We start from the raw sequence: 72,089 nt of genomic DNA on the forward strand, positions 1-72,089 counted from the left end.
GCTGTAGTGCCAAGATGCCGTTTCATTAACCTTATTTCTCTTTCTTTTCTGTAAGGCATAATTCTGTTGTAGCTTAGACTCACCAGGATACGTCATGGATACCAAGTAGGGTAAATAGTATTAACATAATATGCACAGTCTGTGCTTCCAATTTCCATGCTTCACACAGGAAGATGTGTAATGACTAAAGTCTGACAGTTTAATTTATTCAGCCCTATTAGACTGGTCTGTTAAAAAACTCTTCAATTTCAGATTCATTTTCATTTTCTTAAACCATGAAGAAGGAAGTAATTTACTTCCATCCTGCCTTAATTTTGAACCGACCTATACCGCATACAGTTAATGGAAGAGCTCAGATTTTTCAAATGTCAACAGGGACCCAGTCTCTAGTCTATATTTAAAATTCTGACCACTTCTCGGTATTGACCTCATGCCACCGTCTGTCAAGGTTAGAGAACAAATGAGTCAAACGTATCTTCAGAAAATGAACAAAGTTAGAAATACTGTATTAGAAGTAACTTTCCAGGATGCAATGAGGTAGTTTGCTTTGACAGGAAGAAAGCTGTTTCATCTTCAATTTTAGCAAAGTTAAAAGCAAAACAAAAGAGAATCTATACTATGTCAGAAGTTGATGGAAATAAATTCATTGCAAAAATTGGTAAATGTTAGCGTATGTTTCTGGAACTGAAGTTTTTCAGAGACCTAACCTCAAACCTCAGTTCAAGTCTCCGTCACAGGTTTGTACTGTAATCCTAAACAAATCACTTACTTATGGCCAGATTCTTCAGAGTATTTAGACATCAAATCCCATGAGACATTTTTCTGTGTCTGTAGCCACCTTAATAACTAAATCAGCTTCTCTGCCACGAAGTTCATTTCTATTACAGGGAGGATAGGCGTGCTGACTTTGCTCACAGATGTGGTGGTAAGTACATGAAATACTAACGTAACTGATAATTTTGGTGAATTGAAATACTAACAATATTTGCCTGTAAATCTCAACTTTCCAACATTCACAGAGCTCAGATTTTGAGTTTTGCTTTGTACAGTCTCTGATTATTAATTTCTCGCAAACTTCCCCTTCAGTACTAACAAAAGGTACGATAACTAATTATGTTGGAATAGCTAACCTGTACAGATCACATTACAGCCGGAAGGCTCCAGAGTTCATCTACATGTGAATAAGCTTCGGACTGTGCTACCAGCATAATTATTCTGATGCTTGGACTGCTCCCGTTACATTATGCCTCCTTCAGCACTCTTCTTTTTAACTTCTTCTAAGGTACTGTAACCTAAATCAAAATCCCCAACCGTCTTACTTGAACTTTTTATAAGGTTACAATATTCACTTAAAGATGGGTAATCTAGGTCATGATACTTTATTTCTGGCACATGTAAGAACACACATGAACAGTTATCACCATATGGTTGATGAGTAGCAACTCATCAAGTCACAGATCACAATCCTGAACCCCGTAATCCATACTTCACCTTAAACCAGCATACATTTTTCACACAATCAAGCCTCTACAACACAAATTCCACACAGCGGCCTCCTTGCTTAGCATCAAAAGCAGCTTCTGATGAATTAAATTATCCAGAAGTTCGACTGTGTAATTCAATATTCCATTCATATTTGGGTAGAAGTGGAGAAGTTTTGAAAATTTAGGGGATATTTAGACAAGAAAATTGAGCTTAATGTCATTACTAATAAGAGAAATACAAAAAGGTCTTTCAATGGCCAAAAATATGCTCATTTTTAATTACTTAATGCAGCGATATTCTGTTTGCTAATTCACCATATTTTTATCTTTTATTTCCTTTCACAATAAAAATCAGTTCATTTGTTTCCTAATACAAATATAGCATCTAATTGCTTCACAGACATGCTGTGCCAGTGGCATCACGTCAAAAGAAATCTCTCTGCTGATCAAAGATCTCTATCATAGAATCATAGACCAGTTTGAGTTGAAAGGGACCTTAAAAATCATACAGTTCCAACCCCTCTGCAAGAAGCAGGAACACCTGCCACTAGACAAAGTCACTCAAAGCCCCATCCAATCTGGCCTTGAACACTTCCAGGGATAGGGCATCCACCACCTCTCTGGGCAACCTGTTCCAGTGCCTCACCACTCGCAACTCCTTCTCCTCAGGGCTGCTCTCAATCCATTCTCCGCCCAGCCGGTACTTGTGCTTGGGATTGCCCCGACCCACATGCAGGACCTTGCACTTGGCCTGGTTGAACTTCATGAGGTTTGCGTGGGCCCACCCCTCCAGCCTGTCAAGGTTCCTCTGGATGACATCCTTCCCCTCCAGTGCGTTGACCACACCACACAGCTTGGTGTCATCAGCGAACTTGCTGAGGATGCACTCAATTCCACTATCTCGTTATTGTTTTGCTCCTGAAGTGATATGCTGACAGAGCTCACTCACAACATTTGCTCTGGCTCTGCTAAACCAATGGCAATGTATTTCAAGGTGCTGTGGCTCACTAGTATATTTCATTCAGCCTGAGGAACAAACAGGAGGAAACTGGAGCTCCATGCCCAGTCAGAAAGTTATGATATAATAGGAATAACTGAACCATGATGGGACAACTCACATGACTGGAGGACCTCTGTTTTGTAAAGACAGGCAAAGAAGAAAAGGAGGAGGAGTCACACTTTATGTTAAGGAGAACCTTGAATGTATAGAAGTCAACTGTGGTGATTGTGGAAGCCCTACTGAATGCCCCTGGGTCAAGATCAGCAGGCTGATCATTAAGGGGTATCTTAGAGTACGTATCTGCTACTGACCTCCAAACCAAGATGATAAGGCCAACAAAGCAATATTTGGTCACTTAAGCAAGCTTCAGGTGAGCAGAACCTCATTCTTATGGGTGACTTCAACTACTCAGACATATACTGGAAGAACAATACAGCAGCTCACATGACATCCATCAAGTTCCTGGAACGTGTAGAAAACTGCTTCCTCATACAAATGTTAGATGTGCTAACCAGAAATAAGGCACTGCCGGACTTGCTACTCACAAACCAATAAAACCTGCTTTGTAATATCTTGGTTAGTCATAGCCTTGGCTGCAGTGATCACAATATTGTGGAGTATGGGATCCCGCTGAGCACGCTGAAGGTTAGTACTAAGACAAAGCTTTTGGGTTTTAGAAGAGCAAACTTCAGCTCGCTCAGAGCTCAGTTGGGAGGGATTCCATGGGAAGCTTCTATGGAGGATAAAGGAGCTAGCGAGTGCTGGGAGTTTTTCAAGAATGCTCTCGTGGAAGCACAAAAACAGTTCATCCTCTTCAAAGGTAAGGGAAGCAGGTGGAGCAAGAGACTCCCCTTGGCTTAACTGAGAGCTTCTGAGCCTCTTCAAAACCAGAAGAGAAGTGTACCAGAGACGGAAATGCGGATGAATAACTATTAAGAACTACAAGGGCATTTCCAGAGTGTGCAGATATGCAGTTAAAAAAGCAAAAGCTCAGCTTAAATTGAAATTCACCAGAAATACCAAAAACCACAAGAAAGAGTTCTTCACAAGCAGAAACAGAAGGAAAACACTGGCCTGCTCTTAAACAGGAGAGGTGAATTAGTCACCAACAACACTGAAAAGGCAGAGGTTCTCAACACTTTCTTCACCTATGTTTTTATTAGCACTGTTAGGCCTCAGGCCCTGGGAACAAAAATCCAGATGGATGCAAACACAGATGCACTGTCAGTGAAGGAAGAGTTGATATGTGAACTATTGCAGGAGCTTGACCCCTGCAAATTGATGGACCCTGACAATATCCACCCAAGGGTGGTAAGAGAGCTGGCTATGTTATTCTGAGGCTGCTCTTCACAATCTTTGAGAAGTCATGGAGATTGGGGGATGTCCTAGAAGACTGGAAGAAAGATAATGTCACTCCCATCTACAAGGAGGGCTTAAAGGAGAATCTAGGAAATTATAGGCCCATCAGTCTTTCTTCAGTCACTGGGAAAGTTATGGAACAAATCATCTTGGGGGCTGTCACAAGTCAAATGAAACATGTCATTGGGAAAAGCCAGGAGATTCACAAAGGGCAAATCATGCTTGACAAACCCAATCACCCTCTACAACAAAGTAGTATGCCTGGTTGATGTGGGGTGAGCAGTGGACATTGTCTACTCTGATTTCTCCAAGTCTTTCAGTAAAATTTCCCACAGCCTCCTCCTAGAGAAACTGATGCATTACAGTCTAGACAAGTGGTTGTGCAGCGGATGGGGAACTGACTGACAGGCTGCACCCAGTTGGTAAATATCTCCTTTTCAAACTGGCCCCAGTATCAATCCCTCAGAGATCGATACTGGGCCCAACACTGTTTAATATCTTCATAAGTGATCTGGATGATGGGATCAAGTGTATCCTGATGAAGCTTGCTGATGATACCAAACTGAGTGGGGAAGTGGACACTCAGAAGGGAGAGTTATCCCACAGGAAGACCTGGATAGGTTGGAAGAGTGGGCTAACAAGAATCTTATGAAGTTCAACAAGGACAAGTGTAAGGTCTTGCACCTGGGAAAACGTAATCCAAGAGTGCAGCACAGGCTGGGATCTACCCAGTGGGGGAGCAGCTCTGTGGAAAGGGACCTGAGGGTCCCAGTGGACAACAAGCTCAATATGAGTGACCAGTGTGCTGTTGCGGCAAAGAAAGCCAACTGGATGCTGGGTTGCATCAACAAGGGCATCACCAGGAGAGATAAAGAAGTCATTACGCCACGCTACTCAGTGCTTGTCGGGCCACACCTGGAATATTGTGTTCAATCTTGGCCCCCGCTATAGAAAAAAGATGTGGACAGAAGAGGACCCAGAGAAGGGCCACAAAGATGACCAAAGGACTGGGAAGCCTGCCAAATGAGGAAATGCTGAAAGAATGGGTTTGTTCAGCCTTGAGAGAAGAAAGCTTAGGGGAGACCTTATCACCATAGTGTTTAAAGGGTGGCTACAAAGAAGATGGAGACTCCCTTTTTACTAGGAGTCACATGGAAAAGACAAGGGGTAATTGATATAAGTTACTCCTGGGGAGATTCTGATTGGACACAAGAGGAAAATTTTTCACAATGAAAATGATTAGCCATTGGAATCATCTCCCCAGGGAAGTGGTGGATTCCCCAAGAACGGACACTTTTAAGATTCAGCTGGACAGACTGCTGGGCCATCTTGTCTAGAACGTGCTTTTGCCAAGAAAGATTGGACCAGATGATCCTTGAGGTCCCTTCCAACCTGGTATTTCTACGATTCTATGATTCTCAGACCAATGACAGCTACTTGGTGAAGCTAGCAATATTGAATGTAGTTCCAGAGTCACAAGGGTAGAGATACGTAAAAGCATCCCTTAACAAATCAACAGTTTCTAATAGTGGCTATACTTACAAAGTTTTGTTAGCAAATTGAACAAAAATCCAATAGAATAAGAAGCTGATACCATGTAATATCAAGCAATTTCAAAGAAGGCAAAAAAATGTTCTATAGCCACTGACTACTTGTGCTGCCACACATAAGATTTGGACTATGCAAAATATTCCAGGAGGAAGAGTCTTTACAGGCAGTTTGTCTCCATCATAACTGCACTGCCTCTGAATATTCATCTTGGGGAGGGTTTGCCTGTACTAGTGTCTCATCATCTAGCATTACACTGGAAAATTATGAGTGTTCAAGACTCCTTTTTTAAAAGTGCTTCTTGATTAAATGCAAAAGAAGTCAGAGAGATGAATCCATGTTTGCATAAGTACACCGGAGGAAATTCCCAACAACCTGTTTTTTGAAGGCAGACTGCCCCATGAACAGCTTGTAGCTCTTAAATCCAAATCAGTTGTTGTGGTTTAATCCCAGCTGGGAACTAAGAACCACACAGCCACTCGCTCACTCGTTTCCCCCACCCCACAGTGGAATAGGGGAGCAGAATCAGAAAGAAAGGAAAACTCATGGGTTGAGATAAAGACAGTTTACTAGGACAACAAAGGAAGAAATAAAAATAATAGATATGTATTAATAATTCTGATGATAATAATAATAATAGAATATACAAAACCAAAAATGCACACTTTCTCAGTGCCCAATGGGTGATACAGCCCATCCTGAGCAGCAACCATGGAGCGGAACCAAGATCGATCTCAGAATGATTCCAAGTGGTAAACTCAGAACAGCAATTTCCAGGATTTCTGCCTCCCAGCCATACCCCACTTACATACTGAGCTTGTTATCTATGGTATGGAATACTTCCTTTGGCCAGTTTGGGTCAGCTGTACCAGCTACACCCCTCCCAGCTTCTTGTACCTGCACATTAGCAAAACCTGAGAAGCTGAAAAAAGTTCTTGTTCTCTTAGTAGCAACTGAAATCAGCATTATCAGCATTCTTCTCATACCAAATCCCATACTAAATCCAAAACACAGCAGCTACTGGGAAGAAAATTAACTCCATCCCAGCTGAAACCAGGACATCAGTACAAAAGTTTGAGTTGACTTTAGCAATTCTTTTAATAATGTAAGTCCTGCTAACATTGAATGTCTGTGCTGTAGCAGCCAGCACCTCTTCACTGATGAGCGATGAATGACGGGACGTCCAGCTTCTCGCTTCACCACCGTACATAGGAACCTCCCTCACTGTCCATCCTGGGACTGTTTTTACCATATGCTTTCACAAGCTCGACCACAATTTTTTAACAGCCGTATTTGACAAGAATACAATTTTGCATTGACCAATCTGAAATGTAGTGCCACAGCAAGGAAGGTAGCAAGACAGTGACTTCACTCAGAGGGGAGTTACTATTACTAGGTGAATTTGGAGAATCTCAGGAGTATTTTCACGGTCATCTGTGGGGGAGAAGAACAATGAGGCAGGACTGTAGAACTGCCTAATTTCTGTCCCTGTTATAAATACAGTTTGGCAGAAATTTCTCATTCAAGTGATTTTTTGACTGCAAAATGTCAGATTGTCAGAACTGACATGTCAGTGAGGGAAGGGCTTTAGTTTCAACAAATATTTATTTTTGAAAATATTTTGGGGAAGAAGCACCACATTTTGAACCTGTCAAAATATCTATTAGTATCATTATTAACTGGAAGATTCCAGCTCTCCTCTTCTAAGTTACTTATTTTGAAATCTAAGCTACTTCAAGCTATCTAAACTAACCAAGAAATCATTAAAAATAAATGACCTACTTAATTTTGCTCATGAATATTTTTCAAGTTTTAATTTTTCATCCTGATTTGAGCAAGGGCCAAAACCGATATTAAAAAAGGAAATGAATAGAAGAAAAATATTTTACTTCCAAAAATAAGTTGCAGTCGACTCCCAGCTGCTCTAGTTTGCGGAAACTTGCAAGTCAATCTACCAAATTACGCTATACCAAGTGACCCTTCTTGGCATTCCTCTGCTTTTGCTTTGTACAGGCTCACTGGAGATGATGTCCCTTTTTCCAGGATTCTTTCTTTATAGAAATTTTTCAGGTGATGCCTTTTTCCAAAGTTCATATATACTGAAACAGCACAGGTGGTGTTTGTCATCCCTCAGCTTGCAAGGTGTGGCAGGATCTACAACTCCACCATGGGCTGTCCCTGCTAATGCAGATTAATGGGAGGGTGATTTGTAGATCCAGATTTCTAGCATTTGTCTGTAAGTGCCTAGAAGACACTGTTGTGGCTGCTGAGTAGCAGCCAACAGCTGCCTCTTGTTATTCACCTCCTTTAATTCTTCTTTCCCTCCTCAATGCTTCCATTTACTGCTTCAGTAATGAGGGAAGATTAAAGAACTGCCAAAGACGAGAAATGCGAAATGTAGAAATGAAAGGAAAGGTTGCACGGGCAGGATGCCTTTAGATGACTTTCTAGATCCTGTGCTGAGGTGAAGGTCAGAAGCTTAAGTGGATGAAGTGGATGAAGCTTAAGTGGATGAAGTATTGCCCATGTTCCTTGGTACACTCTTATTTCACTCTCCAAAAGAAAATAAAAGATCAGGTCAAACTGTGTTCCAAGAAGGAAGAAGTAACAAAAAGATAAAAGAAACAAAGACCAAAAGGAATAAGCATCCCTTAGGGTCCAGAACACATCTGATATGTGTTATTTATTTCCAGATGTGTCTTTCTGAGCCTTACTCTACAACTAGAATCCCTATTTTAGAAAAGGCAAAATTTTAGTTGTTTCCAAAAGAACTGAGGACTTAATAAAATTTTATAACACCTAGAGCAAATAACGTGAAAGCAAGCATGAGGACTGTGTGTAATTCCACTTTAAGAGACAGAAATGTAACAGATTCATTAATTGCAATTACCATTAGCAAATTAAAGAACAAATTAGTATTTCCTGGGATTAAATCCCTTAAGATGTGTTGCCTGTACTTCAACTGATGCTCCCTAACAAACATCTCACCTTAACTTATGGTAGAGCTGTGCACTGACAGACAGGAGGAAAAAACGACTCAAAGACAACTGATGCTTTCCACAACTAAGTAGCCATAAGACAATCATATTAAGAGCACTTTGTGGGAAATATATTTTTCTTCGAATAATTCAGAGGGTAAATGATTCAATTTCAGATAACAATTCAAAGTAGTAGGGATGCTATTTTATGCAGAGACTATTTCTCTATAATTCTTTTTCAAGTGCCTGCCATACAATGCAATGTAAGTTTCAAGCATCTCTTTGTGTTTGCGGTAATATAGAAGTATTCCCGTAGGTGTGAACTATATTGAAGGTAAAGAAACCACCTCAGCTTGACCTTTAGTTCGTTGGTAGCATTTTGTCAAAACTTCTGAGAATTCCCATGACTGCTACGTAACACGTCGTTTGCATGAACCAGTGGAGGAACAAAATGCTATATATTATCTTTTTGTTCTTTATGTCTATAGAACTTAGTACTGTGTCACCTTGGTACATAGCTACAGCTCTTAGCCCCCACAGCAATAAGATGATAATATTTAAAATTAGAAAGTGATGTAGTAATGGCATCAGCTGGGAGGAAAAGTTTTGAAGTGTTGGCTTTAAAGACGAGTCTGTAGATCCTGCTTACTGTTTTATCAGCACCACCTACTGGTACCTCACACTCTTTTTCTTCCTAATTCTGTCTGGAAGTTTTCTCTTTACATTTTATTTGAGCTTTAAAAATACTTGGGGAGCATTAGAAAGAAAGTTTTTTCTTTCCTAAACTCTTCTGAGACCATGCAGAACAACTTGAGCTGTATGGAATAGAATAAGAGGCTTATCTAAACCTCTTAAGCTCTGAATTAGGCAAAACTTTCTCCAGAAGCTGTAGAGAAGACCTGGAGAGTTGACTTCCAGTTTGCATAATTTTTTCACATGTAATCTAGTTCATTATATTTTTGTAACTGAGAAAAAAAAAATTGAATTAATCAGCACAATGAATGATTCTGAAAAGATTGGTAAATACACATCATTTCACTGGTCGTGACTGTGAACAGTCCCAGCATTTCAAAGGGGAGATTCATCTCACCTAACACAGGCATGTCCAGGAGTACGTTCTTGAGTGGGTCTGGCCAGATGTGGTAGCCACATTTTATCTCAGAAACTTCCCCTTGTTATTCTTGCAACAGTACAGTACGTGTCACGCTGAGATTGAGGCGCCTCAGCTCCCCCAGAGGGAAATCAGTAGGCATCAAGAGGGAGCATCCATCTCGTGCTGAAAGAGACATCAGTGACTCTTCTGAGGGGTCTCTGATTGCAACAGGTGCTCTACCAAACCAACACTGCAAATGGAAGCCAAAGTTCCTGTAGGACCTAGAAGCTGTATCTACAGAAGGCCTATATATCTCTGTATTTTAGACACATTAAATTACTGATAGTTGCATGTTGTTTTCCTGAAGGGACTGCCAGGGGAGAGTCATGAGACTGTACTGTTGTTAAAAGCATCAGCAATACAGAAACTCAGGCTTGGGAGACATTTCAAAGGCCATCAAATCCAGTCCACTTTTATTATTACCTGATACAATATATCAATGTTTTTACTAAATTGAAGTTGAAATCTATTTTCTTTTTGCTAGATGTCCAAATCTAGCAAACAAATGCCCAAATGAAGCAGAGAGAACTCATTCATGCATCAGAATAGAGAAATGTAAGGATAATGAAGCCTATTCACTGTTCTGGCATGCAGCAAGCCAGCCACGCAGGACACATGCTACTCTGGACAAGCCACAGCAGACGATGTCCCTGATCCAGGTGATGGGTCAAAATAGGTAGCTAAGAGACATGGCAGGAGAGATGGGACATTGCAGTGCAAAGGCACTGGGGACACAAAAAAGCTAATGATATTTACAGAAGAGGCTAGAGGTACTGAAAGGGCCTTAGGGAGGATGGCAGAAGAGATAAAACCCTATTATTTTGGTTTAGATATCACTGAGGAACCGGGGAGGGATATAATGGGAGGAGGTATAAAGGGAGAGATGGAAATAGTGAATGCAGGAGACAGATTTGTGGGAATGTGATTTCCTTAGTTCTGTGGTATAGCTTGTCTAATATTTTTATCATTGCAGCTTCCCCCTTGGCAGAAGCAGTGGGAGGTCTGTTGCAGACTCGCCGCCTGTGGAGTTGCTCTCACATCCATGTAAATATGCCCTCACTGCTTTTCCTCATCAAGATGCTTTCCTACCGCAATCTTCATCTTTCTCTGTACTTTGCCTCTGTTCCCACTAGCTGCCCTGAGGGAGGCAAGGAGATAAGGAGATAGCTAGTAGAGCGTCAAAATGAAGTAAACATACAATAGCTCTGGCAGGATTAATTTAACTTTCTCGATTTTCAGAGCATTTGCAGAAAGAACAGAAAGATTTTATTTTAAAATACCCTTAAAAATGTGAGAAAATGTCTATTCTGCTTTTTATTTCATGCGTATTTTATGTGGAAGATCTATCTGATATCTTTAAATCTCCCTGTTCTTTTGTGTATTTTCTTGAACCCTTTGGTCACATAGGGTCAACTGCAAAGTTAAGGTTCTCAGGGATCCAAACGACTTGTATCTTCTTTTCACAGGTATTGAAGTGGCCAGCCTTGTTTTGTCCACTGTAACAGGAAGCAATTCATTTCTGCTCCCGTATGCTACAGCTGGAGCTGTAGTTTTGGGGAGTTTCTTTTTCACTCAGTTCTCTTTGCTCTTCATCTTTCATTTTATTCTACTGCTTCTGTTTTGTTAGAAAACTTTGCACATGTGCAATTCTTGTCAAATAAAAGCCAAACACCTGTCACTTGTAGATCCCCTAACTGAATGATGCATCATTAAATCTGTTCAATATCCAAGGTAAATATAATCAGGAAAAAAAAAAAGTGGTTAGTGACAAAACAGTTGGAAACAACCAAACACCAGTGGAAAAATTAAAACATTGTTAGTGTTTTGCAATTATTGTAATATAATATTTGTAAGAAAATCCAATGCAAATTGCAGAGTTAAACTGAAGAAATTCTAGGTTGGCGTGATGATGGAATGGCAGAACATTAGACCTCAACAACAACAAAAAGTATTCAAGTATTTTAACATACTGAGTTTGAGAAATGTAAAATTAGTAATACTGAAATTAGTAATTCTGATTAGTAATACTGATATATATTAGAATTCAGAAATTAGTAATACTGATATATATTTAATGGACTATGTTCTGTTTGTTTTGGTGGTGATTTTTTTTTTTAATACAAATGTGAATCCCTCAGCCCCTAAGAAATTTCCTTTGATTTATCATACAATGTTATCAGTTACAAAACAGCTGGTACATTGTGAGCAGAGCCCATGACAACCCATTGTGTTCACCCCAAACCTTTTTTTTTTCCTATGTTATTTTCTATGGGAAATTTCCCTCTAACACAGTTCACTCCACAACCACAAAGCACAGAGGTCCTCCTCCCTGTTGCACACTTCCTTTTCCACCACAAGCTCCATGAGACTGCAGCTTCTGGAGTAGCAATACAACCTGGGAATTAGCTGCTGACCACTACTCATAAAATGGGTCTTACAGGACCATGCAATTTGGGCAGAAAACAAGCAAATGGCTTTACATAAAAATGTTATATCAGCATCCACTCATCTGGTGTTTGAGTAAGAAAGATATAAATTTTCTAATCAAGAAGACATTATACTTCACTGTAACTTCAGAATTGCCTTTCAAAGTTTTTATCTTTCATTCTTCAAACTTCAGTGTGGGTTTTGTTTTGTTAATTAGAAAAAAAAAACCTCCACTATATATTCAGCCTTTAAATTTACCACAGAAATGCCGTGAGAAGCTGAGTCAACTATAAATGAGGCATTCAAAGTCTAAATGCTGGAGAGGCACAGCAAATGTCCAAAGTAGCTCTAGCAAGAACACAGTATTAAAAGGTGGAATATTCTCAAGAGCTACAGATATCCTCAGATTTCAGCAAAAATCTCACTCCTAAAGCTCTCCTGAACTCTGAAACATCTTTTCCAGCTGTCCTGGTTACCAGATCTCTACATCAGACACTTCTCAAAGTTTCAGCAACAATATTGTGCATTCTCAGAGTAATTATAGAGTGCACATCATGACAATATTTACTAGCTTTCCCTCTCACTGCTAGCCCTCCTAGTCCAGAGCTGCTGGTAATCCAACCCTGGGCAGCCCCAGGACAGACAGGATCTGGTTTGGCAGGTCATAGCTGGACTGAAGCTTAATCAAAAGAAAACATTATTTTCTATGTAAGGCTTAGCCTCACCATAGTAAAAACTCTGCAAAATACAGCAGCCAAGTTCAAGTTTTGGGAACTCGCATAAAAAAACCACATAAAAGTATCAACAGCTGTCCTGGTTCTGCCAGAATACGTCTTCCTTTGAACCCTTTTCATCTAGGAACATTGTTGACAGACCTTTCTGAATACTCCTGAACACAGGAGGCTTTTCCTCGAACGGCAGAAATAGATGTTTGACAAGTAAGCACAATCCAGACAGTTATTCTCTAACTCCTCCAAGAAAAAGGTACCAGATTGGACAGAAGATCCCACAGGCTGCATGCAGATTACATGCTGCCAGGTATACCATGTTAAAGAATGTACTATAACTAAGTAAACTAACTAAACCCTCTGGTCTTTCTCTCTCTCTCTCTCTTTCTCTCTCCCCCAAGACTTTTGTCACTTTAAATATACACTTCTTATTTATTTTTGAAGATGCTTGCATTCCTGTTTTGTAAATTATAGAAAATTACCTTCCAAATGTACAAGCTACCTAGTAGATGAAATGGTTCTTTCATAATGTGCCAATCTGTAGCTGTTTTGCATTTTATTTTTTTTGGCTGGTTTTGTTTTGATCATATATTTAATTTGGCATCACTAGTCCTTGAAGTTCAAAGACCTGGCACTACATCGTCTGTCTTATTTCAGTCTCGGTCCAATGAGCATTTACTCACATCAGGTTTCAGGTCCCTATCTCAGCCTCCAAGCTCATTGCACTGGTTGTTCCTTAATGTTTAAAACCTATAAATACAAATTTTATTGTCTATCCTTACCGTGATCACTCTTTTTAAAGCCTCAAAAATGCTTTATTTTAAATGTCTTTCTAAAAAAGCTATTATTAATTTTACCTTTGTTCTAACTTCATTCTTCTTTCCTTCTTCTCTCTTTAAGTTACATGTAAAATTTGGAGTGGTGGGTGAGTTGAGTTTTAATAATTGCTTTTTGTTATTTTTACTTGCATTTTAATTATATTTGGTACTGGACAGCATCGACTGCAGCAAAATTTTGAGAATAAAAGACGATTTGTCCGTTACCCAAGTTGCTCCCAAACAGAAGACTGTAAATGCTGTTAGTTTTAATCTCATAAAGAAAAATAGAGGACAAAATTTAATTAAAGAACTAGAGCTGCCAGATAGTAATTAACTGCTTTAAATCTATAGCTGTGTGAGAAAACATTGGTCACAATAATAATGTTATGCAAATTAAAATGGCTGCTTGGGATAGACAGATTTAAATTTCCAGATCTCTTACTATATAAATTTCACCGAGAAAAAAAATGATGTGCTAATCTGTATTAAGGAGGTCTCTTGAAACATCGTTGGCAGTCTTAATCTAAGAGGAGGCAATCACAGAGAAAGACAGACAGGAATAATGTAAATGTTTAAGAAAGATATGTCTGTTAAAATATGGGACATCTAATCACAAAAAAAATGATTTAATAATAAAGTTATTTGGCTTTTAAAGCTATTACAGTTTAGACATCCTCTCTGCTAATTCAGTCTGTATCACCACAGGACATTTTTACCTGGCGCACCACGTATCAACCCAAGGAAGGCTCAGTGAAACAACATGTGACTACATTTTTATTCTTGACATATTCAGCAAACAAAGGCTTCAAGTACAGCAGCCAACTGAATGGGAATCTTATTTCTATCCAGTTGTTTTGTTTTTTTTTTTTTCCTAAAGCAGAGTGTTAAGAGTTCTTTACAAGCATACATGATCAGCTTATGCAGTTCAGAATATGGGAGCTATGTGAAATATATTATATATGCAATATATTTTTATATATAAAATATATAACCTCAGTGGTGCTGCTCTTCGTCAAACACCAAAAAAAAATTTATGAAGAAAAACCCAATCATTTCCATCTATGTTCTCTGTAAGAACAATATTGCCATCAGTTAGAGCAGGTAGCATTGATGCTTGAGATAGATCTGGGTACCGGACCACAGCTTTTTCCCTGTTGTTCTTGGGCTGAAACAGACTGCTCTGTCTGCGTGCTCGCCAAGGGTTTGTCTGACTGCAAAGGCACAAATATAAGTTTTGTAGTCTGGCTTAAAAAGTCCTGGGTGACCCCAACTCCAGTAATCACCGTTTCCAGCATTTCTGAAATGTAAGCTAGCATCAACAGGGTCCAGACAGATTGGTTAGAGAAAGCGGTGGGTGCTTGAGCTGAACGGCACTGGAAACAACTGAGGATGGCTAGCTGGCTATTCCAGCTGCAGCCTCACAGCATTTTCGTTCAGCACTCAGGTCACAGTCACCAGAGTCCCCCTGCATGGCTCAGCTGAGGGTAATCAAGCATTATGGGTGACTGTTGGACAACTAGTGATTTCAGCTGTCAGTCCACAATTCCAGATGAAACCTCAATTGCAAACTGTAATCACTTGCATATTCACCGGTTCAGATTGCAAAACTTTTCAACTGCCAGTCAGCTGAATGGGTCTCACTTAGGGCAGTGATTTATTTGTGTGCAGACATTATGGATCTGCATCTTCATGAAATACTGAATTGGAAACCAATCTATTGATTCATATTTGTACTATTATCAACACTTCTTTCCCATTATACAGGAAAGCCCCTGTTTTGTGTTAAAGAACAATGTTTGCAGTCAGCCTGGTTGTCGCAATGTCTTGCCCTATAATCCAAATGGCAAATACTAATGTCTGCTGAGAATTTATTTTAAGGATTTATTTTACTGCCTGCTTTCTTTCTTTCTTTCTTTCTTTCTTTCTTTCTTTCTTTCTTTCTTTATTTGCCCTACGTTTTTTTCTTGGGAAACTGAAACTATCCACTTTCAAACATGACTTGTTCTTCATTAGTTATATTTAGGGTCATCCTGGGTCTTACTTATAGCACTCTTTAAAAAAAAAATTCACTGTAGGTTAGCACATAAAATGTTCATTCAATAGTTGGTTGTACCACTTCTGGCTAGGATGGTATTAATTTTCTTCATAGCAGCCCATAGTTGCTGTGTTTTGGATTTGTAACTAAATCACTGTTGATAACACACCAGTGCTTTGGCTATTGCTGAGCAGTGCTTGCACAGCACCCAGGTTTTTGTTTTCCCACTCTATCCCAGCAGCGAGTAAGCTAGTGGTGAGCAAGAAGTTGGGAGGGGACACAGCCGGGACAGCTGGCCTCAAGTGGCCACTCATACCATACAGTGTGATGCTCAGTAATAAAAGCTCAGGGAAAGAAGGAGGCAGGTGGGGTGCTCATGGTTATGGGTTTGTTTCCTGTGTAACTGTTACGTGTGATGGAGCCCTGCTTTCCAAGAAGCAGCTAAACACCCGCCTGCCAATGGGAAGTAGTGAAAAAATTCCTTATTTTGCTTTGTTTGTGCAAGCAACTTTGCTTCACCTATTAAACTATCTTAACCCATAATTTTTCAGCTTTTGCTCTTCTCATTCTCTCTGCTGTCCCACTAGCAGGGATCAAGCGAAAAACTCAATGGGCACTTAGTTGCTGGCCAGGGTCAACCCACGACTTCACAGGTAGCAGAGATCTTTAAATAAGTTTTTACTTCTAAGTTTCTAGTTTTAGTTTCTGACAGACAACATTGCCAAGTTTGATATTTTACTACAAAATTATTTTTAAAATAGCATTTTTTCAAAGTTTCAGAGTATCTCATCCCATGACAAACTCAACTTCCTCATTTAGAAAATAACTTAATCCCCAATATTTAAGCCAGAAAGAAAGCAAAATCATAGAACCATAGAATAGTTTGGGTTGGAAGGGACCTTTAAAGGCCATCTGGTCCAACCCCCCTGCAAGGAGCAGGGACATCTCCAACCAGATCAGTTTGTTCAGAGCCCCGTCCAACCTGGCCTTGAATGTTTCCATTCCAGAGTCTCACTTTCCATTCTTCCACTCCAAAATCTCACTTTTTAAACCTCCCTGGTATTTTGGCACCCCCAAGCCAGTACTTTGGAGTCGCTCAGAGTCGACACCTGCCAGGCTGATAGCCCTTTCTCCTCCAAGTTTGCTTTAAGCATTTAAGTGAACAACCCTGTTTGGTTTTTAGCCACCAGCAATGGTGTTTTACAGTTCTGCAGAGAGCCTTGCATGTAAAAGTAGATGGAGAAATTCCCACTCTGGCCACTGAGCTGGCATCATGGAGCGAGGGCTACCGGTCTCCACCAAGGCCCAGGCCGGCCCAGGCCTTTCAGTGGGCAAAACCCTTCTTCCCGCCGGTGACAAACCCTGCGTCCCCAGGGAAACGGCCCGGTGGGCGTGGCTAGGCCGGCCCGGCCCCTCCCGTTGCCATGGCAGCCGCGCTGGCGGCGGAAGTGCCTGGCGGCGCTGGCCCCGCCCCGCCCCACTCTGCCCCGCCCCTTGGCCGCCGTCACCGCCCTCGGAAGATGGCGGACGGCGGGGCAGGTGCCGCGCAGCAGGAAGAGGAAGTGTCCGCGGTGGCGGCCAGGGGTGGCCGGAGGGATCGGCAGCCCCGGAGCAGCGGCCGCCCGCCCAGCGCCCGGGATTTGCAGGTGAGCGGGTGGAGGAAAGCGTCCGGCTCCCTCGGTGGGGCGGGGCCGAGCCGAACGGGGCGGGAGCCGTGTGGCCTCAGGGGCGCCCCTGGCCTGCCCCAGGCCGCCCCTGAGGGGAGCGGGCGGTGCGCCGTTCTCCCGCCCCCCTCGTTGTCAGGGTGGGCCAGGCAGAACTGGGCCTCTGGGCAGCGGCTGCCGTTCCGTTTTTTTCCTACTCCCCCCCCCCACCACTTTGAGGCTGGGAAGGGAAGGACGGCAGTGAAGGAGGAACAGGGACGTTAGGAAACGGTGGACGGTCAGCTCTGCAGGGAACTGGAAGGGCTCTCCCGACACTTAAGTGGCTGGGTTTTAACCCAGCGCCATCGTGTTCCCTGGTTATTTGGTAGAGGTGCCCTTCCCCGCAGGAAAACGTCCGTCTCTGCAAATGTGGTGTAAGACTCCGGACGAGATCTTTTCCCAGGTTTACGTGGGGAAAGTTTCGAGAGAGTGTGATCACAAATGTAACTCAGTAGAAATGTACTTAAAGGCTTGACTGCAAAGACTTTTAACTGTATTCCTTTTTGTGTGTTTGACTTTTAAACTGTATGAACGTTTAAAATACTTCAGCAACAACTTGATTTGAAAACAGGTGAAACAGTAACTGCAGCTGCCCCTATTTTATTTAAATGTACGTACTTAACAGAGAAAGATGGCTATAGTTTTCTTTTTCTTGGTTACTATTTGGGATTTCATAGGTTCTTGCTGAGATTAACTTTGCTACAGTGTGTAACAGTAATAAAGTTTGTGTTAATAATTTTAGTTCATATGGTCTTTAGTCAACCGAAGCAGGCAACATTTTGGGTAGGTGATTATTGATAAAACGTTAAAAACTGAAGAAGTACCCTCCTGGGTACAGAGTAGCTGTCCACCTATCTGTCCATTCAGCTCATTACTTGATTTGTCGTGGCACCATAAGAGGTGCAGTATAGGGAATATACAGAAACCTGACCGTGCCCTTTTATGCTCCCTCAGCATCCCTTAGTCTTTGGATTAGGGATGGTACAGGGTAAGTCTTTGCTTGTTCTCTTTGTGACTGCTTATGCACTTGTTATCTATGACTTACCCCATCAGCTTTACATATCTAAAAGATATTTGTTTGTATATTCAGAAAGGATGGAGATCTTCAGTGGTTTTCTTGAGCTGTCTCGTTACTCAGTTTAACTTTCTTAATGGGTGTAATTCCTCAGCACACATTCTTCCTCTGCAGAAAATGCCTCACAATAATATGGAATTAATATCCTGTGTTCATAGCAGTGTGTTTTGACTGACGGATGATGTTTTGTTTTATTTTAATGTGTATTCCTTCTACATAAAACTGTAATGAAATTGTAGCCTAGTACCTATTCTGATGTGTATGATAAAATGTTAATATCACTTGCATAGTGGGAACAAAATTATCTGGGGACAAAACTAAAGTTGATTTGGCAAGCAAGGTAGAGTATTGGACAAAAGTAAGATTGCTAAAAATGATGTTAGGTGTCCCTTGCACAACTTCCTAAAAATAAACTTGCCAGTAATATTTGGGGAACCATTGGGAAAAACTTGGTTTTTTAAAGTATGTGCAGTGATGTCTTGAATTCAAGCCAGCAAGGCTGAACTGGTTCTTAATTCTAGGACAAACTTATTTGAGTTATATGTAAAATGTTTGTAAAATTTATTATTTGCTTCCCAGTCTTATCAGAGAATTACCTGGCAACTTTATTTCAATTTTTTAACATTAATGAGATGATGCTTAATATATGTGTGTATATACTCTTGTGATTCTGAATCTAATACAGGCTGAATGTAGGTAGTGAAGCAGCATGAACCAAATGACAGCAGAGTGCAAGTTCCAAGTCACAATGGCATTAAGCATTGTGTGTTTTTTTTTAATAAAGCAGAAAGGAAATAGAATTTAGAGAAGTAGTTGGGGTTTCTCATGTTGATGTTTCTAATTTTCTGGTGATATGCACGTTTTGCATTAGTTTTTGTCTTACTTCTGTTCCATATCTAGTGCTAGAATTACAGACTTCTAAAAATAGTTCTGTTTCCTACAGTTGGCCTTGGCAGAGTTGTACGAAGATGAAGCTAAAAGGCAGTCATTGTGTCCTGACAAACCAACAACTACAAAGATCAGTAACACAAAAGTACCACAGAGGTGAGATCTGCGTTGCACTTCTGAGATTTGTTGAATAGGTACTGTATTAGCTCATAAAACTTCATCAGACTTACTTGATCTCCTCCTTGTACAAAAAGTGATCTACGGCAGTGAGTTCTTGAAATAAGGCACAGTTTATGTCTTCTCAGAATACTTTTGAAATTGTTTTTATTTAGGAGCCTTTGTGCTGTATGGTATTCCAAAACACTTTAAACCCACTTGAGATAAGATTAAGATGCTATAACTGAAATGTAGTGTTGCTCTTTGTTACATGGATAGAATTTGGAAATTTGTTGTATCAAAAAAATGCTGCATTTCTTTGATTCTTCAAAATTCAGCGAATTGGTAGTTTGTGTGAAACCTGACAAGTGAGCTGCTTTGACTGTTGTACTTACATCAGTACCTGATGAGACAAATACTGATTTGAAAAATTATCAGTAGGTTCATTAGTAGGCTCCTGTGGGGTGAAAGAAATAAAAAGGGCTTCTTAATGAATTTGTCTGGGTTTGGCAGGTGGAAGGAAGGCACGTATCTATGTATAAATCCAACTTTCACTGGCCTGTAGTGTTTGCAGTTCATATAGCATTTGAAGAGTCAATGACATTTTAAATTCTTTATAAAGAAATCTTGCCAGCTTTTAATTAATTTTCCTTTAAATTACTTTAGAGAAGGGAAGTCTTTAAATCATTACTGTCAGTGATGCCATGATAGGTCTTGTATTTGGCTTGTCTTTCAGTCGCTGCTGCCGATATGGATCTCTGTTTTAAAGGAATCTGAGTAGCAGAAAAGATCTTAGTCACCGGAGCCATGCTTTGAGTGCATCTGCAAATGCAGATCTTCAGGAAGAGGGATTTTAGCACAGTATGAGACACTTGGAAAATAATAGCATTTTTGGTGAATCTTGTTGCTGGTTTTGGTGAAACCACCTAAGTTGACTAATCAGCTACACAGAACACAGTTTATGAACAAATAAAGCAAACAGCTCCATTTACCTGGTATGTATCATGAAATTCCAGCTTCCCACTCCAACTGAAGGAAGAGCTGCAATACAGTATCTCAAATACTTCAGTGTGACAGCTGTTGGCAAACACTTGCTCTTTGTTGGCAATCATACTGAAATCTGTTTGAGAAAGAAGAGATGACTGCTATTTGCATGGTATCCAAAATGAGATGTTTCTTTTAGTAGACTTCCGTTTGCTCTCAAGTAAGCAGTGTACTAACTCCAAGGAAGCATAGTGCTGCTCTTGAAGTCATCTACTCGACTTGCCTTCCACAATTGCAGATACAGAAGAATGTCTCAGGGCCCAGCTGGAATAAACACCATACTATATATGCTGTCATATATGCTCTTTTAAGAAACTTAAGACTATTGGCACAAAGATACCACAAAACCAACAATGCAACAAAGGAAGAAAATAGAAGAGATTAAAGTGTTTCTAGTGCCCATAACCTAAGTCCGTAACAATAACAATAACAATACATCTTTTTTCTGAGAAAGTGATAATAAGCGAATCCTTCACTGGGATATAGAATTATATTGCACTAATACTTAAAAAAGCAATGGCCTGCTCTGCTACACCTTGATTACAAAGGTATAGTAATCAGACAAATTGCATAAATCTGAACTGCCATTACTCATGTAGCAGATTGCATGTCTGTTCTGATCGTGTGGTAGCTGGCTACCTCATATATGTCTTGCAGTAATGAATTTTATCATCAAGTACTGCAGGATAAGAGCTTATAGCTGTACAGCTTTCCCTGGCATTTTGCAAGCTGACAACCCTAGTTTGTCCTGTGGTGGCTTATTGATTTGTCCATATCATAAAACAGAATCAGATTCTGCATTTCAATCATCTTTTGAAAGTCTTTGCGATGTTGCCATTCAACATATTTTTAAAATTCTGTAAAATAAAAGTGAGAACTACTGCTTTGTAGGATCCTTGTAGGCAGGGACTCCAGGACATCAGAGAAAGCCAATGTTGATTTCACTAGGCAACTTGCCTCTTGACAAAACCAGTGAAAATGTCAAAAGAATTTGAAGTATAATTAATTCTGGTAAGCTAGATTCTGAAACAGCTGTTGAGCTTGTGTATTACCTATGTTATCTGTAGGACCATGAGTAGCATAAAGCAGAATTCACCAATTTTATAGTATGCTAGAGTAGAATAGAATAGTTCAGTTGGAACAGACCTACAAAGATCATCTAGTCCAACTGTTGCTGAAACACGCGTGCCCTTTCCTGCTTATTTGCTTAGAAGCATCCATGGCTATGTACTTTCTCTAAAAAACAGTATGATGAGAACAAAAAAAAAACCCCAATAGCTTGATATCCTTAGATTTTGAAAAATAAGTATTTTCAGAAGTTAGATATTAAGTACTTAGTGAAGTGTATGTACCAGTCATTTTCAAACTTTTTCTTTTATTCTCTTGGCAGTCTTAAAATTGATTCTCTTAGAAGGCTGAGAAAACCGGAGAGAAGCATGAGCGATGACAAAGAAAACCAAAGGTATTTTTAAAACAAACAAACAAAAAAATGAACAATTGTGAAAGTAATTGGGGTGTTTTGTGATATTCACACTTTGCTCCCATCTCTTTTTCAAAGTACGTGTGAGCTAAGTCTGTCCTGCGAAGAGCTAGTAACTACAGAGATGCTATGTGACTTATTAGAGTAAGTCTTAGCTGTACACTGCTGTAGTAAAACTGTATTTAGCAGAACCTGACTGTAGTGATCTAGGACCTGTAGATGTCTTAACATGTGACTGTATGGATGTAAAGGTTGTAATTCACACTTGAACTCAAAAGCTTTTTTGCCTTTTCTTAAATATCCTGAATTGTTCTGTGTATCTATTACTCAAATATTTCAATACTTCCTTTCTTTCTTGAATACAAATTCTGATGAGAATTCTTGTTTCATTTCCTTACCACTATAACTCTTTAATAATTAAAGATTTTCCATATAAATGACAGTCGGGATAATAAATACAGTTTTATGTACAAAGGAGAGATGATACTAAGGGGTTGCAAGTTATGTGAAATCATAAAAGATGTATGATTGTCCAGCACCTTCATATCCACTCCTAGTTTTGGGTAATCATAAAATATGGTGGGATCAACAGCATTTTGAAGTCATTGGCTGGAGAGACACATGGATTAATTCATCTGCCTTGCCTGAAGTGGCTAAGTGAAAAAGTTAAGGAAAGTGGGAAGGACTTAATTTATATTAACGCACTCTCAGATTTGCCGGGTTTTGTATTTATATACAGATTTTTTATAGCATCCATTACATTGGTATTTAGAGATTTATAGCACCTTCCTCAAGATAATGCTCAAGGAATATCTTCATAATCAAACAGATACAGTTTTGAACTACTAGATCTTTAAATTAAAAGATCAAATTGAGGGGCACTGTTCAGGTTTTCCAACAACAGTTCTAAACTTATTTTGTCAAGGCAGTGTTAGTTGTGAATCTGTATTCTAAGCATCCCAGGCACAGTCCTACGCAGAGGACACCCCGGAGGAAATTGGTCTTTCTGGGAGCAGGTGGCATCTGCATAAGAAGAAGTGTATAAAGCCATGGCTGCATCAGGACCACGTTCACTTAAAATATGGCCTTGGGCCCTAACCTCTGGGATCTGTTCCAGAAGGCACCTTGGTAGTTTTGTTAGTGAAATGTCTTTGGAGCAGTGCTGCTTGGATTGTTGGAAGGGTCAGAACCAAGTGGAAAATTGCTGTGATCAGAATGAAAAGCTTTGGTGCAAAATTTGGCTCTTTGTTGTTTTGTTTTGGTTTTTTTTTTTCTTTTGATGGGAAGAGGAAAATTATGCTTGTCATTTAAAACATTTTTGCTTATGAACATCACTATTCTAAAGATTCTATTCAGGTGACTCGGAATATAGAGGATTACAGATTTCTGGGGCTTCTAATAGTCCAAGTAAAATTGTTGCTGAACTCTTCAAGGAAGCAAAAGAACATGGAGCTGTCCCATTAGATGAAGCTTCAAGAGCATCTGGTGATTTCAGTAAAGCTAAGGTAAAAGTTAAAAGATATTTTGATCTCTATTTACATTAGTCTCTCTGAAACTTATCTAAGCATGTGAGAGCAAATATGCCTTTTTGTGGTTTGCAAATAGCAGAGGATTTTATCAACACAGATGTGTATTATCTGTGCTCAAATAGCTTATTCTAGAAAATAAAGTGGGGCAAAACCACATAATTTCAAGAGAAATCATTAGAAATTAACCTGAACTGGAATTATTTGCTTCATTTGTAATTAAAATTGATTAAAAAAAAAAAACCCAAACAAACTACAGTTGCATCCCAATCAGAATCTCTTATCTATTGAATTACTAAAGTCTGAAAAAAATCTACAGATTAACATCACATAAAACCTGCTTAGCCTGATTATGGTTGCCAGGTATAATTTTCCACTTAGAAAATATACAAGTTAGAGTAGTGTGCTTGATTTTTATTACAGAAGCAAGTTTGATGCTTTTACTTGCACCTAGGTAAGAATTTTAATAAACTGTTTCATACTTATTTCAGTAAGCTTTTCTATGTATTTTTTCCAGTCATTTTCTGGTGGTGGATATAGATTGGGTGACTCATCACAAAAGCACTCCGAATATATATATGGAGAAAATCAAGATGTAAGTAAAATTCTGAATAGCAGGAAACAGAGTCTCCAACAGATGTCTGCTTAATCATCTTTACAGCTTGAAATGCCAGTATGACTGTAATTATGTCTATGAGGAAAAATTAATATCTAAATATTAGACATGTGTTAAGTAGAAATTGTTAAAGTGAAAGTGGTCACAGAGGACAGATGTTCATTGGATACCCCTAAGGCCTCCATTGTGGAATTTTCTGATATAAATTACTTTGAAGGAATATTTGCTAAGAATTCCAGTTACTTTTCCTCCAGCTGTTGTTCTACATTCTCTTAGCTATGCTGAATGTAGCATAGCTACATTCTCTTAGCTATGCTGAAATTTTAATCCTCTTAGGTTAGGAATTGTTTCTTGCTGTGGCTTGCAAAATACCCAATCTCAAACTGGGAGCATGGATGTATTCCAGGAATGGTGAAGTAGCAGGTTAGAGGCCTTAGGAAAACTGTCTTCCCTTTCTCTCCTCTTGCTTAAAAGGCAGGAAATGAGGGAAAAGGGGAGAAAAGCAGTTTTTTACACTTCGCCATTCATGTGAACGGCTAGAGCAAATGTTAAGCTTATTTAGAAACCAAAACAAGACGGAAGTCAGGCCGAAAGATGTGTTTCAGGCTGAGGGGTGCTGTCATGTCACACCAGGAGCTGCAGCCTTCTGCCCTCCTAAGTAAGCCTTCTGCCCTCTACGTGATGGCTGGCTGTACTGAGCTGCAAGCCTGTTGCAGTGGGTTTACCATAACTAGAGGGATAGCTGACTAAGGGAAAGTCAGTTTTACTGACTAGGGAAGCCTTGTTGTGCTGGACTGCAAGGCAGTGGTGTGGGCTCTGAAGGTGAAAGGCTCTGGCTGGACATACAGGTGCACAGCAAAATAAGAAGGCAGTGAAGGAGGCTTGTTTCCGGGATTTCTCAGCATTTGATCTGAATGGAACTAGTATCAACTTTATTGGAGTTCAGCATGTAATAATTTGAGAAAATAATAGTTTTCACTGTAACTGATCTATCAGCAGTAATTTTTAATTTTATTGATTTATTTAATTCATCAACAAGAAATATTTACTGTTTTTGAAAGTGATTGGAACACTATGAAGATCACTACACAGTCACTGTTTATTATCTGTTATGTCTTGGATAGCAGATTAAGAGACTCTTTTGCCCCAAGTGTAAAAGTGGTCTTGAAGTAGGTAGTGGTCTATGACTACTATTTGCTTTTTTAAAGGATTCTAACAATGGTACTTACAGTACAGTGCTCTGTTCTTCTTTTGTCATTTGCATCTTGTTTGTAGTCTGCAACAAAATCTGTTAAGTATAGATCAAAAATTGTATAACTAATCTGTATGAAATTGAAATACCCTATTTTTCTATCTTCACTTTTTTTATTTCACTGTTTTTGCTTCATAGGTTCAAATTTTGCTGAAACTTTGGAGGAATGGCTTCAGTTTAGATGATGGCGAGTTGAGATCCTATTCAGACCCAACAAATGCTCAGTTTCTTGAGTCTGTTAAGAGAGGGTAAGTTAAAATGGCAACTTTTTTGAGGTATGTCTTTCAAATGAAGGGAAGAAAAACCTTTCTCCACATGCTTATAGTTATTAATGCTTCAGACTTCTCTGCCTAGACCCATAAAATATATTCTGTGTTTGTCATTAGATACATGAGGCATTTAAAAATTTGGAACGCTTTGGTTCCTTGTGGTGGTTAAACCCTGAGTGTAACTTGTTACAGACAGCTTTTAGTTTCACATGTTTTGTTAACGCATTCTAGGTTTTGACTGTCAGCTCCCTAATTATTTTTTTTCCTTCCTTTAGAATGAAATCAATTCATAAAACAATTGGACATCTGTGACTTAAAGTAAACATACTAATAGTATCTACTCATACTATGTACTGTCTAAAGTTTTTGTGTAATTTTCTATTGCAGTTCAGAACGTAATGGGAAACTTTTATTTTTGTAATTAAGGGAAATTCCTGTGGAACTGCAGCGACTTGTTCATGGTGGCCAGGTTAATTTGGATATGGAAGACCACCAAGAACAGGAATATGTGAAGCCTAGACTGCGGTTCAAAGCTTTCAGTGGCGAAGGGCAAAAACTTGGAAGGTAAAAAATGCTAGGTTTTCTGTTCTGTGTTCATATGCTATTGCAAAAGCTGGATATAATCAACTAGGAGACTGTTGGAGAATCTAATCAGATGGCAAAAGCAATATAAAATTGTGTGCCACAAGTCTCAGCCCTGATTCGAGAGTCACCAGTAATTATGAAAGTTTATATATAACCTTAAAAAAATGTTGTCTTAGTCCTCTATTGGAACTGCTCTTAGATTTGCTAGATGCTTTGTGCTTTGTTGTGACTATGAGATTTCTCTGCCTGTGGAGAAGAGAGGAGGTTCTGTAGATAAGAAAATGCGCACATCTGTAGTGTGGCATGTTTGTTTATTTTGGTAGCTTTTGAAGTCTCAGGTATGTAAGCAATGAAAGGAACAACCAAAAGGTTGTCTCCAAGCAGATTTATATAACTTTTACACTAAATGTAAAAGGTTCCAAGCAGTAATATAAATTACCTGTCAGTATCATTTGTGCTCTAAATGGTGGAGGATGCCTAGAATCATAAAGTAGTGCTCCTGAAAGCAATTACTAAAGCAGTTTGGGTCAGGTTAATGCTGTATAATGGTGCATGATTATTTTTTAATATAGTCCATGAGGTACAATTTATAAACCTTATAATTTAATAACTAATTTAATAATTAATAGTATCATTTAATGCTCTGTGAGCATAAACAAGGATGGTTTTGGTTGTACTTGATTACCTGTTTAAAATCATGCAAATGTAATAATATGCACAGTTATAAGAAAAATAAATATGAAATATTGCAGTCATTGACAAGAAACTGCAAAAGCATTATTTTTGTCTCTATTTAAAAAGCTGTATTTATACTTAGTTCAGATAACTTGGAGAGAATTTTCATTGCTCATTTGTAATAGCTATACATGGTAGTCATTCAGTGAAAAAGACAGCTGAAGCATTATTCAGTTCTGGTTTGACTCCGTTGGTAACATCTGGTTTAATTTTTTCAATCCCCTAGCCTTACACCTGAAATAGTCAGCACACCATCTTCGCCAGAGGAGGAGGAGAAATCCATTCTTAATGCACCTGTTCTGATTGATGATTCCATGCCAGCAACTAAAGTTCAAATTAGATTAGCTGATGGAAGCCGATTAATACAAAGATTTAATCAAACACACAGGTAAATTGATTCTGCATCAATGCAGGTAACAATAACTCCTTCATAAGTTTATGTTTTGTAATTAAATGAATATCAGCAAGACCGCAAAAATGGGACAAATACAATTCCACTGAAATGTTAAAACTCTATGTCATTTTCATAACATAGATATACTGATAAATTGACTATCAGAGCAAAATTCTGCTATTGGAAACACACGTTTTTTGATAACTGCAGAGTCACAAACTTTTGTGACCTGTTATGTCCTGTGGTTTGTAAGGACACGGTACCAGCCATAGCTGCTCTCAGGGCGACTGAAATCTGGACAGCCTTGCTATGTTGTTGTCCCAACCCTGGGCCCTTCTTGAGCAGAGTATGTGGCTGACCTGGATGACTCTCTGAAGGCATTTTATTGCAGTTTTGGAGTATAGTCTGGATTGGAATATAGTCCACACTACAGGCAGAGATATGCTTTGGCTAGTAATCAAGAGCTCCAGGTTTTTACGTTGTTATACTTGAGACTACAACTAAACATGACATGGGTTATACGTGTAGACTGCAGCCCATATGCAGAAGGGCATATGGACATAACATACTTATTTGCAATTCTGGCATGTAGGCTAGGCATAATGCTGAGAACCAGTCTTTGTTTTATTTTGGATTGCCCTCTCCTAGGAATTGGCAGTGTGTGAACTTGGTGGATTTTTTAGATCTGTTAGTAGTTTGCTGATTAGAGTTTGGCATCAGTTTTATTGACATGTTGGGGCGTTGCCACAAATGGTGTTGGCCTAAGAGGTTGTGTTAGTGCAAGGTTCTGCAAAGCTCTGCTTTGCGCTGCACGGCTGAAAGAACTTTGGGCAGAGGGCAGAGATTTGGGCAGTAGTTCCACCCACACTGCACAGCAAGCAGGGTTCAAACTGGCCTTGGTCTGAAATCTGCACCATGGTCTTAGAACACAGCTGAAACTGAGCTTGAATCCTGCCTTGGAGGTGGTCTTAGCATGGGCCCAATTCCATGTTCATATTCTTGTGTCCTTTCTTACTTCTGGCTCAGAATAAGAGCAGAGATAATGGGCAGCTTTCTGCACCTGGCAACATACACAGAGCACAATGAGGCAGTTTTAACTGAGGTGCCAATAGAGAGGAAGATACAGCAATAATTTTTCGTATTTTAGTAGACCTGATAGTACAGGCCTAGATCCTTTCTTCACAGCACCTGCTGGAGAAGTGGCTTAGATAAGCAGTAGGGCTGATTGGGAGCCCTGATGTTTTTTCTTTTGCCTGCATGAAAGAGTAGAAATGGTAAATTTCCCAGTGGTATCTGTAACCAAGTGTGTGTTGACAGAACCTTATTTTAATCATTATTAACTTAATCTTGGATGTGGATCTCTTTAGTTATCCTTGCCATATGTATGATCAAAATCAGCTACTAAAGTGCATTGCTTGTATCATAAGTCTTGAAGACTGATAGAAAGTTGAAGTCCCTGCTTATTTGGCTACAGTAAATCTACCTACTTATTGGTTACAATAGATCTTCAAAGATTTATTCTCAGCTTACCGTCTTAGGTGAGGAACCTCAAATTTCAGTTTTATCTCTACAATCTTATTTATTTTTCATCCATGTCTTATAAAACTGAATTGTTCTCATTACACTGTTGATGTGATTGTTTTAAGAACTGTTGTTCAGAAATTCAATGCCAAGTGAAAGTAGAGGAAACCTCTTGCTATTAATAGTTCCCCTCTGCTTTCTCATCACTGTCACCATGTATTTTTAGATTCCTCCTTCCAGAAATAATTTGGCCTTTTTGGAATATACTAATTAATAGTGAAAATTTTGACAGCTGGTGTTGAAATTACTTGACTTTCTGTGTTAAGTATCAGTTTGCAATATGATTTTATGTTACAAATTTTATTTCTATTATTTGAGAAAACAAGCAACATTCATTTTAATTTTTCACATTTTGTAGGCAAGAAGCAGAAAATTCTAGGCTACAATCATTAGTCATCTGCATCAAATGTAAATGTAAAATCAATAAGATATATTAAATGGTTTAGTCTGTCAGGAGATTTTGTGTTCTCTGATCATCTTAATGTTCAGAGCTTTATGTCAAAGCTGAATCGTACATAGTTTTCATGTCCATATCCTTTCCACAGGATTAAGGATATTCGAGATTTCATTATCCAGTCCCGTCCAGCATTTGCAACAACTGATTTTGTTCTTGTGACTACCTTTCCAAATAAAGAGCTAACAGATGAAAGCCTGACACTACAAGAAGCAGATATACTTAACACTGTGATTCTTCAGCAGTTAAAGTAATCTTAGAGTTGTTGGTACAATATAGGGAGTGTGCTGTATTGTCATACAATATGTTTCCAACAGATGAAGAAAAGGAAAGATCGGCGTCTTTTTTTATTCCCTCACTTCCACAGATCAGATTTTTGGGTTTCACGTCTTCCAGCTAAAGCATATCTAACTTTTTCATTTCTCAACATTTTTCAACCTTTTTTCAGTGTTAAAGTTAAGCTTTCCTATGTTACTGTGTTTCAAACCATATCTTTTACTAAATGTGAAATGAGATAAGACTTCATGACTCATCATTATTTTGAGGGGGGTGGAGGGAGAAGCATTTTTCTGAAGGGGACAGTATCTTTCATACAGTTGGTAAGATTTGCACTATGGAAATGTTTTATGCTGCATTGACAAACAGCCATTTGAAAACTTAGCCTGTAGGTTATGTTTACCTTCCAAGCTGTATTAATATTTAAGTGCTCTGTTTAATAGATTGACAGATAATTAATGCCCTAATATAATTTTTGTATATTCTGTTTGTAGTGTTTCATGGTGCAGTATAATATTTATATTCTAGTTTTTATGTCATTTTCCTTGTATTGTTGCTCATGTGAGTGAATCAGTTCTGGAGATGCAAACCTCAGCTATTGCAGACTGTAATAGATTCTTCTCATATTTGTATTGTAGTTGTTCTACTTGTGAAAATAAGTAAGATGTTTTTCTCTTGAAGTTAGAGAAATTGGAGAGACCACTGTCATTTGGAGAAATGCTGTGATTTAGAATTCATGAGAGTAGGCCTGCGGTCACTTTGAACCTGAATATGCAGTTGAACCCTGTGCAGCTACATGATTCTTCACATGAAAGGTTACTTAAATAACCCCAAACAAAAAACACTGAGGTGCACAAACACAGAAATTGTTTATGCTTTCACTTGCATGCACAGAAGTAGACGTGTTAATTGGTCGTGGATTTTTGACCTGAATTTCAGGTCTTTATATTTGGAATTTTGGCCAAAGGCATTTTGTACTATTCAGTGGGGATTTGCTTGTGCAGTTTTCACTGTACTTGTTTGGAAGCTGCACAATTAAATCCCTTAATCTTTGAAATTATATATTTTTTCAAATAACTTGATCCTACGCTGCAGTATGCAGGTAGGAATCTTATGTTGTGGGCAAACTAGCTTCTGTGTTTTAATAGTATGCAGTTTTATAGTACTTGTGGCTTTATATCAGATGAGTGGATCACACTCTAAAGGAGGGTAAATGGGCTTTATCTCTTGTACCAATATATGTGTTAAAAATGCTGTTTTCACTGATTATTTTATGCTGAAAATATCAGTACTTATTTATTTATGCTAAGTGTATAGTTGCTTAGCATACTTGATTAATCTTGCATTTTTACCTCAAAGTAGATATTTGAGTAAATTTTAAACGTGTAATTGTATTTGAGGTATTTTGTTTTGTAATCTGGATATCTGCATGATTTTAATCATAATTCATTTCACATGCTAAGTAATTAAACTTTTAAGCTAAAAAGACTACGCAACACTTCTTGTTTTCTTCCCAATTTATGTTGTGATGAAGTGGTGACTGTGTTGCATGCCAAATATTTAAGCCTAAACTGAAAGGAATGAATGCTTACTATGCATATATTTTATATACTAACACTTCTCTATATAAATGCAAGGCCACAGTCAGTATTGTGGTATCAGTCTTGGTCAATCAGCAGTTTGCTACTATTTTATGTTTATAAATCTATTTATTTCAGTTCAGAATACAGGTAAAGTCACATTGCTCATTACTTCTGAAGACCATTATTAATTAAACACTGATGTATGAAGGACAGTGGTTAACTAAATTGTATTTTTTTTCTCTTATTTTGCCAAGAAACACAACTGCATCGTATTACAATCTCCTTGTTTCAAATAGCTGGTAAATTTTAGTGTTCAGTAGCAGCTGACAGTAACTGAGGGTCCCAGTAGTTGACATTGTTTGGTCAGGCACTAAGAAAATATATTAATGCTCATGTTTAAATATTTCACTGCTTCTCAGTACTTTAAAACCTATGGAATTTTCTGTCTCATAATTTTGTATCATACCTTTTATAACATTAAATTCTCACTCCTGTAGCTAACACCGTGGCGTTTTTGGCACAAACACAGTTGTTTGAATACAGACCTATGTGGATATGCAGTTAAGGCTAGCTACAAGGGAGAAGGGAGACTGAAACAAGGGAGAAGGAACTTAGTAGAGGATGACAATCTTTCTCTCACAGCAAGGCTGCTGAACTTCTTGTAAATTCCTCTTAGCTTCCATAAAATACAGGTAATAATCCTATTGCTTGCCCTTGTAGACAGCTTATGAAAGGCTCAGGGTTCACCTCTGCTTGTCTTTTCCAGAAATCCTTTGTCACACAAGAGCCAAAGAACCCAAAACTGAATGTTTTCTTAAGAAAATCTGGAGCTGAATACTTGTGCTTTTTTCTTTTTTTTTTGGCCACTACTCTCATCTTTGTAATTGTTTATTCTGGGTAAACACAATTAGAGTTGTTAGTCTGGGGAATTTCGTGTTTGTTTGTTTGTTTTTAGCAGGGTATCAAGATGTTTGTAAACATTCTGCTTTGTTCTGACTACTGGACACACTTGTACAATTAGTTTATATTTAGCAGCTATATCATACTGTTCTCTCTCTTTGGTGGAAAATCTGTCCAATATTAAAAGAACCAAGGAAGAGCATGCAAGCACTCACAGGTGCTGTTAGTAGCTCTCTGCTTAGTTGCTTGCATTAAGCTAAGGCTCCCATGATTGTTAAATTGTATTATTCTGGGCAGGAAGAACAGACTGAGAGATGCACTTTCCCCTTGCTTGTGGTGATGAAGCCTGACAGGCCTCAGCGTAGGCAGGTGCTGTTCTATGAGCACATGAGACAGTGAGCAGCAACAGTCTGGAATAATAAATACTGAATTCATGGCATGGCAAAAGTATTAAGCTTGTGGTATTTCTCTGGGATGGATATAATTGGAACGGGTTCTGAAGAGATTAAAAGTAGGACTGGTATTATTTAGCTGCTCATGAACTATTTGAAAATAAACTTCAAAAACCCAAAGATTAGTGCAGTGATAAACAACAGCAGGCAGCAGCTATGATGAACATTCAGTCAACTGTGGCAATCGGATCAGCTGCATCCTTAATACAGCCAAATGTCAAGTTACGAACCTGGAACCAACTGGGAAAAACACCAACAGCCTGGAAAGCACTGGCCCTGGAAGGGAGTTGGATAATGGTAGGAAAACAATGCAGCAGAACTATTTACACCCCTCTGGGTTTTACAGTTGTCTTTGTGACTGGGAGATTATTTTAATCCATGTGTTTGTTATCGGTGAGTTTGATGCTGTTTATGGTGCTGGTCTTGCTTCTTAAGAACTTCAGAGTTAGGACCAAAAAAATCAATGGAAATGCTGAATTAAATATCTTACCTTAAAAGAGCTCAAAACAAGTAGCTTATCAAGGAGAAGATTGAGAGATTAGGTGATTTAAAGTGGGCAGTTACTTCAGAGAGTCTGGGAAAAGTATCATAGGACTGTTTGGTAGAGAAAAGCGTAACAAGTTAGAAGCTTGTACAAAGCTGGAAATTCAGTTCAGGTATTTTCAAAGGGAAATTAAAACACATTTTTCAGTAGCTGAACTACTGGAATGAACCAACCTTGAAAATAAAGTTCTCTATCTTCTGGGTTTTTTTTTTTTTTGTTTAATTCTCATTGTTATGCTGGCTTTCTGTAAGATTTGTTTTAATTAAACTAAATTTATTTGAGTTTCGCTACTGAAACAACAAGGGTAAAATAAGGTGGCTTAGTTTTTGGAAAGCTATTATTTACTTTGTCTATTCATACTTGCAATTAATAAATTCTGCTGTATACTTCAGATTTAAGGCTGGAAATGTTACGTACCTCACTGTGCACCTTCAACATTTTCATTACAGACATTGCAAAAGCAGGTCTACTGAACTTCAAACAGATGATTAACAAAACTCTGATTACAGACCAGAAGTCACCTTCTTGCATTTCTTAATTGCAAGCTCTCCTCCTTTAGTAATGGTCTTGTTCTGTCTGTCCATAATCGAAGAGCTCTGTGGCAGCACATCTGAATGTTAAGGGAAAGAAACTAAGTTTAAAAAGTTTTTCATCTAAAACTGAGAAGTGGGGAGGTTATCTAGTTCTTTTCTGTTTGCCGGAAGCTGTCTGCCCTTGAGTTAAGTGTGTGGTCTATGAGCTACATATTTGGGCTCTTTTTCTGGAGCATGAGGAGATAGATGTGTTGTTCCAAACTACACTACGATAAACTGAGCGAGATGTTCTTGACTGTGAAATAAAAAAAATATTCTTCTAGGGAATTACTCTGGAGGAGCTACTATTTTACGTTTATAAATCTACCTCAGTCCAAATTAATTTGGTGAGATCTTAGACTGTTTAAATACTAATGAGCAAGTACTCCTAAATAGGAATACCCAGGGGTATATTTTCCTATATGATCCTTTTAGCTGAAGTTTGAATAGAAGGAATTACTTATGCAGGGCTCTGAAGCCGGTATTTATTTCATGGAATTCTTAGTATCTTACTATGTGCTAATATAAATTTTTTTATTGTCTATTTTAGAAAAAAAAAATAGTATTCATAGTGTTTACTAGCTCTATCCTAAAAATTACCAAATTACACTTTGAGGAAAAAATAAATTTTCTGACTTTCAATTTAAATTTTAATTAACTTTTTTTCATGGTAATAGCTGTCTACAGTGTTTTGGACCAATGGAAGCCTTAGAACTTTACTGCCTGCATTGTGCAAACCCCACACAAACGTTCCATTTCAGTGAACAGAATTCATTTCTATTTATTCTGCAACTGTTCCAAATTAAGTTAAATTGAATCATCATTGATTAGATGTTCACAACATAAATATCCTTACAGTCCTGTGTGCCAATTTAGTTAATCCATTTTAAATTAGATTTTACAAATAAAAATCTCTGCCTGAATGTGAAAATTGAAGTGCTAGGTTTTTGAAAAGTTTGCAGTTAATAGAGAATAACTTAGATAAGATACTTATTTCTACTTACATTTGACTTCTCTTAGCAAATTAGTTCTTGTTAAAAGAAATTGAGAAATTTTCAATGGAGAAGACTTTGACTCTGCATGCAGATTAGTGATACCACTTTTTGTCCATGAATGAGCACCTTGATACATGTGAATACTTGTTTCCACTTTTTTATTTATCACCTTTTTTATATTGTTTATCTTGTTTTGAATATGTCATGTGTATGCTTTCAACTCCTTTAACTATAAAATTATATTCCTGCATATTTTTATTAATGCAGTGCTACTTCCCATAGCAGTCCCCAAATCCTGTAATCTAAAAAGAATCATTGAAAGCAGAAGAGGGAGCATGAGTGGATATGGGCAGATGGTTATGTTAAAATGCTCTTCCCTAAATTATTTGCTCCTGCTTTTATAGTCCAGTAATTCTTTTGGTTTTCTAAGGAGTCTTCCTGAACATTATTTTTCCTGGAAACAGACACAGATCTTGGATGCAGTTGGAATTGCTTGGTAGCCTTGGTCAGCGCTCAAAATATTGTAGGCTAGGATTTGGTCTGTGTGAAAGGAGTGAATTCTTCATCTGCAGAGAGCAGACAATTAGACCTCAAAAGGATCAACTCGGAGGAAAAAAGTGAACCTGAATCCTATCTTAAATCCCAACATTGGGAAAGTTCAGATGTACCACTGTACTGCAAGCTGGTTTTAAGATAGAGGCTGACAATGTGCCTTGGTAGAATTAAAAAATTAAGGCCTGGAAATATTCTAGGTTTCAGCATCAGTCACAACCCTCAGTGGAAGACTAAGCCTAAGAGGCAGAACAAGCACACTCAGCAAATGTAGGGAGGAGAGGATGCTTGTTTAGCGAAGACCTGTAACACATCCCAACGGAAATAGTCACTGTTCTGGGAGACGATGTTAGCTGGATCAAAGCTGGTACTCCAGGCCGCTGAGCTTCTCACACCTGCTTTCCTTCATTCCTGACTACCTGCTAGTTGGTGTCTCTGCTGGTCATTCCTGTTCAGTAGAACAGTGCCTGCGGTGCATCAGTTCTTACAGACAATTGCAGTGATTTGCAAGAGTCTCTTACAAAAGGCAGACTTGAAGTTTTCTTTCCCTCAATACCTTTCTTTATCCAGTTTCTTCAGCATAAGATCCCAAGATACACTAAACAGACTCTTAACCTGGGTACATTAAGCAAGTTTAGATTGTCTTATCTTCTCAGCATGTCACTTACAAATACTGCACTTGCCCTGCTTTTTCTTTTTAATTGGTTTTAGTACCTGTGCCCTAAACAAAACAAATTATACAGTCAAAATTTTGCTGTTTTCCCTGTGGCCTTTCTGGTAAGCTTATGGTGCTGGCAGATAACTTCTACCCAAGGACTCCAGCCCTGTGGAGTTCACATGAGGGCAACTCTCCTCCTTCTTCAGGTCCCCATTTCACTATGGCAAGATTTTTTTTTTTTTTTTCGCTTGGTTTATTAGCAGATAAAGTTTGGTCAGTCATTGTGTGTTCCAGGCTGCACAGAGTTCTCCAGTGTTCCAATGTTTCACATTTAAATCTGACAATTCTTTGACACCTCCCCAAGGGACTTTTAATAATATATGAGGTTTACTTAGTGCTTTCTGTATTCCTGCTGTTGCAGAGCTGAGCCTTTGGAATACAGTTCTGTCTGGATTTTGTGGGTTTTTGTTTGGTTTTGGATTATTTTTTTTTCGTGGTATCTCATGGCCCAAATTAAGAAATAAAGCTTAGGTTGCACGTATGATAAAGATGTGGAGTAGGTCACAGAGTCAGTAAATAAATGTGAGAAAACTAGAACGTTGAAAAGATTTTGGAAGAACTTTGATTCTCCATATTTCTCATCTAACCTGCACTGACCTCTTCCACACAGCAGTTTTTACTTGTTATTTGCTCAGCAAACCGTTATCCCCTTTGTGTACAGAAAATCCCTATAAGTTCTGTATTAGAGGCTTGAACTTGCAATGCTTACTGCCCGTCTTCCTAAGCAGCTCCCTGGAGACTGTGGGGCTGCCCATAGGCACTTGTGAGAATAATGAACTTCAGGTTTAATGCTCAGCTCCTAAGCTTTCTGTGGCTGATGCTGTGTCTCTCAGTGTGTCTGCAATTCCTGAGAATACTGGCTACCTAGTTCTAGTTGTGTTCTGGTTTTGTTTAGTGAGGGGGGCCTAAGGTGGTAGCTTCTGTAGGAAACTGCTAGAAGTTGCTCCCCTTTGTTCAGTGGACTCGGCCGGGCCAAGGGTGGATCCATTGCTGGCCAAGGCCAAGCCAATTGGTAGCAGAATGTCCAGTGATAATGCCTCTGCGATAATGTATTTGAGAAGGGGAAAACAGGAAAAAAAAAAAAGGAAGATGATGTGAAGCAGCTGAGCAGGGGCAGAGAGGGGGAGGCGCGAGCCTTGTGGGCCTTGCAGGCCTCACCCTCTGGCCTCCCGCCGGGCAGCCGACTGGGCCCAACTCGGCCCGGCCTGGCTGCAGGAAGTGGAGAGGAGATGAGAAGTGAATAAGATGTCAACAGGATCCTGAGAGGTGTCTGCCAGCCTGTTGTGAGGAACGGTTGCAGACAGCAAGGTCAGTGAAGAAGGAGGGGGAGGAGTAATATGGCTCCTGGCCAAGATTCCCCTGCAGCCTGTGGTGATAACCATGGTGGAAGTAGGTTGTCCCCCTGCAGCCCATGAAGGTCCACGGAGGGGGAGAGATTCACCTGCAGCCCGTGGAGGACCCCACACGGGGGGAGGTAGATGCCTGAAGGAGGCTGTGGCCCGTGGAGGGCCTGCTCGGGCAGCTGTTCTGGAGGGACTGCACCCCATGGAAGAGATGACCCACGCCGGAGCAGTTTCACAAAGGACTGTGGCCCGTGGGAGGGACCCCACGAAGGAGCAGAGGAGGAATGCGAGGAGTTATTCCCCTGATGATGAAGCAGCGGCATGAAACAACGCGTGATGAACTGACCGCGACCCCCATTCCTTCTTCCCCCCTGCGCCGCTCGGGAGGGGAAGGTAGTAGAGATAATGTTAAGCTTGGGAAGAGGGAGGGGTGAGGGGAGGTTATCTTGTTCTCTGTCTCATTCTCCTGCTAGTTTTAGAAATAAATGAGTATTTTTCCCCAAGTCGAGTCTGTTTTGCCCGTGATGGTAACTTTAAGGATTTCTCCCTGTCCTTATGTCAAACCTCAAGTTGTTTTTCCTTATATTATCTCCCCCTATTCTCTCAGAGGGTGGGGGGAGCGAGAGAGAGACTGCATAGTCTGGTCGCAATCGGGGCTGAACTAGTTGCAATCTTCAGTAAAACTTTGAAACAATAAACAATTAGTTTAATGACAACGTCATTGGTTTCTCCAATTCTAGCTCCTAGTACCTGAACAAATTCTAGCTCCTAGTCCCTTGACTGATACTGCAGCATCAGTCCCATGGATCTCCAAGTTGATGCATTCATGGATAAAATCTGTAGCTTCGGTGTAAAGAAAATGTATGGAAGAGAAAAATATTTGTTTTCTCTTTCTTTCTCTTTTGAAGATGCCGTTTAGCTGAACCCATAAAAAGTCAGAACATGTCAACCTGGCAAGGTCTGTTTGCCTTGGTTGTCTGTATAGGCTTTATTACCCAATCGACTGCGCAAGCAGCGAAGGTAGATGTGACCTGGAGTTAGTGATTTCCAAATAACCTTTACTCATGGCCAAGGCCACCAACAAACACACATTTAATTTTACTAATTTTCTTAGAATAGTAGTATATGCAAGCTCAGATAGTGCTGCTGTCTTTGTACAAACACAGTGACAAAGTATTTGTTAAATGCTGTTACAATAGGGAGATATCTTTATTATGGAGAAAACTACATTTTGCTAGTAGACTTGTTTAAGTCTACTCTTAGACGAACAAATTAGTGTATTTTCTGAAGATTGATAGTCAATAATATGGATTTTGTGTAATATATTCATAAGAACTTGAAATTTTGTGTAGTAGCAGTAGCATTGTTATAGAAAGCTTGTCTACAGTTATAAGGATATTTTAATTCTGCAAGACAAGATAAAAAAAATCTGTAACTGTATTGTCAGACAGGAAAAAAAAAAATTTGGATGAGAATTTTATAGATGAAACCAAGCAGGGGTTGCCAAACCTGCTGATCTGATGAAATCAGACTAATCTTCAAGAATGAACTATACTATGGTTTGTTCAGGATGTGGTAAGTATTTTGTCTAAATTCCAGCAGTGAAATATGGATGCAGATTCTGCCAATAACTTGTACTTTATAACAAAAGGAAGAAGCAGCTGCTAATACCAGTAGAGCCCTGTTTTCCTTTCTGATTTGCCCTTACATAGAACAGTTGATGCAAATCGGTCATAGCAAATTATTAGGGAGAGATTTTTCCTCCCTTCTTTATCCTGTCATTCTGAAGGAGGAACAGATTGTCATCTGTATCAGGTATTTCTGCTAGAAAAGCTTCAACAGATGAGACAATACAAGACACTGCCTTCTTACTCCAGCTATCATAGCACCCACGGAGCTTGCAGTCTATGCTTCCCATGCAGGTGGCTGCCCATCTTTCATAAATGTCACGCTTTTTCTTGTATTCTTGCCTACTTGAGCATCTGTCGCTGCAACTGAGGGAGTTTTCTGACAATATATTTTAATTCTTTACTCACAGGGTCTCGTCTTTTATGTTGCACCTCATCCATTTTATTTGGTCTTCCGCAGCTAATGCTTCTGCTTGGGTGGCTATTTAGGCTGATTATGTAGCAGTTTATTTTCTGCTGAAAAATTACTTTCTTGAGGATAGATCATAATAGTTTGTATCCCAAGGATTTACCTTCTTTCCGAGAGACAATTTTTTGTGCATATTTAAGAAATTATTTGGAAGACATATTAAAGTAGAAGAAAGGAAAACAATTCTTCCTTAAGTTAGTGGTAGAAGATTGTCACGTTTGATGCAAACGTCACTAATGGTTTCTGCTTTCCACACTCTTTGCACTTCCCTTTTTTACCATAGCTAAGCTAAATTTTTTATATAAAAGAACCTGCATATCTTTTATATGGCTTCTCTGTTGCCACTACTCTGAAAATATTGGTATCTGGATGTTTCTCAGGACTACTCTGGTCAGAATAAAGTGCTTTAATCTGTAGATAGAGGTAAAAGGCAAGATTTGCACTGGAAGGATGAGCTTATTCCCTTACTCAGTGAGCTAAAATACTGTGAATACAGGGGATTTCATGTCCACTGTGGTATTTCATTAGAATGAAGTGAAAGGTGACAACAAAGGATCTTGGCTAGCACGAGAGGGGATGGTGGCTGGTCCTCACTGCGATACATCATTATAGACTTCTTTTGTCCCCATTGCTTTTTATGTCTTTTGCATATTAGAACATGCCTCTCTTTCCTCACCATTTTTGACTAAGTGGATGATTATCACCTTTAACCTAAGTTCAGAGCACTTTGACAGCATTGCCAACTGTCACGGTTTCATCCCAGTAATGGGATTTTAGCTGTCATTGCAGCTGATCTGTCAGCCCATGACGTGCCAAAGATTGCAGATATCACACATAGCTGTGGGAGAACTTCCTCTTTCTATTGTTTCTTGTATTTTTTTTTCTTATTTCTCTGTTTCCTAAAGCAGAACAGTCAGACTAGATTGCTGCAGAAGTCAGCAGGAGTTTGTTCTTATTTTGTGAGCTGACAGGATTTTCTAGATGAGGAAGTTAAAAGGAAAAAAAAAAAAGCTGCAGCAGCAAAAAGTGACTCTGCTTATGAACCTCTTCCTATGAGCTCTGCATCAGTCCCTTGAAGATTTCTCTTCCCTGTTGCAGTACCAAGACCGGGATAAAAGAGGAAGGATGAATTTGGCGTAATTCATGAAAGCTACCTGTTATTCATCTGTACCCTAGGGTTCTTTCACCCTACTCTCCAGAATTAGTAAGGGACAAGCAGATTAGGTTGCATTTAAACCCATGGTAGTACAGGAGATCTGTGGAGTTGTAGGTGAGAAACATGAAATAGAAGGTAACGAATTCCCTGGCTGAGGAAAAAAAAACAGACAAATGTGTTACACATGTCAAATGAAAAGATGGAGGTTTGTGGACCTGTTGAGACCATTGTCACCAGTGACAACTCTTAGAAAAAGGACTTGGTACACCTTATTTCACAAATGATGGGAATAAGTGTCAAGAAAGGGAATGATCTCAAAGACTAAAGCATAATCATGGCCACCAGACTCATGACTTTATAAATTTTTGGAATATGACTCTATTTTGGGGGGTTGGACTAGATGACCTTTAAAGGTCTCTTCCAACCCTAACGATTCTATGATTCTATGATTTTCAATTTTGTATTAGCAAGATTATTGTCATTTAGGGTAGAATGTAGTTCTTACCCAGAAGAGTTTTCCAGGTGTCTTCAAGTTTCTTTAGAATTCTTCTTTTGAGTGATATTATTGATGTAATTTCTTTCTGAGTTTGGGAGGGAGAAGTAATGATGAAGGTGGATTTGACTTGCACCAAGGAGCCTAGCAAGACAGGTTCCTTCTGTGAGTAGAGACTGTTCTCTATTGCTGTTTATAAAATAAGCAAATTAATAAAATTCTCTTGTTTATAAGAAACAACTGCAGCAATAAACATAAATATGTAGAAGCTTATGAGAATAAACAGTAAACAAAGCCAAAAAATAGCATTATAAAATAAGTCAGTGACTTTTAATTGTGATTAGGAATTTGGATAGGTTTTCTCTATTATATTTCAAAGTAAACAAAAAAGATGCAGCTCTATGCCTGAACTTTTACTGCGCAGGGTTTGTGTAACATGCATCTCACCAACTGGTTTGGACAGGATGGCTGCAATAGTCATGGGACCCTGCATACCAAAATTTAATGTCAGCAGACAGGAACATCTCTGTAGTCTGAAGGATCCATATTCGTGCATACAGCAATAGATAGAAAATCATTCTTGGAATCTGCCTTGATATCTCTCTTCCGTGATTTCAAGTTAATAGAAATATACAAAGCCACTTTCTGCACTTCTAGTAAAAGTTATAGAGGAGACTTTCAAAAGCAGTACACACTGGTTTCTCTTCTTACGGTGGAAGCTTTAGATGAATTTCCCACTGATGTTGATGAGACTGGAAGCAAACCAGTGACAAGAGTCTTGGGGAACTTTTACTGTGTAGGAACTCCAAAGAAGTGGCTGGTAAATGTTTTCAAAAGAAAATGCTATGTGAGTCTACATGGATTTCAATATATGAATGCATGGTAGGAGAAAGTTAACAGTTCTATAGTTAAAATGGGAAAAGCAGAAGTTTTAGTTACTACAGAAGCTATGAAAATAATTCATTTTAGGAAGTGCTGGATTATAGCCATTTAGCAGATCTGACCTAAGTAAAATACAGCAGAATCTTCAGCAAACCAAAACATTATGACAGCCAGTATAGATCAAATGAAACAAAGTGCTGTGCTTTTCATCTTTTAACCCTTTAACTTGAAGTAATTTTGAAATGAAAGAGCTTTTTAAATGGGAAGAAAACCAGAAACGTATCATTTTGAATACAGTGAAAGGAAAGAATTAATTTGCTTATTTCCAATTCAAGCAATTAAGGAAATACAAACCCTATATAATTTTGATTTACTGCAATTTGGTTGTTTTTCTTTTTTTCCACAAAAGTTGCTGGCCAAACTGTTTTCCCAGGGCTGTGCAATCTTGACTTCCTTGGCTTATGCATAACTTAGTTGATGTGATGCCTAAACCAAGAACACTGTCTCTCCAGGATCTCCTTTCAGAGAGTAATTGAAAGCAAAAGTCTCCAGTGGAGGTTTATTATTTTACATGATTGACAGCTATTGTTCCTGCAGAAATCAAAATTTATTTTAAAAGCTGATGACCAAAACTGAATTAAAAGCCAGCATTTCTTTCACAGTCCTCAAAACTCTGAGACTGGGATTCAGTGCAAAGAACTGACGCACTGACTAGGACACTTAAATGTAGGTATCTATCCGTAACCCATTTACGTGTGAGCAAGGTGGCCTGCTCTCATTCTAGTCAGTAAAGGTTTAGGGCTTGATCAGGTTGCCATCCCACACTGAGATCTCAGAAGGTTTTTGGTGTCTTAAGACAGATTTGACACTTGATTTATGGGATCCATGCCTGTATGAAGTGGAGATACATGGGATACCATAGGGCATTTCAAATAGCTTTAGATACCTGTGTGTGGACAAATGAGTTAAACTGCCTGTTAGTCCCATCATCTCAGTTTAGAGGTTTATTTGGTTTACCCTGAAGTAGATGTGCATACTTTGGTAACTGCTGGTGTTCAGCTGTCTGCTTGTCTCCACTGACTCTATTAGGAGTTTTGAAATCTAGTTCACATATGGACACCTACAGATAGGTTTCTTAATCTGTGAGCTGACGCTCATTCTCGCTGTCACTCTCAAAATAGAACTTTAAGCTTTTAAAATTTTCCTATAGTCTTTGATGGCACAATTTAATATTGTATTTTTCAGATTACATTAATTATTTTGACCAATATATGTGGCACTCAATTTTTTCTTTCCTTTCTTTTCCACTCACTATATATTCATTGCAAAAATCTATGTTACACTGGAGCTAGGAATTTAAAGTAGAGACTGTTATCTTATGAAAAAAACCTGCCTCAAAAATATTATAATTATAGAATCATAGAATCATAGAACAGTTTGAGTTGGAAGGGACCTTTAAAGGTCATCTAGTCCAATCCCCCTGCAAGGAGCAGGGACATCTCCAACCAGATCAGGTTGCTCAGAGCCTCATCCAACCTGGCCTTGAATGTTTCCAGGGATGGGGCATCCACCACCTCTCTGGGCAACCTGTGCCAGTGTTCCACCACCCTCACTGTAAAAATTTTTTTTCCTTATCCCCCAGATAAGCATAACAAGCAGTTAAAATTCTGTGTTTACATAGTTACTTCTTGTTGCCCAGCATATTTTTAACAATACATATATTGTAATAATGTCTCTACGGTGCTGGTGATAGTTGCATGTGTGTTTTATTTGGCAGACTCCAGATACATTATTTTCTGTATGTTTTTACTGGTAGTCCTCCACACAAAGGTTCAAGGCTGATTGATGGTCCAGTTTGGTGAACTGATCTTTAGCAATAGCTGTAGTAGTGGAACACCTTAATAAATGTTGTTCAAGGCCAGTTTCCAAGGCTGAATGTTACCACCTAATAACTTTGATCAGAGTGGTAGCAAATATTTGCACAAGTACATGCATGTGGATTCAGTCTGAGGTATCTTACTTACAGCAATAACTGTTTGGAATAGGGTCTGTCTGAGGTCTGCTCTGGAAACAGAGGTTCATGGTTTCCACTAAACTGACACTCTTACAGGGTTCTCCTCCTCTTCTTCTGACTCCATCCTATCCTATCTCCTGAGACTCGCCCTGTCTGTCACTCCTTCCCTTAACCTTTTGTTCTCCTTTGCTCTTTTGTTTCCTAATGCAGGCTTACTCGAGTGGTGATCCTGCCTGTTCTTGCTTCTAAGCTTGCTGAACACACCGTTTAAAATCAGATGCTGGAGTACAGCTTTTAAGTGCTGTTCTGGCTTCCTATTAATTGAATTTACACCTGCTTCACTCAAGTGACACTGCTTCCCAATGTCTTTAGCCAGGTCAAGTCTCAAAACCAGTACCTCATCCCTCACCCTTGCTCACCCATCAGCAATCTCTGTCACACTCAGTGGTAATCCTCTTCTTAAAATGTTATCTCTTGACTTCTGCATAACTACTGTTAAGATACAGCCTTTCCTAGCCATTCATCCAAGCGCTCCCTTCTTGCACTGTAGCAATTTTCTAGTGCTCTCCTGTCTTACTACGTTCATTTGTATTTTTGTCATTTATATCACTGTGATCCCTCCTCCCCTGACACCTTCTCCTGCATGCTTTATATTGCCAAAGATAAACTGCTCTTTTTTTTTACTTTCAAGAAGCTTCATAGCTTAATCATCACCTATCTATCACCTGATATTAACTTGTCTGATATTAACAGATCTATGTTTTAGATCTGACCAGATCAAGGTCCTTTAGTGCCAGTGATAAACTTGGCATTAACCAACCTGTTGGTCTCTTCAGACCACTACCTGGCATGCTGGCAATGCTGCCTTGTTGTTTCCTTGCCTTCCTCTAGATGGATGGTTTTCACCTTGTCTTTTCCTTAGATTGTGACATCCTTGGGAGAAGCATGGTGGTGTTGTTCTGTGTTGGTATAATTCTTACAGCAAAGTCCTGATCTGTGTGGAAAAAAAATATGAATAATAAATAACAATAGGAAAAACATTATTAGCAGGGAGGCCAAGGAATAAGCATGTAACTTGTGCCATCATTTAGCTTTAGAAACCACTCCCGGGGCGAGATGGAGCTGGCCCTTCAGCGCTTGCTTCTGCCCTGCCTGCACCAGGAGCCTCAGCAGTTAGCTTGGGTCTTCTGAAATGCAACCAGGCATCTGCCTTCTGGCATTGCAATGCCTCCTTTAGGAACGTAATGTCAGCTGTCTGCAGACAGCTCTGCAGTGCAGCATATCTCTGGGTATCTGTATCCGGCACCCGTAGCATCTGGTTACCGTTTCTGCAGATTCTGCAGAATTCTTAATGCTTTATGATACCATCAGATTTCAGGAAAAGCCCCTTGACTATAGCCTCTTTATGTAGCAGAACCTCTTCTAACTCCAGACACATGACTTCAGTGGAAAGCAGTTGTTTACACAGGTTTGCTGGGTCTAAATAATACCCATAAGAAGCTAAGGTACCAAGAGTATGAGGCACAGTTAACAGGACCCATATAAATGACTGTTTCTTGCATCATTAATGGTGTCCCCTGGCATTCTTAACATCAGCTTTCAATTCTCATAAAGATATTATTCCTTGTTCCAAGTTCGTACATCTAGGAAATAAAATAGCCACGAAATGAGTCAATGTGGAGGGTGTATGAACTCCCACACCTTGACTGTTTGCCTACCCTGAGGCTTCACGTACTTGGGCAGAGCAGTCAATCTGAAATGTCACATAAATCAGAGAGGAAGTCTTTCCCTCAGCATAAGGAGCGATTATCATTAAAGAAGGGAGCAGAGCTGAGGTCACGGTAGGTCAGCAAGGCCCAGATCTCTTCTTGCCTGCTAGTGCAACCCTTTGGGCAATGTTCCTCACCCTGTGCTTCAAACCAGTCATGCAAGTTTATTGTGGTGAGTGATAAAGCTTTCCCAGGCACCAAATGTTCAGATCTGTCCACAATTCTCTTGCAGACTCTGTTTTAGCTTTTGAAGCAGTCTGTGCAATATAGGCCAGATGTCCATATGGAGCACAAGCTGAGAAGAGACAGGAGAGCTGGCACTGATCTCTCTATAAACTGAGTGAAAGGTGAGACTGGCCACAGTGCAGCTGGCACAGGCACATCAGAGGAGTGGTAAGGACTGGGCCCCGTGCTCCTGCCAGCTTCACACAGGGTGTTCGCCAGCAGCCAACGTGAGGACGGAGGCCTCCCAAAGCCCTCCAGAACCTGATAGAAAACCAGCTGTTTTCTTGAAAAGTCCTGAGCACTTGTAGGTTGAGCCCCTCTGAGAACAAGTCCATTACTGAGGAACCTTAGACAGAACCTGAGGAAGCTCTACTCATGCTTGCCATACTCCTGGGTAAGGTGGACCTCTTGCCTTACCTAGGGTGAAGTGGACCTCTAGCCTGACCTTTTCCAGCCTACGGTCTTTAATGATGTTCTGGTGGATGTTTATATCTCTCATGTCTCCAGCTACTGGAGACTGAGAGATATCTAATCCACTTCCAAGCAGCTATTACACAAATGTTACTGAGAAATAATTACATAGCTCCTCACACTGAAGAGCTCTCAAAGCAAGAGTGATTCAGTCAGCCAAGGTGTTTTAATCTTTCAAAATCTCTATGGGATCCTACTATCTGATGAGATGAATTTCAGAAATTAGTGTTATCCTTAAAAAGATAAGTAGGGTCTGCAGAATTTTCAATTTTCAAAATCTGTGGCTCTTTAGTGAATTGCTCTGAAGTGAACTCTCTCCTTTCGTGACACGTGGACCACTGAAGATCGTTTGATTTGAAATGTGTCCCACAGAGTTGTCTGTCTTGGCAGAAAAAAATTTAAAGTCAACAACAGTTAGCAAGCTGGGTATTTACACTGACAGCAGTCCATTTAATAGTATGTAACCTTTTTATTGTTTAATTCTAAGGTTATTATGAGGCAATGACTGCTTTTACCACCAAACCTCCTGTATGCAGCTAAAGAGTGAGAGACTGTAGGTGTAATTATGACCAAGCCCCCTCTGTGTGCTGTTTAACTGTGTTGGCCTTATGTGGTCATATAAGAGCAGATCTTGGCCCTGTCTTCAGGCTGCTGACATGCGACTGTAGCACTCTGTGCAGCTCATAAATGGCAAATTCCTATTTGTGCTGCTACAGCTAACCATTTACACTAAGACCATGAACAATATCTTTTGAAGCACCCTTATCGACAACTAAGCTATAGTTATCACTAACATTTATTTCATGCTTTCAGAAAAAAATATCCCATGACTTTTCCTGTTTTGGCTTATTTTTTTTCTTCAAAAACTTGCATGAAAAATGTTATAAACACCAGTTTATCCAGTATTTCTACAGTGAAATAAAAAAAAAAATTAAGAACTTTAGGTAGGGCACATCTTTGTTCAAAACTGCAGTTACCAAAACCACTGTTGACAAGTTGAAGAGTGGCTGCCTGAACTTAGTGGCAGCTCTGTTACCAGGTAGCTACAGTTCTGCTTGTTTGAGCCCAGAAGTGAGAACTGAGAAGAGCAGCAGCTTTGACCCTCAGCCCATCAGGATCCACAGACCAGAAGACCCTCTCCCTCTGCCATTGGGGAGCTCCTGAAAGCAAGCCTACACAGATCAAGTCACTGCACAATGCAGTGGCAGCTTCTTTCTTTTAAAATTTGGCTAGGATGGTTTTAGCTTCATCTTGTCAAGCAGTTCTAGGCTGAACCTTAAGCTTGAGAAAATGACCAATCTGCTGCAGCTCACAAGGGCCAGGTCCCAACTGCTGAGAGCCCCCTCCACGCAGCATCCTCCTGCTCCCAAACCAAGCCACTGCTGCCTGCAAGTGTGGCTGCTGGTGCTGCATGCTCGCATTCCTGGAAGGGAGCTGCTGGAGCTCAGGCTGCTGGAGACAGATAATTCTGCCCAAGGTAGTTTTATGTGACCCTTAACATCCAGCAAAAGCTTATCTGGCGTAGTTTCTCTGTGGATGAATCCCAGCTGGTGAACAACAGCTATGGCCAGCATGGTCTCAGAAATGTAGAACTGTCTTGTTTTCTGATAAGGTGTCTTGTTTCATTAGTACAGTCATCATGTCACCTCCAAGAACTCCATGATGAGGTACAGATCTCTTTTAGCCTGAAAATGGTAAAACATTTTCACTGCCTAGGTTTTATCTGCTCAAACAAAATGCCTCATTCTGCTGGGTTATGAGCCACCTGCTCTCACTCAGGTGCCTGTTTCTTGCTCCTAATCCCAAGATCACTGTGCAGTGGCACCCAGATAGCCCCACACAGAGCTCATCTGGGTCCAAAAAAGCTTGTGCACTTAAACTCCTTGGTGTGCCTAATCTATAATGTGCTTGTGCCTCCCTTGGGAGCTACCCCTTGCTCTTACCCACCCTTTACAGGATAACCACGAGGCCAGAGTCATTCCTGAGATGTGGGAGAGACAGGACTCTGTTCCCTTCTCTACCTCAGGGACTTCAATCTCATGTTGGAATTGGATATTTTCTCAGCTAAGGCAGCACTTTAGCTATGAGGCTGCTATCAGGGAGTCATACAAATCATCCTGTTGAATCTGTTCAGTTTTTCAAAGAAGAGAGACTACAGATTCCCGTAGAAGAGGAGTGAATGTCTGAGCTAACCTAATGGTTGGGGTCCTCACCTGGGAGGTGGGGTCTCTGCCCCGCTTCTGCCCATATCTCTTTATACATTTTACCTAGAAAGTATGTAATGTGAGATACACAACCCATGGCATAGGCTGCCTCCTTCCCACCAGCCTGGATCTGCCCAATATTTTTCTAATTGCTCTTACAGTCTTTAGTCTTATGTTTTTTGGTCTCCTGCGTTAAGGAGATCTGCTATTAGGAGAGGCAGCAAAGAGAATTGCCCTTTTATAACCTTGCAGTGTCCATGACCCTGGCAAGGCAGATGACTATCGATTGCTGAAGTATTTGATTACATTAGCTGAGGCATAGCAGCCACAGACTTTGTACTCTTTTCTCCCCTCACTTGCATCTCCATGACCCTGGTAACAGGGGTTTAGCTGAGGTTAGAAAGTTAGCAGCCACGGCAGCAACTATAACTTGCGTGTAGCCTAATATAAAAAGAAGATGAATCCCTGTCCAAAACTGTTCAAACTGTTCATCTCTATGTCTTTTGTCTCAAAGTGGAAGAGTGCTCAGGAGCTTATACTGGATCTTTTCAGCTGCGTAACACTAGCCTAACACTAAAAAGCGGCATTGCTGCAGAGTCTGCTGAAGGCACGCTGACATACTCCTTAAGTCACATGAGTTCAGAACTGGGCACAAAGAGCTGGTTGCCTCTGTTGTTTTATACACTGACTATCAATCCACTGGTTATGGGTCCAGCTCTCCATGGTGAATTGCTATCCCAGCAACAGAGACGTGACGGGAGGTGATGAGGGCCACACTCCCACAGGAGTTTTGGCTGGAGTACCTGAGCCACCCCTCCGGGTCCCTGTGTACAGTTCGGCAACAATGTTGGCTTCTGCCAATTTATGATGACTCTGCAGTTAAGGCATTGGACTTGGGTGGGATGGATACAGACCCTGGTGCGTCCCTCTGCTGTGGTTTGTTAGCCTGGGAATAATCTTGCTGGTTCTGTTAGGAAATCTTTGAATCAGCTCTCCATGACAGTAATGTGAGGTGTACTAAAAAAAAGTATGCAGATCTGTATTGTTATTGTTACAACTTAGTTGTGTTGCATGAATGTTTTGGAGTTCTGGCCATTCCTTAGTCATATCTGCCCTAGGAGGAATAACTCTTTTTTTCATTGGACTTGGATTTATTAAGATTTCTTTGAAAAAGAAACTTTGTATTTTGCATATTGGAGTAATTTTTAAAGCAAAGTTGTTCATCATGTGCATCAATAGGTATTACATTTAAAAAAAAAATAGTTATTTTATTATTTTAATCACAAATAGACTTTTAAAAGCATCAGTTTAGATTATTTCCATAAGAAGTTTGTAAGGAATTATGCAAGTTGCAATGAAGCACTTTTTGTTTTAGGCTGCAAACAATTTTAGCATTGACTTCAAAGTCAAACATGAATTTCTAAATAGCAGTCCAGCCTGACAGATCTTTACAATTTTTATTTTCTTGCGCTTCATCTTCTTGGTGCAAAATAGGCTGAAGGCTATAGACAAAACCTAATGTATCTGTAGCATTTACCTGCTACATTCTGAACATTAAAGACTGATCTAATCCTCACTGAAAAAAAAAAAATTACCAAAAAGTGAACCTCAGACGGAAACAGAAGCTTTTCCCTATATGTCTGCTGCAATGAAAAACGCGGCATGGTTCCCCTGAACTTCCGGTTAAAATGTTGAAGTGCCTGTTGAAGGGCCAGAGAGACCACACCAATACCTTTCCTAATACCCTCTGTAGATCTGTCCATGTGGCAAGTAGCCAGAAGGAATGAAAAAGGAATGTAACAAGAGGATGATTCAGTTGTTGAGCAAAGAGTGAGTTTCAGAGTCCCAGGAAAGAAAACAGGCCTCTGACCTAATGCCTGTTTGACATAGTGGGGAAGACTGGGTAATGAGATCGGGCCAGTCAAGCAAAGCCCTGAGGACGTAATTCCAGTAAACCAGGATTATCACACAGCAGGGGAAGGAAGAAGAAGTGTCAAGCAGCCAATGCAAACACGGAGACGTTGGCTTTTCTATCTCTTGTGTTGTCTCTGAGAGCATCGACACTTGGGAATAAAGCCAGTAGCCTCCCCACAACGTTCAGAACTTGATTTTAATCTGCGAGGTGAATCCTGCAGTGGTTTTACCTTCCCCTCAGCTCTCTGCTGTTGCCATTACTTGGGTAACTGAAAGTCCCATCAGCTCTAGGAGCTACTGAATACTTAAATTTCTCATAGACCAACACAGCTGAAAGTAAACATTAAACCACAGCCAGAGCAGTCTGGAGCAGTCAGTTTGAAGGAGACAAGAGGTTGTAAAAGACAACTTAGTTTTCCAGGGAACCTAGAATTAGTTTAGCAGTCATACTCTTATCTTTTTTTTTCTGCTATTGTAATTCTATGTTGAATTCCTTTTCATCAAGGAACGGTATTTTGCTGAAAACATTGCATAGCCTTGCTACCCTCAAAAACTGCTGTTTGAAGCAGGATTTGTTTAAGAAAGGGGGAGTAGATACTCACATGGCAATAATGTGTGCCACGGTACATGTAATTATGACAAAGTCAGGCTTTCAGGTGTTTTTCTGAGTCAGTGCTAACTTACATTGATTGCATGTGCTGTAATTTATACACATCATAAAAAAATATAATTGACAGAAGTATGAAAACAAACTGAACCTAAAGACTGGATACTTCCCTTACCAAGAGAACCAAAGTAATAATTCAAAACCACTTGCACTATAAGTAATAGTTTAATATTATGTGTATTGGAAATAGCAACAAATTGGTGTTCTCTGTTCTCCTTTGAAAATGAAAAATGATTAAACAAAATTACAAACACAACACACAGGTAATAAATAATCACACACTACAGAATCCTTTTATTTACCTTTGAATATTTAGCACAGTGGATACTGAGAAGAGGAACAGATATATAATTTAAAACAGTTCTAGGACTCAGTCCAAAATTCCATGTTTAGGAAGAACTCTATCAGCTAGACTGAATGTCTTGCCAGACTGTGAAATTTGAAAATATCAAATAGTCTTGTATCTCATCTACTGTGATGAGACTTACTTCGAGTCAAGGACAAAATGTCAGCCCATGAGTCCTTAGAAACATATAAAACCAGGATAGCCACAATATTTTAAGTCCATTTGTTCTTTTCAGTGGCAGATGATAAGAAAGCTCTTTCAGGTTGAAGGTGTTTCATTAAAAATGTACTTTTGTGGCGGCTGCTATCTATCCGTCATTTGCAGCAGAAAAGGAGAGGGATATTGCAGAGAAACAAATTATATTATCCTTGGAACAATTGTTCTTACAGATATGCCACCACTAAAAGTGAAATGTGTGGGCATACTACCCATGATGACTTTAATGGAATTGGACTAGGAAGATTTAAGGAGCATGACTGATGGAGGCTTATGGACATACAGAGTGCAGAGAATGGTGCAAAATCCAACCAGAACCACTGGTGAATACATGGTGGCTATTTATTTATCTCCACATTGGAGTTTGAGCTGGCTAGTTTAAAGTTGGCTTAGGTGGCTTTAGCGTAAATCTTTGAGAATGTTAAGACATTAAAATGACAGTCTAGAGATGCATTTGCTTCAGCCGATGTCATTTATTTTAATACAGTTACAACTTTCTGAAAATACATATATTACAATGAATATAATACAAGTTTTGCAGTTTCACTAGAACGTGAACTTTTTTGTAGATTTTCTTCAAGTCTTTTTCTAGTTTTTCATAAAACCATAAAGGTACTTCCCCAGGAAACTCTCTCTTCCCCACCATGAATCTGCCCTTATTCAACAAAATTTGTATTTCACCTGTGGGGAGAACCACCATCCCCAACATTTCAATTATAAAAAATAATAACTTTTAATTCCAGTTGAATTTTGACAATTATTTTGAATTAGCTGATGAAATTCTAACTAACTGTGGGAAAGTATTTGCTGACAGAAAAAAAAAATAACTACTGTACATGCACAATTCAGAATCTTAGCTTGCATTTCAAACTTCTTGGTAAAAGGGGAAACATTTGGATCAACACAGTGCATTCAACCCACTGCCTGCTGGTATGGTAATGGTATTTTATGTGTTTTCCATTAGACCGATGAATTAGAATCTTCTTATAAATTTCCCCCCAAGGCTTGCAATGTTTCATTTGCATATATACATAAAATATATATAAAGTATATGTTATATAGTGTATTTATATAGTGCATAGTTTATGTGTATAATATAAAATATATATTCATAGACATTTCAGTCTATACCTGAAATCAATGTCATTGACTGGTTGCAAAATACCCAGTCCTGCACGGGATTGATCTAAAGAAGGACATTGCACATTATTGTCTACAAGCTCTATCTCAAAATATGAAAATATCAAAGCCAAAAATTGTTTAATTTCATGGACAGCAAATAACCTGCCAGGGCATTTTGCTATGCCTGTCCCAAATGGCATATAATAATACTTTAACTTGCGACCATTGCGGTAGAAGTCAGTCTTTTCTTCTCCATTCTCATTGAGAAAGCGATCATATTTGAATGTCTGTAATGAAAGCCACAAAAGAGTTACCTGACATTTGAATACCTCCAAAGACTAGGTAGAATGTCATTAAGACACAAAATATGGGCTGGGAAAGAAGAGCCTCTAGCAGTAAGCATTGGACAGTAGCACGAGGCTCCCCAGTGCTGTTTTGGAGAGGGTAGCTCCTAAGAAGTTCTGGTACGTGGGACATGATCCCAGGTTCTTGGCTGATAACTCTCCTTTTCTGTTCTGACCTCTTAGGATTATAACCTACATCCTTGTTCATGCAGCAGAACTGGAAGATTTCTCATTCTGTGCCTTTGGGAAAACACGATTCTTATCCTTATCCTCCCCCAACCCCCACCATGATGGTAATCTTTCCTCGCTGAGGAAGGCAGTAAGTAGAAGGCTCTCTTGGGCTAGCAGCACACTTTTTGGTCACACTAAAACATGTTTTGCAGATAGTGCTTGCACAGACTTAATTATCTTTCTTGCCTATCATTACATCTCCTGGCGTAACAACAGACTGTCTGGAGTACAACAGAAAACCAGCCATGGGGGCACCCCTGATAAATTCCCTACTTAAAGGCCTGTTAGCTTCTCCTAGAGCTCAGAGTTTAGTGCACTTTGATAAATACTTACCAAGGGATCAGCATAGATTTCGGGATCAAAATGCAACAGTTGAGGATAAAGAGCTACAATATCATCACTGCGAATGTTGTAAAAATCGTTCTCCAAGTGCAAAGTGAAATCCTCCTTGGCAACTCGGAAAGTCATGGATGCACTCGATAGCCTCATTGCCTCCTTGATGATGCTGTCTATAGGAGAGGAAAAGGAATGATTATCAGTGAAATAGTATGTGTATGCATTTTGAACTATTTCAAACACATTATCAAACCCTGCATTTATTAGAAGAAATATTTTTAAAATAACTTTCTAAATGGCCAATAAAGCATCTTTCCCATTTCTTTTTAGAATTATTATCCTTTCTGCAGATAACATCGAGAGTATAATCCACTTTCCCCTAGAAAAACACTTATAATTGATGAAACGGAATATTTGAAAGTGAGGCACATTTTCACTCTGAGATAAAGAATAAACCAATCAAAACTGGAAACATAACAACAAAAAAAAAAAGAAACAGTGCAGCAACTAGGATTTTCTGAAAATTTAAGAGGTGGTACATAGAAACCAGCACTCAGAAAAACTAAGTTGAGATTTTTTTTGTTTCAATATAAACTGATTATTTTTTTTAAAAAAAAGCAACAGTAGTTAAAGGGTGACATTTTCAAAACCCTCTGTAGCTTGGATACTTTTGAAAAATGTCCCTATAATTAAGAAGAAATAAAAGTAATGGTATTAGAAGATATTGCTTCACATCATAAGAATTGGGATATAAAATTTTGCAACACTCTTTTATTTAATTCAAAGTCATTAATAAACAAAGTATTGTTCTGAACTGTGTCCAATATGATGTAGCTGTGTAGCAGAATTGAGACATGCCATTACTGACAAAAAAGTGCTGTTCATGTGAATTTTGATACTCTCAGTACCACCTGGGACTTTGGGAAGACTGATTGTGTTGGCTATTGCTACGGAACGCATAGGTTTTTGTTCTAGTGTTTGTTGGTTAATTCCATAGTAATTCTGTAGCAAGCATTTACATGGCAACAAATAGAAGACTGAAAATTGTGAGGTGATTGCTGGTACTTCTGGATAAAATAACCTTACTTAGTACTGGCATATTATCCAGCTGTTTTCGGTTCAAGGAAATGTGTTTGCCATCTAAGCTGATCTTCTCTCCAGCACTTTCCAAAGTTCTTTGCACTTCTTTGGTAGCAGCTCTCATTGCTTCTGGACTCCTGAGATTAAAAGAGCAGAAGTATAAAATAATTTTACACTTAAAAATGCTTTAAGAATGGGTTTTGCCACTAACTTTCTTCCTGACTAAAATTTAGTTTCTTAGCTGACAAGTACCACATTCTAAAATGAAAATGTTGTAGCAAAATGCTGCAATTACACTTTTTCAGGTCTTGGCAAAGATACGATAGCTTTAAAAAAAAAGGAAAAGAATTCCAAATATTTGATTCTGTCTCCAATGACAAGTGGGACAGAACTGATGTGGGTAACTCAGCTAATAAACAGTAATGTCACTAAAAAGCAATGCCAAGAATAAGAAATAAAACAATCAGTTGTAGATTAGGAAATAGCCCCACTGCAGCTAGAAAGTTTAGGAACAGGATCATAGATCAGTTTTATAACATCACTTATCCTAGATGACATCCTATTATATGACAATATTCTGTCTAGCTGAAAAGAATCTTCTAATACTGAAAGTCCACGTAATATCCTTCACTGTCTAGACTTTCTTACAGACATGTAATATATGAGCTATGGTGAAATACGGACAGATAATAATACAGGATGCAATAGTGTCTTGATGAAGGCACAATCAACCACAGTGTTAAAAGGCTCCAAGGCCAGAAGACCTAAAGCCAATGCATTCTTGGAATGAAAGGTACTAAAGATCCTCAGATATTACCATTGGCGGGTGGATGTGTGGGTGCAAGCCACCGGCTAAATAAAAATGTCAGCAATTTAGATACATATTTAAGAGTTTGTCATGCTGAGGTAGATTATACTCCACAGAGGCCCACTCTAAAATGGACATTTAATAGTATTATCGGAACTGTGCACTCCTCTCATGAGTAACAAGCTCAGCAGCTGCAGTCTACATGTCAACCTCAGTAGGATCTATCAACGCATAAAATATTTTCCATTAAGTATCTGTGAAAACAATAATGAAGTTAAAGCTCATTTTGCCTGCTCTAGTGAGATGGTATAAAAATGTCCATTTATACTGGGAGCCTTCAGTACAATTCATGTTCTGACTGCAACCAGCACTTTTAATGTCATATCATACAGATTTACTTCAAAGCTTTCTTGACAAAGTGTAGCATTGCCCTGGAGTGGTTTTATTTTCAAAAACTTCTACATAATTGCTCCGTGGTACCACTGCTTGGTCTCAGACAAGTGAAGGGGGGTTCTGTAGAAGTCCAAAACAACATGCCACTTCTGTTGTAATCAGCAAGCTTTTTGACACTGATGAGATATCAGGCAGTGGAACTTGCCCGTATTAATGACCTGGTTTCTAAAAGACAACAAACATTTTTCTTGTTTGGAAACAAGAAGCATTGAGACTTACTTAAGAAGATAGAACAAGCTCCAGAATGTGGCAGGAATCGTGTTGGCTTGCGAGGCCCAGAGCACCGCCACGTGGGTCTTCGCTTTTTCCATGTCATCAAAGGTTGACAGAGTGTCATTCAGGAACATGCGGAGGGTGACAAGCTCAGAGAGGTTGTCCCTCTTCAGGAGGTTCTTGTGGAGGAGTGCCTCTCCCAGCTTCTCACGTGCGCTATGAGCACTCTTGAAGAGGTGGATAGGCAGCCCCGCCACAAGGGCTGGAAAGATCCTATCAAATTCCTTGAAGTTTTCAAGGGCATTTAGGATATGAGCTCTCTCAGTTTCCTGCTTTGATGGTAGATTTTTGTCATGATTTGAATTAAATTCTTTACCAAAAAGTGTTAAAAAGCCAGACTCGAACATCACCTGGCAACAGAACTTATAAAGTCCTTCTGTCACCCAGGCGTTAGACTGAAGTTTAGGTGTTCTTGACTGCAGCATGACGTATTGTAGGTTTTCCATCATTGCTTCAATGAGGGCATCTAGGGCATTACCTTGAAGGGTTCTAATGAAAGTCTGATGAAAATTTTCAGTGGTGTTTCCCTCTGCTGGGTCAATGCTACCGTGCCCAAAAGCCTGTCACAAAATAAATTGTATGTATGATAAATAAAGCCTCTCATAGCCTTGATGATAAAGTCTAACAGAAATTAAAACCAAAGTACAACTTTATAGCTTACTAGAGGGAAGCATAATAAGCGCTATTAATACTAGAACTGATACTTTCTCAGTAAACCACAGCAGTTAAGTAGGCAAATAAAAATAGATTCAAATAGATGCTTACAAAAAAAATGGGCTTGGTTACCTAGACCTTCATTCGTCTTCCATTAACATCAACAGGAGACTTTTGCTTCAGTAAGAGTTTGACTGAACTCCTACTGTGTTGCATCATTTTTTTAAGGTATTAGGACCAATAGTGGTGAGCACCTCTTGAAGAAGGCTTCAGCTTCAGCAAGCTATGTTATAATTTTGCAGATGGTGCTAATTGTATTTCTACTTTAGCAATTTGGGATGCTATATGACTGAATAATGTAATTCTTGGACAATTCAAATCACTGCAAGTTTCTTTTCCATTAAGGAAAGGGAAAACAAAAGACCCCAATGTTTTAAACCAATAGAAGTGCAGAAATGTGAACCCAATTCTATTTCAAAGGCATAGTTATGATACAAGGATTAACTGAGTATGATTGTCCTGCCAGGAGATACTTTGCATGTTAGATAGATAGATATTAAAACCATTTTTAAAGTGGTACCTTGGCAGAAGTAGCAAAATGGAACTTTTTCCAGTCCAAGTGTCTCCCCTGGCGTATCAACGCATGGTATGAAAAAGGGTCAGTGAGGAAATGAATGTATTTCCCTGCTACTCGGCAAGTGAAGATGTGGCCATGCTTCTTCTGCTTTTCTCTGAGGAATTCAAGGGGGTTGGCACCAAACTGCAAGGCACAGCCCAGGTACGGCAGGAAGCCATTTTCAAGTGGTGGCTCACCTTGTCGCCTACAAAACACAAGCAAAAGCTGAATTTAGAAGTATATATAAAGATCTCTGCTCTAGGACCACCAGCTAAGTAAAATGATGATGCTACGCTTTTTGTAATGTGAAAAAAATGTAAAAAAACACCCCAAAGAAATAGTATGACAAAAAATTGTCTCCCTTTTAAGGGAGCAAGCCTATTGTAAGGTCTATGTTATACAAGAAAGAATAACTTTAACAGCCTGTACTATAATAAACAGAATAAAACACAGTTTGATTATGTAATTTCTCTTTTCCCTAGATCAGGACTATATTTTAACTTATTTAAATGCAACATTGTTGCCACTAGCTAACATGCACAGTTACATAATTGTCCCATAAATGAATAATCCATCCCACTAGTATTGTCTGATACAATTTTGGGCAACAGCATTCACAATTCAATTTGAATACCAAGGGGAATAGCCTTTTAGTGTAGAAAGGTTGTTATTATTGGCATTATCCCCCTTGGACCAGATCCTGCTGAAAACAGTGACAATTTTGCCATGATCTTCAGTAAGCGTAAGAGTTAGTCTTTCAGGCAAAGTGTCATTAAGCGCATGCTTTAAGTTAAGCATATGCTTAAAGCATATTTTTTATTCTCAGTCAGAAAACTACTCTCCTGCATAAGGACACAACAGCTGCTAAAATAACTTTCAGATAACACTTTAGCTTTTCTAGTAAATTCCTGATGATTAATATCTAAAGTTAACTATTATCACCTTTGATTAAACTTTTTAAAGTAAAACAAAAAAAAAGACTGCTGAAAAATACAAAAATACAATAGGTAAGCAAATTACTTGCTCCTTATGTAAATATGCCAGTAAGATAAATGCTTTTAAGGAATAGGTATTTGACATAGTAAGGTACATAAGTATTATCTGCATTAAACTGTGCCACTGGATATGATAGAGTGATAATATGAAAATGTTCGTAAGTAGGGATTAAACTATCATTAGATATAAGTACATATTAACTGTGATTATAATGCAGGTAAAACTATAGCCCACTAATTAAGGAAATCAGAATATGCATATTCATCTTTTAATTACCTCATTTATGCATAGAGATTTGTATCTACAGCTCTGTCTAGGCACTACCTCACTATTATTAAAAAGCCCATACACAAAAATTCTGTTGTAAAATAGATCCCTCAAAAGACTAAACTGCAGTGTCACCCATGCTATCCTGCACCTGTCCATCGGATAGTCTTAAGACAGCACTTCTTTTAGTTATATACACAGTATATTTGACAGAAATAAAGGCTAGGTACACAGAAGCATTTACAAATTGATTCCTTACCTCCTCCTCCTCCTCCCTAGAAGAAACCAAAACACACAACCGACTATGATCACTGTTGCCCAGATCCATGATGTTGAGAACATTTCTGGTAATGCCCCAAAACTTCCAAGTAGAAAACTAGTAACTACCAGTATGGCAGGAGAGGTGACTGAGAATGATACAGAAGACAGTTCACGATTTATATACAGTAGGTGCACCACTGTATCTAATGGCCTTCAGCCAATCAAGCAAGCTATTGATTAACCTTTTCTGGAGAGAACCTGTTTTGTCTCTGTTCTGACATCTTTCTCCAGAAAGCTTCACTGGATTGATGTAGACAGTTGCAGACATGGCCTTGAGCTGATGTCACCTATCAGTAGTGGTTCCAAAGTAATCAAACGGCTGTAATAGCTGATAATTTGAAGGTCCATCAGGTGTGTTTTGATCTATCCTGTGGATTTACCAATTGCAGTTTATAGTTCAAGTTTAGCAATATATTAAATGGCTACTGACAGGTGTCCAGAAGACTCAAGCTGGGCTAAATGGTGGCTGCAGTTCTTGTCCTTCAATGGTCAGCTTGCTCACCTTCTCCTTCTTGTAGACTGCCCTGGCTCTGGTGTGCCCTTGCGAGAGGGAATGGCAGGGGGTCCGGCTGCCGGTGCAGTGATGGACTTACTCCTCCTAATGACATATCTCTGGCAGAAGGGGAAAAATGGGCTTTCTATAATGCAGCATGTGAGAGAAGAAACTGCAGCATGTGAGAGAGAGACAACCATATTGTTTGGGGTTGGTTTTTTTTTCATTGTCCTTGAATCACCTTTTATTTTCCCATTTAATTCTGCTTTCTCCAAGATATACACCACAAATTAGGTCAACAGTCTTGGAATATGGTCCTGTTTCAGGAAAACACTGAAAAATTTATTGAATTTTGTCATAGTATAGCCCCACTTAAGACCAAGCTATGCAGTCTCTCTCTCACTCCCCTCACCCTCCAGGGGAAGAGGAAGAGATAATATAAGAAAAAAGGCTTGAGGTTTGAGATAAGGACAGGGAGAGATCCTTGAAATTACCATTATGGGCAAAACAGACTCGACTTGGGGAAAACTATTTGTTTATTATTAAAACCAAAGCAGGATAATGAGAAAGAGAACAAAGTAACTTCCCTCCACCTCTCCCTCTTCCTGGGCTTTATGTTCAATTATCTCTACCTCCTTCCCCACCCTGAGTGGCTCAGGGAGGGGAATAGGGAATGGGGGTTATGGTCAGTTAGTTCATCACATGTTGCTTTACGCTGCTCCTTCTTCCTCGGGGGAAGAACTCATATTCCTCCCCTCTCCAGCGTGGGGTCCCTCCCACAGGCTACAGTCCTTTGTGAACTTCTCTGGTGCGGGGTTCTTTTCCACGGGGTGCAGTCCCTCCGGAATGGCTGCCCCAGTGCAGGCCTTCCATGGGCCACAGTCTCCTTCAGGCATCCGCTTGCCCCAGCATGGGGTCCTCCATGGGCTGCAGGTGGATCTCTGCTCCTCCATGGACCTCCATGGGCTGCAGAGGGACAGCCTGCTCCACCATGGTTATCACCACAGGCTTCAGGGGAATCTTGGCCAGGAGCCGCATTACTCCTCCCCCTCCTTCTTCACTGACCTTGGTATCTGCAGCCATTCCTCTAGCAAAAAATTCTTCGCGATCGGCAGGCAGATGCCTCTCAGGTTCTCTTCACTTCTCATCTCCTCTCCACTTCTTGCGGCTGGGCCGGGCCAAGTCGGGCCCAGTTGGCCGCGTGGAGGGAGGCCAGAGGTGAAGCCTGCAAGGACCATGAGGCCTGCACCTCCCCCTCTCTGCCCCCGCTTCAGCTTCTTCACATCTTCTTTTTTTTTTCATTTTTCCCCTTCTTAAATAAGTTATAACAGAGGCATTATAACTGAACATTGTGTCACCAATTGGCTCGGCCCTGGCCAGCAGTGGGTATGCTTTAGGCCCGGCCAAGTCCGCCAAAGGGGAAACTTCTAGCAGCTTCTTGCAGAAGCTGCCACAGTAGACCCCCCTTCACTAAACAAAACCAACAAAATTTTCAGCACACAGAGGACCAAGCTCCCTTTTTTTTTTTCTCTAATTCACTACTTTCTGCTTACATATATGCCTATGAATCCATTTTCCTTGATTATCCACATTGAGTTCTGTCATACTAAGTCCTTTCTAATGTACTGTATAGGCGTATTCCTAGCCCTGAAGAGGTGCCACTTCAAGTATAACTGCTGCAGCATGGCCAGAAAACCAACAGCAGAGACGAATATTGCTAATTCAGGGAGAAAATTATCTAGATGGGGAAAGGAAAGAAAGGAGTCAAGAAGACCTGTGTGTGAGAGAGAACTGGGTTAAGTGGGGGACCTACTGCAAAGGGCCAAATGGGAGATTGGAACAAAACGTCTATTAGCTGTGGGCTGGCGACAATCCAGGCATAAAGTAACTGCAGGAGGTACTGCAGCTGCCCAAAGGTCAGCACTGGGAGTGCTCCTGGGCATCCTCCTGTTTGGTAGAGAGCATGTCAGGCTTCTTGCTGTTTTCCCTCAAGGCTAAGCTGCGGGGAGTAGGAGAGCACTTTTGGAGCTCAGAAAGGGAAAAAGGGTAATTTGGGGTGGATTTAGTGATCATTCAATAGAAGTTCCCTCCTGATTTTCAGTTAAAGACTTCAATAAAAGCTAAGGAAAAAGTCATGACGGCTATGCTGCTTCTTGTTTGAAATGAACAGGTATCATGCCTAAATTGCATAGTGAGGGTTGTTGGATGGCCATTGAAAAAAAGGCCATGGCTATGTTATTTCTCTTATGGTGCTAGTTTAATCAAGTCAGATTAAACCTTTTTTCCATTTCTGTTGCTAACTAGTGGGGGTTCAAACTTTGGCTTGCTCCTAGCACCTGGCATTGGGCCACCAAGGAGGCAGCTCAGGTAGCATATAGTGATGTCTCATTAGTCACTCAGGGCCTAATATGTTTCTAAGAGAGAAACTGATAGGTTTTAGTCACTTCTTCAGGCTCACTTTTGTACCAGTTTTTGTTGGTTTCCCTCCAGCTGTGTGATGAAACACTAAAGATTTGAACCTTTTGCCAAAGTCTGTCACTTTCAGCACTAGACTGAAGGTATTGAGCTTCAGGCCAAGGAAGGCAGTGAAGCACAGGGTAACTCTGTGCACATGCCAGTACATTTGAGGCAACTTTAAAGTTTCTATACTGGAAAAAAACCCTCTTTTTTTACAGCATTGAGTTTGCCCTAACTTAATCTAATAGCCAACTCCCTTTGCATGTCAGCTCAAGATCCTGTCCCTCATCACATTTCCATTTAAGCACAGATGTTCCTTATATTTTCCTAGAAAAATTTATTTTTCATCAGCTGAATTTAGCCTGTTATAACAGAATTGCTTTATAAAATCTATGCTTTCCTTCCTGCTTGTTTCCATTATGGAAGATTTCAGTTCTGGGTGTCAACTTTGACTATGTCCTGTCTTCATCCTAAACAAGTGTGATCATTTTATTATGTTTTTGTCAAATTCTTATTACATGTGTAGGTCTCAGCCTTTTTATGTCCAAGCAACATTGAAAAAGAGAGCTGGAAGCTTCTGTCAGTTTTTGTACCTAATACGCAGGAATGAAGTTATACCTGTGGCTCCTCACACTAACTATCACATGTTGCACTAGGTAGAGCTGCCAGTCACACATGCCTTTTCCTTACATGCTTTGGGTAGTTGTGTTGCAGTGTGATGATAACATCACCTAGATTATTATAACATCACTTAGGTTATCATTTTGTTATCACAAGATCCTGCTGCCACAAGAGGTGTAACTTCTCTAAAGATGCCCACCTTCTTTCTCTTTTTGATTTGTACAAATAGTACTAAAAGTGTAACCAGATGTAGGAAGAGAACAGAAGCTTCTTGGCAACCTACCTTAAAAAATTGCTCTTTCTGTCAGGAAAATCAAATGTGCCCCCTCTTTTCCATTTAAGAGACCTTTATGTAGCAGTGCCCTTGATAAATAACTATGACAGAGTTATGACAGAGCAGAGTCACTCTCACATATGTTGTAGCTACATGGCTTTTATTAGTCGTGACCCACATATCCTATTTAAGTAGACAATAATAGCTGAGGTGAATCCTTTTTTCCAGGGTTACTGATGGCTTCCTAACTTGAGGTCACTGGTGCACAGAAGGATGTGATGGAGTTATGAGAAGCTGCTGATTACATGTGGCATTAAATAGCAAATTTGCACACAGCCAACTATAAAACTTGCTTATTCACCGGAAGTAAAGATACATTACTGGAAGGAGGTACACCCTATAAAGAAATTATTGACTTCTTTTCTCTTGCACGTGTTGCGAGAACCAGGTTAATTTCTTTCATCAACAGATCATGGAATCATAGAATCATAGAATGGTTAGAGTTGGAAGGGACCTTCAAAGGTCATCTAGTCCAACCCCCCTGCAAGAAGCAGGGACATCCCCAACTAGATCAGGTTGCTCAGAGCCTCGTCCAGCCTGGCCTTGAACGTTTCCAGGGATGGGGCTCCACCACCTTTCTGGGCAACATGTTCCAGTGTTCTATAACTCACATTGTAAAAAATTTTTGCCTAATTTCCAGTCTAAAGCTACTCCCCACTATTTTAAACACTGAAACCACACACACACACACACACAAAAAAACAGCTAACAGTGCAAATGCAGCCCTGCAGTTCACAGACCAGGAGCAGCACTCTGACATGCTACAGCCAGGAGATGCAATCGCAGCTATGAAACATTTCTGCAGCTGCGAAACATGTAAAAGAGATCTTAGAAAGGTGGAGCAATACGAAAGGAAAGCCTAAGCAAGAAGTGTAGAAGTTGCACAGTACAGCCACTTGTAGCACAGAACCTTCTGCAGCCAGACAATTGCTAATAAACAATTATATATCACCACCTACTGGTAAACCTCTTCAAATGGCACTTGTGTGTTGTATTTACAGCAGTCATTGAACTTTGCTAGTCCGTGTTTGTTTCTTGTTTCTACAGAACAAAAATGGAATTTATTCTCCATGCCTTTGTATTTTTCTTTGTATTTACATACAAGTATGGCTTTTATGAAAACTATCACCCCACTAGTTTCTGGGGAAGAGATTTAGGTTTATTCAGTGTGTGATTGTTTCGGAGGCAACGGATTACCGTCTGTGCTGATATGCTGGGTAACATCACTGAGGTTCCCGAGGGCCAAGCTGAAACTCTGGCTTTTCTGGGGTCACCACGAACGTTGCCATTGACTTCAACAGAATCAGGGTCTTACTCTTCACTAGCTGTAAGAAGCAGCTATTTTTAGAGATGAATGACAGCTGTCTTCACACAAGATCTTGTACTGAGGGGACAGTCCAAAAATTGAAGGTCCAGCATCATTGTTGACTTGACACAGCCACCACATGTCTAGAAACTGGAAAGCATCAGCGATGCTCCAGGCACAGAAGGGACCATGCTGGCTGCCATGTCCACTAGCAACAACAGACCTGACCTCCCACCACAGCACGCCATCGCCCAGCCTGCCTTCACTGTGATTTTCCAGAGATCACCACCAGCTCCCAGCTGTTCTTTGGCAAAGACCTGCCCTTGCAAGCCCTGAGCCTCATCTCCATTGCACTCCAGTTTTTCTGTGCTTCCCCTTGAGAAAAAAATTACTAGTAGGAAATTGAATTATGGCACCTCTTGACGGCTGCCTCTTCTGACCCCATCTTATTTTCTCCACTGTTTTAAAGCTCTGTTGAAAGAGCATAAACTAGCTGCTGTTACCAAGCGATCGTGCCAAAAATGTGCTATCTTCCACAGAGATACTGCAATCCCCAAACTAAATCAAACAGATCTCTAGCTGGATTCACCTTTTCCCTGGTTTTCTTGGGTCAATGGTAAATGTGAAATTCTTGTATACATAAATAAGAATAGCATATCTAAAAGAATATGAGTAAAACAATATTAAAGATGCTGTAGAGAATAATGCCAATCGGTTTAATTATTTAATGATCTACACGATCTATAATAAATTCATGCTACTACAGTATCACTCTACAGCTCTACTTTAGCAACTGTCATGGCTGTTCAAAGGGCAGATTTTGTCTACATTGTACTCTGCCTTCTGCCAACTTTGTGAGTCATCTGGCTCCAGGAAAATAGTGAGCTCAGACTTCTTTTTTATTATTATTTGCTTTTCTGTAGATTGTTTGAATGTAGTATGGTAGAGAGACAATTCCCTTGTAACCTGATATCTTTGTGATACATTTGATGTTTGTCATTTTTTTGGTAATCATTATGAAGCACTCTGTTTATATGATGCCTTGTATTTACATCAGGATAATCAACATTGCTGGGTCATAAAGTTGGACAGGCTTGGGAACTGCGTTTATTTGCATCCTGTTTCAGGACAATTGCCCCTGAGCATTTAAATAATAGTATGGACAGATGTTTCCTCTAATGACCAAGATAATATTTACGTATTTATCTCACAGTATCCTCTGAATGTGCTCATATACCAAATAATTAACTTTGCTTGCTTGCACCATATCAGTTCATTTTCTCTCTGGGATTTTCTTTGTTCTTTTGGAATGTCAATTCAAATTCAGTAACTTTCCATTAAAATCTGGAACTTAGAGTGCCACTATCTTCCCTTTAATATGAAGCATTATAAACTAAATCTCATTAACAAATACCATCCTTTAATTTGAATGAGAGTATTTTAATAACATGTTGCATTCTGGCATGACAGGTTTTCTTAAAACTGTAGGAAAGGGAACTACTAAACCTATGGTTGCTGGTAATAACTGAGAATATTAAGTAAGTTACTTTTTTCCAGGTATCGCAGATAAGAACTAAAGAAAGAGAGCAATTATGAAAGCAGGGACAAAAGAGAACTGAGATGGGAACGCAAGCAGGGTAAGGAAATTGATGCAGAATAAACCACGAGGAGTTACATTACTTATTTAGTGCAGCAAACTGCACGTTCTTAAAGCAATTTTTTTTTAAACTCTGGAGTCAAATTGTGTCATTTGATAACAAAACAGCAGCTTCTATATTATCATATTACACCAAAAATCCTAATTGCAGGGAGAAATCAAAGCTTAGATGTGATTACAAAAATGATGCAGCTCACTACTGCCAAATAATTATTTGGAGAAAGGTAGTTCGGTAACAAGCCAGCAGACGATTACCACTGTACAATTCTCTGGATGGACACGACAAGCTATTCCGGGCTGCCCCAGCAGATGGAGCAGGGATGCAACAGCACCTTCTGCCTTGCTTTCCTTTCTTTTGCTTTTCTTATGCTACTGCTTTTTCGTTTTTTTTTTTTTTGTTTTGTTTTTTTTTTTAAAAAAAAGAAGAAGTAGACCGTCCTGTCACTCATATACTGTTGTAGCTTACTAGTTGCTCTTTTACAACTTGATGCATAGATGCATCTGCCTGAGTTAGCCATCTATTAAGTCCAGCTCTTAATTCATGTCCCCTACTTCATCATACTCACAACTCACTTTACATCTCCATTTAGAAGCCACGGAGATTGGGATGTTGGAAGGTCCCTATACATCCAAGTTTATGTCAGCAGTAGCAAGTGGTATGAGACAATAAGAGTGGATATGTAGAGCGAAATGGTGCTGAAGACCTGATGTCCACTCTATCCATATTTTGTTTGGTTTTTTTTCTTCTATTTCACACTAGCTCTCTGGCTCAATGGATTGAATATCCACCAGCAGAACAGACTACATGTCCTCCTGTGTTGCAAAGGTTTACATTCATCTAAAATAAAAAAAAAAAAAATACACACTTTGTGAAGTCCAAGCCTGCCTCACCTAATGCAAACCAAAGCATTATAAGAGGGGACATCTGGAAGGTTTGCTTTGCACTCTTGATCCAAACTAAACTGCTAAAATATGTATGTCCAAGTTCATTTCTAGAAACATACATAAGACCTTCCTCCTTTTTACTTACATACCAAGTAAGATACCAAGATTTAGGTGTCTTGCTGGACACCTAAATCTCATGATTGTCAGGGAAAAGGTAAAAAGTTGGCCAAGTAGGTCAAAACAAAAGCTCCAAATCAGCAAAGAGGCTCAATCATCACCAAAAAGAAAGCACCAAACCCTTTCAGAGATACCTGGGCTGTTGGTTTAGCAGACACCTTAAATGGAGACCAAAGGACAGTAAGAAAGAAGGGTTGTTTTACTGTTCTCCTCTCCAAGGCAGCCATCTAGATCTGGTTTTAGCTTTAACAGACTGGCAGATAGCTGCAAGGCTTTGGTGACATAATAGGAGAAGGCAGAAAGTGGCTGACCAGTATGTAAAAGACCGGGCGAGCGTGTAAGAAAATATTAAAAATAACAAGTGACATCCGTACTTGAAAACGATGACATCTTCAGAACCATTCTGTTGTTTACAGCTATTTCCATCTTCTCTGGGCAGGTGCTGGTCTTGCAGATTGGGTTTGTGCCAGTTCAGCAAACCTTGCATCAGGTTGCTGAAAGGTTGGCTACACGCTCCTTTTGCTCCCAAAGCAATCAGCCTGTGCAGTGGCATCCTCCATTGCTGCCATATGGAAGGAAATCCAAAGGTCTACCACCTTACTGGCAGGAGGCCATTTTGGATGGGAGCCAGCTGGGGATCTGTAGTCACAGTGCAGACTCATCCTTCAGGCTATGGCCACCTCAGATCTAAAGGGAGACAAAGGCCAATGGGGAATCAGTAGTTGGAAACTATCAGTGAGTTCCCCTTCATGGTGATTTCAGTGGCTATTGTGGCCACTTTGGGATAGGAGGAGTCTCCAGAAGTTTGGGCAAAATGGAGAAGCTGGATAAACAATGCCAGCTGGAAAGGATCTGCAGCCTGGAAATGCTGAGGGCTGCCTGATGGGCAGAGAGAAGTTATCATCACGGCTTTCCTCAGTTTCTCTCTTGTTTCAGGATCCTCTGCCACTTTATCCTTGGATCTACATATGAACACAGCGATCGTTCTCTGAGAGCATCCTTGGTGGATTGCTGCCTAGGTATGGGAAATTTTGCCTAGAACAGTTGTATATAAATGACATAAATGTGTCTTTTAATGTAGATCTGAGCTTCATTTGACTGTGCAAAATGCAGAGAAGTAGATGAAGTGTCGAACACACACCGATGTGACCAACTCACATTTTACTCCTCCAAGGGAAAAGACATGTGTCCTTCTACTACTAGAATTAATTTAACAGTATCCTTTCCCCATCTCTATGTGCTACTTTTCTTATTATAGTATTTGTTGGAGGATACAAGTGAAGAATTGAAGAGTGAGTGCCTTTTTATATTGCAGCAGAAATCTGCCAGCCATAGCTTCAATACTTTCCTGAGATATTTTTTCTTCATGATCATATTCTATGCAGCCAAAGCTTTTTTCTTTCTTTCCTCCTTTTTTAATTTTTTTTTTTTTAGGTAAAGGGAACTGTGGCAGTGAACAAGGTATTCACTGTGCAGAACAAAGGAAAAATAAGGCATGGTGTTGTAATAGATGTAATATGAAAGCAACTTCAAAGCGTGAGGCTGCTCAGCTGTCCACATTAGATTAAAAAGAGATGAAGATGGGCTACATAAACAAGGTGTCCAAAACACAGCCCACTAGCTTTATATGTGAATCAGCGTTCTGGCCTGAGAACATTGAATTGCAACTGAATGCAGATGGCTGATTTGAAAAATTAGCTCTCTATGCTGATGTTTAACAAGTAATTCTGATTTTCCACCACCAGAATGACTGTAATATTGCATTTTACACATTTCTCTCTCTATGTTTTTATGTTATTTTTTAACTTAAATAGGCAAAGATAAGAGATCTACCTCTTATGGCTTTGCTTTGCAAATGAAAAGACTTAAACCACAAGTAGAAAGACAAAAATGCAAAAAAGAAATACACAAAAAGAACATGGTAACATAGGAAGAAAAATCTGATGGATGAGAGATGACAGGTAGGTGCTGCAGAGAGCAGGAGCTGAGGAAGATAAAGACGAAACAGAAGGTAAAATACAAGCATTGAAAGAGCTGGAAAGTTTACAAATGGCAACAAATGACTGCTTTTCTTAACAAATTGACAAATATTGGTTACCTCTGTAGCCATATGACTCAAGACTGATCTCATAAGTTAAACAGGTTTGGTGTAGGTGTAATCAGAAATGCGGTGGCAGAGTTCCAGAAAAAACACTCCTGAGCTACAGAAAGCATTTGACTCGCTGAGTCAGAGTGGAGACAGCTCCCCAGAAAAGCGAGGGCGCTCTGCCAACACCAATACATGCCTTTGGATGAGCTGCCTTCCGATCGCTCATGGCAATTCAAGTTCCCACGGCAGTCTCCCCCAGAATTTTCAGGCTAGTCTAAAGACTTCCAGTGGTGACAGATGCAAAAGGGAAATTCAAAATTTGAATTATAACTGCTCAGCTGTGGTAATTTGTGATCCAGGAATGATCTGGCACAGAGGACGAGGAGGCTGAACTGCAAGAAGAGGTTAAACTGGCTCGAAGTAGGAATGCCAGAGACAGAACAGACTCCTTGCAAGGGAGTGAAGTTTCCCTTGGTAATGAGATAAAAAACAGCCTCAACATTGTCTTGTATGCATCCTGGAATGTGAGTGCTGAGGGACCCAAGCTTAGGGGCCACCTTTGGACAGCAGAGGTGGGCTGGGGATGGACCCAGAGCTCGGCTGAGGTACCCTAGGCAATTGCTCTCTGGATCGGTGCTGGTGCAAGTGTATATAAGGAATCTGCTTGTGATGCATCTTTGCTGATTCCATGTAGAACCACATATTGCGGTGAGACTCTGCCCAATGCATTGTGCATTATTCTTTTTTCTTTATAATTAAGAGCAGATGAGCAGATGTGTTTAATTTGCCTCAAGGGATACAATAAAAATTCTCCAACAGATGCCACTGATGAGCCTTGCTGAAGTGGTTGACGTAGTTCAAGGGGTGGTTGTTGGCCCCATTTCTCCTTCCCCTCTTCTGCCAGCGGTTACAACCCCAGTAGCCAAAGCAGAGCAGGTGGGCCATCCACCTCTGTCCCACCACCCCAGCCCACAGGGGTCTGCTGAAATTTATCCTTAGCAGCATTTTAAGACAAAGTGCCAGGCTCCCACTGAGGTGTCAGAGCTCATGCTTCCTCATGCCACGCTTGCCACAAGCACTTACGCCCAGTGTTCACAAACTGCAAAGGAGAGGTGGCTGGGGTGTCCTCCTCGAGCATACTGTTTGCCTAATGATCTCAGTGGGGCTTCTTGGGCAGTAACACTCAAGCCCATCCAAATTCCTGCTGCATTTTCATTTTCGGCTGACTCTTGTGTATCACTGCAACCCAGTAAAGGCAGAACACAGTGGTATGCTCTGCCAGGCTATTTTATTTACATATTTTGAGGGCAGAGGGATCTGTCTGTAGTCCTGTAGTCTGGCTTCATTCTTCATCTAGACTACAGAATGTCAGCTAAGCCAGAGACCATAACCTTGGCCTGAACCAGACTGAATCTAATGTAAATGTATAAAATGTTGATTTAGAGACACTGGGAGAAAGGAAAAAACATTGAATCCCTGGGGAAGCAGTGAAACAGTAAAAATTGCTATTACTGTGAAATAGACGCCTTATTTCTACTATGCCTACCTTCTGTTTCTAGTCTTTACAACAGGAAAACAAAAAAATATAGATTTTTAAACATTGAAACACGTATGTTAGATAGGAAAGAGCTTTTTAGGCTATTTAAGTCCTTTCCAGCGAAGTCCCACTTGTAGGTTAGGCACAGGAAGAGCACAGTCACCCCTCCCACCTGCCTGCATAGTGCTAAAATCCACCCCTTCCTCAGCTCTCTTTCCTGTCTCTTCTCTCCTAGGCCTGACTCAGGGCCGTGCATGAAGGAGCCTGTTGTCTGCGGGATCTCTGCTTCATCTGTTGTAAAGGTTGGAAGGTGTCTAATGAATGAGGAACATCTTACCGCTCACGCCCTGGATGGGGAGGCTGCAGATTTGGATGCTGTTCCCACCTCTGCCGCAGAGCTCTCCTGCGGTGACAAACAAGCCTTCTCGCCAGGCTTTCCACAAGTGGTTCCTGTATTTTCCTCATTTTCCAGTTGCCTCACAGAGGCCCTAGAGTCTCATTTGCAGAAGTGTTGGGCGCACGCAACCGTGAGTGAAGTCAGGAAGGTGGTGATTTAACAAAAAATCTTTTGTATTCTCATAAACATGAGACACAAGTTAGTAGAACTAGGAGCTCAAAATAATGCATTATGAGCATGTTCAGCTTAAATGCCTGAATTCCCTGTCTGTATCATGGGAATTATGACAGAAAATTAGTAATTGTTTGCATAGCACTCGGACACTACAGTGTTACTTAGAAAAGACGGTGACAACATCAGTATTTCCATCTTTAGAGCAGAGTTTGAATAGCAGACAGGAAATCAGGCATGAAACTGCCAGCTGAGCAGTGGAAAATTATACTTTCACTGAGCACTATCCACGCTGTGGGCTCAGGAGAGGATAATGAAACTAATACGTTATAGTGCCCTTAAAAGATGGGATCAAACATGTATGAACAGGGAGTGACAGCAAGGTGACCCAGGCAATTTTAATTCTAGCAGTTTCTAATGTTAAGTATCCTACTGGAGCAAAGATCCTGTAGTGTAACAACTTCTGTGTAACAGGATTTTGTGCTGAAACTCTTGTTTCTATACACAAACTCCACAAATTCTCGTTTACAAAGTTGAGAGGTGTATTGGCACAACTCAGTGCAACACAGCACAGTTACCTAAGCCGGTTTGGGGCAGGTTTGTTCTAGAAATACAAACAACACATCAGGACACTCCTTGCACCTGGCTTTGAGCAGGACCATTAACGCTCTCACAACTACCCCAGGTACAGAACTGCTTCAATACAATTATTCTACTTCCAGTACTGATAGGGTGCTATCTTGCACAGCTTGTACGTGTTTTGAGTGACCATTGATAATGTCTCATT

At 39.8% G+C, this 72,089-nt stretch overlaps 2 protein-coding genes across 2 annotated transcripts; one reads left to right on the forward strand and one right to left on the reverse strand.

Moving 5' to 3' along the window:
* Positions 1–17,036: 17,036 nt before the first annotated feature.
* UBXN2B (UBX domain protein 2B) lies at positions 17,037–31,359 on the forward strand. Its single transcript, XM_086740850.1, has 9 exons — positions 17,037–17,176; positions 19,252–19,352; positions 21,787–21,858; positions 23,222–23,381; positions 23,920–23,997; positions 25,409–25,518; positions 25,966–26,103; positions 27,086–27,247; positions 29,380–31,359. Exons 1-9 carry the CDS (start codon positions 17,051–17,053, stop codon positions 29,540–29,542), a joined length of 1,110 nt encoding a protein of 369 aa, XP_086596976.1. The 5' UTR covers positions 17,037–17,050; the 3' UTR covers positions 29,543–31,359.
* A 20,767-nt stretch (positions 31,360–52,126) lies between these two features.
* On the reverse strand, positions 52,127–59,228 carry CYP7A1 (cytochrome P450 family 7 subfamily A member 1). Its single transcript, XM_010125660.2, has 6 exons — positions 59,117–59,228; positions 57,559–57,799; positions 56,271–56,884; positions 54,797–54,927; positions 53,708–53,883; positions 52,127–53,086 (listed from the first exon to the last, which is right to left on the reverse strand). Exons 1-6 carry the CDS (start codon positions 59,197–59,199, stop codon positions 52,787–52,789), a joined length of 1,545 nt encoding a protein of 514 aa, XP_010123962.2. The 5' UTR covers positions 59,200–59,228; the 3' UTR covers positions 52,127–52,786.
* Positions 59,229–72,089: the final 12,861 nt, after the last annotated feature.

This window comes from Chlamydotis macqueenii, chromosome 2 (assembly GCF_036417535.1).
Source record: "Chlamydotis macqueenii isolate bChlMac1 chromosome 2, bChlMac1.mat, whole genome shotgun sequence".
NCBI lineage: Eukaryota > Metazoa > Chordata > Aves > Otidiformes > Otididae > Chlamydotis > Chlamydotis macqueenii.

Coding starts and splice junctions, on each gene's coding strand:
- UBXN2B (XM_086740850.1), top strand. CDS start 17,051: ATGGCGGACGGCGGGGCAGGTGCCGCGCAGCAGGAAGAGGAAGTGTCC. Junction 23,998..25,408: donor TATATGGAGAAAATCAAGAT/GTAAGTAAAATT, acceptor TTTGCTTCATAG/GTTCAAATTTTGCTGAAACT. Junction 27,248..29,379: donor AGATTTAATCAAACACACAG/GTAAATTGATTC, acceptor TCCTTTCCACAG/GATTAAGGATATTCGAGATT.
- CYP7A1 (XM_010125660.2), bottom strand. CDS start 59,199: ATGTTCTCAACATCATGGATCTGGGCAACAGTGATCATAGTCGGTTGT. Junction 56,885..57,558: donor ATTTTGCTACTTCTGCCAAG/GTACCACTTTAA, acceptor ATTTTGTGACAG/GCTTTTGGGCACGGTAGCAT. Junction 53,087..53,707: donor AAATCTATGCTGATCCCTTG/GTAAGTATTTAT, acceptor CTTTCATTACAG/ACATTCAAATATGATCGCTT.